At 51.4% G+C, this 70,051-nt stretch overlaps 3 protein-coding genes across 4 annotated transcripts in view; 1 reads left to right on the forward strand and 2 right to left on the reverse strand.

Moving 5' to 3' along the window:
* The first annotated feature begins 3,156 nt into the window (after window positions 1–3,156).
* RAB5IF (RAB5 interacting factor) lies at window positions 3,157–11,528 on the forward strand. The gene is made up of 4 exons (XM_055140436.1): window positions 3,157–3,474; window positions 4,057–4,160; window positions 9,611–9,740; window positions 11,339–11,528. Exons 1-4 carry the CDS (start codon window positions 3,361–3,363, stop codon window positions 11,378–11,380), a joined length of 390 nt encoding a protein of 129 aa, XP_054996411.1. The 5' UTR covers window positions 3,157–3,360; the 3' UTR covers window positions 11,381–11,528.
* Window positions 11,529–12,186: 658 nt separating this feature from the next.
* On the reverse strand, window positions 12,187–39,441 carry SLA2 (Src like adaptor 2). The gene is made up of 7 exons (XM_004612645.1): window positions 39,354–39,441; window positions 33,722–33,821; window positions 33,406–33,492; window positions 30,134–30,237; window positions 13,874–14,023; window positions 12,921–13,053; window positions 12,187–12,355 (listed from the first exon to the last, which is right to left on the reverse strand). The coding sequence occupies exons 1-7, from the start codon at window positions 39,439–39,441 to the stop codon at window positions 12,187–12,189; spliced, it is 831 nt and encodes a 276-aa protein (XP_004612702.1).
* Window positions 39,442–48,343: 8,902 nt separating this feature from the next.
* NDRG3 (NDRG family member 3) overlaps window positions 48,344–70,051 on the reverse strand; it is a 79,269-nt gene continuing 57,561 nt past the window's right edge. The window contains exons 9-17 of one of the 2 annotated variants that reach the window (XM_055138667.1): window positions 67,398–67,454; window positions 60,709–60,812; window positions 58,549–58,614; window positions 58,384–58,435; window positions 56,161–56,208; window positions 52,166–52,201; window positions 52,023–52,074; window positions 50,909–50,947; window positions 48,344–49,879 (exon numbers count right to left, since the gene is read on the reverse strand). In XM_055138667.1, coding sequence (XP_054994642.1) covers window positions 49,698–49,879; window positions 50,909–50,947; window positions 52,023–52,074; window positions 52,166–52,201; window positions 56,161–56,208; window positions 58,384–58,435; window positions 58,549–58,614; window positions 60,709–60,812; window positions 67,398–67,454 — 636 coding nt within the window. In that variant the 3' untranslated portion in view covers window positions 48,344–49,697. The remainder of the gene's footprint in view (window positions 49,880–50,908; window positions 50,948–52,022; window positions 52,075–52,165; window positions 52,202–56,160; window positions 56,209–58,383; window positions 58,436–58,548; window positions 58,615–60,708; window positions 60,813–67,397; window positions 67,455–70,051) is intronic. The other variant, XM_055138668.1, reaches the window with a different exon arrangement.

A 70,051-nucleotide genomic window follows, 5' to 3' on the forward strand; every position in this document is an offset into this window, starting at 1 on the left:
AATCTTGGGCACAGCATGTCCTCCCCTGCCAGCACGGTCGTAGCTCTGGTGGCCCCCGCCCCTCCGCACCTGCTTTGGATTAGTCACGTGGTTTCATCCACCCTAATGTCCGCTCCTCTTCCCCATCTACTCTCCCTTCAGAGCTGCCTTCCCTAAGCCCCAGCATCCGGTTCCCATTAGACCAGTATCATTAGACCCAGAGGGAAAGCTCTCCTTTTCAGTCGAGGACTAGGGGCTAGGCATTCCAACAATCATGGTAATGATGTTTGTCTTCAGCACTGCAAGCTACCCCCAGAGTCTGTAACAAAGGTTTTACAGCTAGGTGTACACTTCCAAATTGGAGTGAGCGGGTTAGATTTCACCAAAGCTTCCACGTGGAAGGAAAACTGATCAGAAAAGAGGAAGGACTGAAATGATCAAGGCCCTTGTGAGTGTCAGGGCTTAAGGTGCATCAGGTACACCTTACAATAGGTAAGCTCTGTTGTAGCGCGTCTTGCCTTTGGGGTCTGGCCCAAGTTCATCCACTAAAACAGGATGTTGGCAAAATACTACAGCGGGTAAGGCCCTTGCCTTGCATGCAGCAGACCCTGTTTAGATACCTGGCACCACATATGGGTCCCAGAGCAATTCCAGGAATGATCCTTGAACACAAAGCCACAAGTAAGTCCTGAACACGGCTGAGTGTGAACCCACACTAACCCCCCAAACAAACAAAAACCCAGGATGCTGGGATTTGGTTGTGGTGGTCACCTGCTATGGTATTCTGGGGGAAATATATATATATACATTTATGTATGTATATACATATATGTATATATAGCATATATACATTTATATATATACATATATGTATATATAGCATATATACATTTATGTATGTATATACATATATGTGTATATATAGGGATCACACAGAAATGTTCAGGGATTGCTCCTGGCTCTGCACTCAGGAAAACTCAGGAATTACTCCTAGTGGTGCTTGGGGGACCATATGGGATACCAGAAATCAAACCCAGGTCAGCCACGTGCAAGGCAAACATCCAATCTGCTGTACTATCAGTTGGGCCCTTCTAAGAGATTTTTTATGTTCACCTAAAGTGGAGAACAACAGGTGAATGTTGACAAAGGATATTCTTTTTTTTTTTCTTTTTGGGTCACACCTGGCAATGCACAGGGGTTACTCCTGGCTCTGCACTCAGGAATCACTCCTGGCAGTGCTCAGGGGCACCATATGGGATGCTGGGAATTGAACCCTGGTCGACCGCAAGGCAAACGCCCTACCCGCTGTGCTATCGCTCCAGGCCCCGACAAAGGATATTCTGACCTTGCTGATATTCTTTAAGACATACAACTGGATCCAGGTACTAGTCATTCTGGACGAGTTACTTTGCTGTTTCTGTAATTTGCCTATATTGATGTTCCCTGGTCTCAGGCTAATGCATAACACAGTGCTCCGACTTGGAGGTCCTGTTAACAACTATGAGGGCAGAAGGTGTGGGGCTAAGGAGATTTTCTTGCACTGGTGGGCCCAGGTTAAATCCTCTGTACCCATACGGTTCCCCAAACCCTGCCAGGAGTAAGCTCTGAGCACTGCCAGCTGTGGTTCAATGCAATCAACCATGGCCCCAGCCCCCTGCAATAAAAAAACCACAAAACAGTGGGGGCCAGCGAGAGAGAGTACAGGGGGAAGACGTGTGCCTTGGATGCAGCTGATCCTAGTTCCATCCCTAGCACCACAAATGATCCCCCAGCAGGTGCCAGGGCTCACTCCTGAGCACAGAGCCAGATGCAGCCCCGAAGCCCAGATAAATGTGGTCCCCAAACCTACATCCCCCCTCCACCCAAAAAAGACCCCTGAAGGGGCTTAAGTGATGGTACCATGGGTAGGGTACTTGCTTTACACGTGACCAACCAGAGGTCAACCAGAGGTACCTCATATGGTCCCATGAGCATAGCCAGGTGTGTCTCCAAAACAAAAACACTGAACGAGAGGGCCTACCCTGCAGATGGAAGGCTCTCAGTCAGCGGTACAAGGGTCCTCTTGTACTACTGGGAGTGGACCCCGCAATGCCCATCCCTTTCCCCAGCACTGAGTCAGCACATGTGCCAGGAATAGTCCCTTGAATGACACACACGCACACCGCCAAAATGATATGGACCCCTACCCAGACATTTAGAATTTAGGGCTGGGCTCTGAGTGTGTGTGTGTGTGTGCCAGGGTGGAAGCAGGGTGGCTATGTTTGTGGCAGGGTGTGTGTGTGTGAGAAGTTGCAAGGAAACTAGGCATGTGTGTGTGTGTGTGTGTGTGTGTGTGTATGTGGCCGGGTTGGGTGTGTATGTGTATGTGGCCAGGTCGGGTGTGTGTGTGTGTGTGTGTGTGTGTGTGTGTGTGTGTATGTGGCTGGGCTGGGTGTGTATGTGTGTGTGGCCAGGTTGGGTGTGTGTGTGTGTGTGTGTGTGTGTGTGTGTATGTGGCCGGGTCGGGGTGTGTGTGTGTGTGTGTATGTATGTGGCCGGGTCGGGTGTGTGTGTGTGTGTGTCTATGTGTGTTTGCCTGTGTGTGTGTGTGTGTATGTATGTGGCCGGGCTGGGTGTGTATGTGTATGTGGCCGGGTCGTGTGTGTGTGTGTGTGTGTGTGTGTGTGTGTCTGTGTGTGTGTGTGTCTGTGTGTGGCTGCCTGTGTGCCAGGGCGGAAGCAGGGTGACACTGTTCTGGCCCCGAGTAGCGCTCCTCCCGCTCCGCATTGCGGGGCGCGCTCCCCACCCTTGGCGAGTGACCCTCTGGGGTTCCCGGCGCCGGCGGCCCGACGGAACCGCAGGAGAACCTCTGTGCCAAGGAGCCGGGCTAGCCCGGGCCGCGTCGCAGCGTCGCGGGGCACGGCAGGGGGCTGGGGGGCCCGGGCGCCGTCCCTCCGACCCCGCAGCGCCCCCTGGCGGCCACGTCCCGGCGGGGTGGCCCTGCCCCCGCCTCCCCGGCACGGTTGTCCCTTCCCTCTCACCCTAGCGCCAGCCTGACAGGAGCCCGCGTCACTTCCGCCCCGCGGAGCGCGTTTGCGCGGAGGCACCGGCCGCTCAGGCGCGCGCACGCACGGCTGCGCGGCCGCTGATTGGCTGCGTGGGCACGTCCGGAGGCGGGAGGAGGCGCCGTGCGGCTCCGCCCCTTTCCCGCGGCGCCGCGCCGGGCGCCTGGCCGAAGCGAGTGCAGTTGCGGTCGCGCCGCCGGGAGCCGAGACTGCCGCCGGGAGCCGCCGCCGCCACCGCCGCCGCCCTGCGCCTCGTGACCCGCGACCCCTGACCCCGACCCCTTCCGGTTCGGCCCGCGCGCCCCAGGCCCCGCGGCCCGGGCGGCGCGACGGGAGGATGAGCGGCGGGCGGCGGAAGGAGGAGCCGTCGCCGCCGCAGCTGGCCAACGGGGCCCTCCGCGTGTCGGCGTGGAGCAAGGCGCTGCGCAGCGACGCGGCCTGGGAGGACAAGGTGCGGGCCGCCCCGCGCGGGGCCCTGCCGGGCGCCCTCCCGGCCCCGGCTGCTGTGTCATCTCGCCCCCGGGGAAGGGCCGCGCGGGCACCGGGGCTGCGGGCACCGGCCCCGCCGCGCCGCCCGGGCCAGGGCCACGGCTGCGGCCGGCTGCCTCGCTGCGCACGAGTCCCTGTATCTTCTCCTTGCGCCTCCTAAAAGCGAGTGTAGCGATTGTCTCTGGAGTTGTGTATGTGGAGGGCCAGAGCGAGAGCACGGCGGCCAGGGAGCTGGCCTGGGCCGAGGCCCACCCTGGTTCCGACCCCTGAGCACCGCCGGGAGTGAGCACAGAGCCAGGAGTAAGCACTGCCGGCGGGGGTGGGGGCGGGGGGCGACCTTAAAGACAGAACACGAGTGAGTGGCTTTTGTACTTGGAATTTGGAACCCGGAAGCCAGGTTTGGAGCTAGACCCCAGTGCCGTTGCTTGGGCAGAGAATGCCCTGGAAGATGGGCTCCGCAGGATGCCTTCCTGTTCCTCTCATTCCGGGAGGCTTTCCTCGTGGCCCCCGGGTCAGTAATGTGTGCGCTCTCTCTCTCCTACAGGATGAGTTTTTAGATGTCATCTACTGGTTTCGGCAGATCATTGCTGTGGTCCTAGGTGTCATTTGGGGAGTGTTGCCATTACGAGGTTTCTTGGGAATAGCAGGGTAAGTTGTATGTCTTGTGTCTTCTTGTTGTTTTCTTTTCAAACAGGTTTTTCTTTTCTTTTTTAATGGAAAAAGGTTTTTGCTGTTAATTTGGGGGTGTAATGAGCTGCACCAGTGTTTGGGGGTACTTCCTGGTTCAGTGCTGGGGTTACTCCCCCTGGTGCTCAGAGTGACAAGGGCAGTGTTCTGGATGGGACCTCGAGCCCCAGCATGCAGAAGTAGTGCTCCAATGCTTGGAGCCAACTCCCTGATCTGGGTCTGATTTTAATGATTTTTGTTTGTTTGTTTGTTTGTGATAAGGCATTACATGTCTGGAACAGCTTCGGTTATATTTGTTCCTTCCCTGAATGATTGGCCAACCTCTTTTCTGTTCATGGGTCTAAAGTGACTGGCATGCAAGAGGTGGCCATGTTTTATTGTCTTGGGGAGGAGCCACACCTGGTCACCCCACTTGGCTCTGTCGCTCCCAGCAGTGCTCAGGGAATTAAGCCATGTGCTCCGTCCCACCAGGATCTCCCTGCCACCCGGGTCTGCCATAGTGCCTGTTGGTGGCTGCCCCTCTAGTACTCGTGTGACCTTTGGACTGTGGCGGGTCAGAAAGTGAAGGAGTTTCTGAACACGATCACCATTTCCTTGTGCGGGCCACTCTGCTGGATGTGTTGAATCTTGGCTTTGAGGGTCGTTTTTTCAGGTCCCTGCATTTAAAGGCAGTGAAAGAAAAGTAGAGGTTGGACCCCCATGTTAAATTTTTGCTTTTCTGGACAGTGGCAGCTGCAGTTGATCCTAGCCCTTGATGTGACTCAGCTTTCTAACCTGGCACTGAAAGTGAATCTGTATATTCACCAGATTGAGCAAGAGGTTGTGGGTGTTACTTTGATAGGACTGTGGAGGTGGTGAGATGGCTGGAAGGACTGGAGCAAGACCTGGCTGTGGAGTTCCTGAGTTTCATTCCTGACACCACGTGCTCACCTGAGTTCCACTGGGATGGCCCTGGTAGCCCACAGTAGTGCCAAGCTGAGTATCACGAGGAGTGTCAACCCCCCCAAAAAGACAGCAAGATAGAAATTGTGGGTGAAGGGGCTGGAGCGATAGCACAGCGGGTAGGTCATTTGTCTCACAGGAGGCTGACTCCGTTTGATCCCTGGCATCCCATATCGTCCCCCGAGCACTGCTGGGAGTTATTTCCGAGTGTAGAGCCAGGGATGAAGGAATGACCCCTGAGCATCGCTGGGTGTGACCCAGAAAGCAAAAAAAAAAAAAAAAAAGAAAAGAAAAGAAAAATTGTGGGTGAGCTTTAGAGGCCTGTTTTTCTCAAATGGAATACAAGTTTGCCCTTGTCAATGATAAGCCAAATCTGTTGATCCCTTAGACTAGGGAGGTGCTGGGTGCTATCACTCCAGCTCCTATAAAAGAGCGGTTTTTAAAATGTGGTTACCCTGTATGAGAGAAATGGCAGACAAGAGGAAAATGCCACAGGAGAGGGAAAGATGGTCTACAAGGAGTTTTTCCATCTTACCTCTAGACCGTTGGTCTAGGAGAGATACTGGCTAAGAGCCCACGTGCCTGTTGGGGATTGAGGCCAGACTGATGGTACCATACATGCAGCCGGCCTGGATTTGATTCCACCCGTTCCCGTCCACCCCCACCTCACAGCCCTCCAGGGTAGCCCCTGAGCACAGAAAGCCAGGAGTAAGCCTTGAGCACAGCTGGGTGTGGGACCCTGTGCAAATAATAATAATAATAATAATTGAGGGATTCTTTCAATCTGATATGGGATTAATATAGCAAGGACTACCACCACTCGAATATTGTTCCCGGATTGAGTGGGGGGTGGGAGTGGGACACACTGGGCATTGCTGGGGGCACCAGCGGGTCCTGGGATCAAACCCAGAACTCTTGCATGCAAAGTGTGCAGACTTCATCCCTTTGAGATATTTTCCCATCACCTACTCCCCCAGATATAAAATTAGGGACTGGAGAGCGAATAGAGGTTAAGGCTCTAGCAATGGGCGCAAGCCCTAGCACCACCTACCCCCAAGTACCCCAAGAAGAGGACCCTCTCTCCCCCGGCACCTTGGTGTATGGCCCAAAAGCCAAAGGAAAAAGTAAAATGCTGGATTCAGGGCCAGAGAGATAGTAACGAGTTTAGGCGCTTGCCTCACTGATCCGATTTCATCCCTGGCACCAGAGTCCCCTGGAGCACTGCTTGGTGTGGCCCGAAAACAAAAGGCAGGTCTGGGTTCCAGCTCTGCCCTCTCACTTTGTCAGTTCCTTTTCCCCTTTATTCCCTTCCCCCTTCCCCCCTCCCTCCCCTCCTTCCTTCCGTGTTTTGGGGTTGTTGCCCTCCACCGTGGTCGAAGGCTGCCTCTCTTGGAAAGGGCGTCCCTCACCGCCAGCAGCAGAGCTGCTGCTTCCGTGGCCGAGGACGGGGTGGTTCTGCGGCACGGCGCCTCCCACGATGTGACGCCGGCACTGGGGCTGTGCTCGGGGCCTCTGCTCCCGGAGGGCATGTCCCTGAGAGCCAGGCCGTCCCTTTCACATGGCATCATTTTGGGCCAGTTTCCCCCTCATGAAAACGGAAGCAGTGAAAGTGCTTTTCTTGTGAAAGTGATGTGGAAATTAAATGTACATGAACTGCTGAATGTAATGCTTAGGACCTCCAGACGTGACGTGGTTTCCCCCAGTCGTTTTCTAGTGGCTTTACAAAGAATGATAAAATTGAGCTGTTGAATTAGACCTGAAGTGTGGCTCCCTCGGGACTTGGTGCAGTGCTCTTCTCGGCCACCTGGGTGCTGGGGAGAGTCCTGCCCCATCGTGCCCTGCTTGGCACTGTTTCCTCTGTCCTCGGAGCTGGTCGCACATGGTGGCTTTTCCCCTTTCCTGCATCTGTCTGGTGATCGCCCCTACCTGGTTTTGGCCTCTGCTCCCTACTTCCTGCCTGAGCTGCCCGCCGTTTCTCACCCTCGGGCCACCTGGTGAGGGCCTGTTGGGATAAGATCATTTTCTTGGGTCTCATTAATAACTTCTTAATAAAATTTAATTTATAATTAAATTGATGATTTGTGTACACACCTGGCAGTGCTGGTAGGCTACTCCTGGCATAGTGCTTAAGGGGTGCTCCTGGCAGTGCTCAACGGGTACCATGTGGTAGTGGGGATTGAACCGAAGCTCCCTGCCGGAGATTCTTTCCAGTCCATTGTACGCCTGAGAACTGAATGCTGCTTCTGCTGGGATTTGTATTCTCGAAAAGTGACTTTCCTGCCGCCTCCTGGACCTTGGCGCAGATGAACAGGTGCCACGAGTGGCTGTTTAAAAGTGTTTTACACTGGGGGGGCTGGAGTGATAGCACAGCGGGTAGGGCGTTCGCCTTGCACGCGGCTGACCCGGGTTTGAATCCCAGCATCCCATATGGTTCCCTGAGCACTGCCAGGAATGATTCCTGAGTGCAGAGCCAGGAGTAACCCCTGTGCATCGCCGGGTGTGACCCAAAAAACAAAATAAATAAATAAATAAAAGTGTTTGACACTGGGGCTGGAGCAGTCGTGCAGAGGGTAGAGTCTTCCATGCACATGGCCAATCCAGCTTTGATCCCTGGCACTTCATATGGTCTCGGTTTTTTGTTTTGTTTTGTTTTTCCTTTTTGGGTCATACCCAGCGATGCACATGTTATTGCTGGCTCATGCACTCAGAAATTACTCCTGGCGGTGCTCGAGGGACTATATGGGATGCTGGGAATCAAACCCGGGTTGGCTGCATGCAAGGCAAATGCCCTACCCGCTGTGCTATCGATCCAGCCCCCCATATGGTCTCTGGATGCCCCCCAGGAGTGATCCCTGAACAGTGGTGGTGGGAAATGTACGCTGGTGAAGGGACGGGTGTTGGAACAAGATATGACTGAAATTCAGTCATGAACAACCTTGTAACTGTGTATCTCATTATGATTCAATTAAAAAAATACAGGAGTGATCATGCGTATAGAGCTAGGAGTAAGCCCTGAGCACTGTGGGGTGTGGCCCAAAAAACAGAGGGAAAAGAAATGTTTTAAACTACAATGAATTCCCCTTGATCCTTGAATCAGGGTCATACATTACCGTTGAGAAAGTTCGAGGTGTGTGTTTGAGATTTACTGTCTTGCTGAAATTCTGACTGAATTTTTTCGGGTAGGTTTGAGGGGGCGGGACACACACCTGGTGGTACTTAGGTGCCGTTCCTGGCTCTTTGCTTAGGAGTGGCCCCTGGTGGTGTTTGAGGGACCGTACGTGGGTTTAGAATCAAACCTGGGGTCACTGAATCTTTTCGGCTAGGATAAGATTTTGATTGGCGGGGCGGGGCATGTGTGTGGAACCTGGCAGTGTTCAGGGGCTTTTCCTGGCTCTTCCTAGGAGTGACCCCCCCCCCCCCCCCCCGTGGTGACCAGAGTCAGTGGGGTGCAGGGCAAGTGTCTCAGCCTCTGTGCTATCTTTCCAACTCACTTTTTAAGAGTTTTGGTTTTGAGGCCATACTCTGGTGGGGGTTTGGGGGTGTCACACCTGATTGTGTACAGGGGACCGAGTGGTGCTGGGCATCGAACCTGCTTAGGTTTGAACCTACGTGCAGCCCATGCACTGAAGCTCTTGGCGCTTTCTTGCCAGTCCGTGATGTGGTTTTTCAGTGGAACTTTGGGCAGCGGACGTCATGTTGTTCCTGTGTGGACCTCCCAGCTGGTGGTGCCTGGATTGCACCTTGCGTGTGTTGCTGTGTCAGGAACCAAACCCAGGACCTTAACATGCAAGTCCTGAACTCTGCAGCTGTGCCACATCCCAGGGTTTGGGGGATCAGAGATAGTATCGTGAGTAAGGTGCTTGTCTTGAACGCAGCCGGCCCAAGTTCACTACTGATGCCACGTGTGGTGCCCTGCCCCAGACCCCACCAGGAGTGATCCCTGAGCACAGCCTGGAGTAAGCCCCACTGAGTGTGGCGCAGAAATGAAGCTCCAGCTCTCGATGAAAGCATAACCAGCAGGGCACTTCCTCGCATGTGGCTAACCTCTGTTCTATCCCTGGCACCCCATACGGTCCACAGAGCCTGACAGGTGTGATTCCTGAGTACTGCTGGGTGTGGACTCCCCCTGCCCCCCTCCCCCCAAAAAAAGTCTCTAGCTTTGGGGTTGGAGAGGTATAGGAGGAACAGCATTTACACCACATGAGCTGGCCCTGGTTTGATCGCAGACACCACAGATCCAGGAATGACCCTAGCCCGGAGCCATGAGCCCCGTGAGTACTACTGAATGTGGCCCGTACCCCGGTACCCTCAAAATCCAGTCTCTGGCTTAGTTAAGGAGGTAACCCCCTTGAGAGCATTCTCCTGCACCGTAGCTGTCCTGTGAACAGTTCCACGGTGGCTACCTTCACAGCTGTGGTGGGAGTCTCTGCACTTAGGTTTGCATTTGGTGTTTGTCTTTCCCTCTGCAGATTCTGTCTGATCAATGCGGGAGTCCTGTACCTCTACTTCAGCAACTACCTGCAGATAGATGAGGAAGAGTATGGCGGCACGTGGGAACTCACAAAAGAAGGCTTTATGACGTCTTTTGCCTTGTTCATGGTATGTACGGCTGATAATTTTACACCAGGTTTTGTCGCGTCACCTCACACCTGGCATCAGTGAGTGGGAAGGATCCTGCTGGTTGACTAGACTGTGGTTAGAGCCTTTCTCCAAGGCTCTACTTAGAGTGTGATTCCATTGCATATAGTTTCTCCATCGTGTGTAAGTCTACCCCGTTCTCAGCCGTGGCTGCACATGTGAAATAGCTGGGGAACAATTAGAAATCTATTTGTCAGGGGCTGGAGAGAGAGCAGATAGGGCGCTTGTGTTGCATGAGGCCTGTTGGTGGACTGAGAGACAGCTCGGTGGGCCAGAGCACATCCTTTGCGTGGGGGACACTGAGTTTAATCTCCAGCACTCCCAGGAGTGTGTCCAAGCTCAGCTGGGATTAGCTCCTGTGCACTGCCACATGTGCAGTACACAAATATACATTTGTGTGTGTTAGGGGTTGTACTGTGCAGTACGTGGGAACCATCCGGTACCAGGGATTGAACTTGGGCCTCCTGCATGCAAAACATGTACTGTGGTGTTTTGTTGTTTTTTTTCCTTTTTGGGTCACACCCGGCAATGCACAGGGGTTACTTTTGGCTCATGCACTCAGGAATAAGTCCTGGCGGTGCTCGGGGGGACCATGTGGAATGCTGGGAATTGAACCCGGGTCGGCTGCATGCAAGGCAAACGCCCTGCCCGCTGTGCTATCACTCCAGCCCCCAAAATATGTACTTTGGCTCGTTGAACTGCCTCTCCAGCCCCCGCCCTTCCAAAAAAAAAATTACAGTACCCTATATATCCAGATGCTGGTCCAGAACAAAATCAGATGCATGGAAGATGGTGCCTCAGTGTCTTAGATACATTTGAAAGGCCCAGAAGATTGCAGAGGTCAGCTGGGCTTGAAAACCTCTACTTTTTAATGTGACGGTATGAAGTGATGTGGCCTGGCTCTCAGGTTTGTTGCTCATCTGAACACCTGTTGGCAGGACAGGCCTTTTATTGTAGGGCCACATCTGGCTTGCTCAGGGCTGACTCCTGGCTCTGCAGTCTCGGAGTGCTTCTAGTGATGATTGGGGACCTTATGGGTTGCCGGGGATCAAACCCGGGCCTAGCTCACACAGGACAAACACCCTGTCTGTTGTATTATCGCTCCTGTTCCTGTAGGCCACTCTGGGACCCTCATTTCCACATCTGTTGCTCCAGTGTTTGGTTTGGGCAGCAGGTGGGCTGTGGGCTCTATTAGGGACAACTTGATGACAGTGAAAAAATTTAGGTTCCTCCGAGCGGATTAATATATTGGTTAGTTCTGGCATGCACTTTCTTTGGGGGTGGGCTGCTCATCCCTGGTGGGGCTCAGGGTACGATATGGAGTGCTGGGGATGGAATCCAGTTGGCCCCGTGCCAGGGAAATGTCCTACCACTCACTCCTAACCAGCATGCATTCTTATCTGATCTCTTGGTGGGGGTTGGGGGCCTCACCTGTGCACAGGGCTTACTCCTGAGAGCCCTAGCGGCCTGTCCTATAGCCGTGGCTCCTCTCTGACCGCTGTCGTGAGTGAAATGGGGACTGCGACGCAGGAGACTGACCAGTGCTTCTCTCCTCTCAGGTCATTTGGATCATCTTCTACACGGCCATCCACTATGACTGATGGGGTGCCGCCCCACCTGCTCCCCGTCCGTCCCAAGGACTCTCAGTTACAGCCCAGAAATGCGATTACCGGGGCATCCAGCCACGTGGAGCCTGGAAGACCCATGTTTCCTAGACCAGGACCCAGTGTGCTGGACACCAGTGTCTTCTGCACGGGTTGCGACCTGAACCTTTTTAAAGAATCTCCACCTCTGGGGGAAGCGTTTCTGAACCTGCCATCGCTGACCCTTTCTCGGATACTTCATGAAACGCCAGTTTGCTGATTGGAGCTGTCACTAACTGGAAGCACTTCGGGATCTGGATGAAACATTAAATTGTCTTCCTCACTTTTTTAAAAGCCATCAGTGGCATTTCAAGTCTTCTGAAAACAGTCACGGCAGAACGTGCACGATGCGTAGCACAGTGAAAGTGGCTTCTAATAACAGTTTCCATTGTAGAATGTTTTCAGATATTTGAATAAATCAGATCTTTAATTGAGAATCTGTTGATGGTACCTAGTACCGCCCTTCTCCCTCACCTCGGGCCTTGAACTCAAGTCATGCCCTCTTGTCCCCTTCCCTCAACTTCCTGTCCCTTAGTCGCTCCATCTGGATCTCTTGTCCTCTCTGGGCAGCAGGACGATGAAGAACCGGATAGCATGGCTGTGTGGAACGGGGGCTTATCTCCGAGGCTTATAGCCTGGAGCCAGAGCTTCACATGCCTCACGCCGAGAGCAAGGAGCAGGGCTCGAGCGCCATGTCTGTGCCCCGTCCCCACTCACTGCAGGCTGGCCTTGGGTGCTCAGACGGGCTGAGCTGAGTTGCAGTTCTAAGTACTATAAGCTTTGTTCCCCTTCCGGCCTCTGCTTCGGGTCTCAGCATCCTCCAAGGAGATGTCGTCGGTCAGGCTGACGTAAGAGCTGAGCGCCTCCCGGAGCCCCTCGCTGAGGAGAGACGCTGGCCCCGTGGCAGAGGTGTCCGAGAGCAGCAGGAGGGAACTGTGGAGACGGGAGAGGAGCTGGGCGGAGGGCCCGCACCCACGCCACACTCCCCACTCATGTCACTGCCACTGAGTACCCTCGGCCCTCACTTCCCTACCACACACCCCACTTTGGCTCTTGGGACGGTCCTCTGTGCTGCCCCATTTTGTTGGACCCTCCTGTCTGGCTGCCCTGGGGCCACTGCCAGTGGCCTGTTTGCTTGTCCCTGCCAGTCCTCCCAGCAGACTGGCCTGTAGAGAGTCACCCGCCTCTTCACTTTTAAATCAGTGTCGTGAGGGGGCTGGAGCGATAGCACAGCGGGTAAGGCGTTTGCCTTGCACGCGGCCGACCCAGGTTCGATTCCCAGCATCCCATATGGCCCCCCAAGAACTGCCAGGAGTAATGCCTGAGTAGAGTCAGGAGTAACCCCTGTTCATCACCAGGTGTGACCCAAAAAGCAAAAAAAAAAAAAAATAATAGTGCTGTGGGCACTCAAGTACCCCTGAAGATGACAGGCCCATTCCTGTCGGGCTCCCAGGGCCAAGTCCTCCCCTTGTCCCTCCTGTTCCAGGGGTCCCCTCACCTGTCCAGCTCTTCCCAGTTGACGGGTGTCGTCTTCACAGTCACAGGTGGGGGTATGGCCTTGGTGGGGATGGGGCCAGTCCTCTGCAGGATACAGGGCTCCTTGAGGGGGCAGCATATGTCATCCGCCATCTCTGAGGAAAAGACCTTGACCTTGACGTGGCTGGCTGGACCCAGCTTGCCCGCGACCACCCTGCCTAGCCTGACCGCTTTCCACACTTGGCGGCCGAGGCACAGGAGGACGAACGGGCCGAACCCCAGCTCCTGAGTCAGGGGTTCCGGGCTAGGTTCAGGGAGGTGACTTTGGGCAGGCTGGTGGACCTTTCTCAGCCCCTTTCTGCTTAGGCAGAGGCGTTGGGAAGAAGCAGCTGAGGAACTCGGTGTCTTCCTCTTGGCGTCTCAGAGAAGCCCTGAGGAATTCCGGAACTGCCCCCTCCGGGCCCGCTGACACTGTCCCGAGACCTCCAGTGTCCCACAAGACAGCACCAGTTGAGTTCCACAGCCCCAGCAGCTCCGCGCCTGTTGCTGTGAGGTGACCTGTCCCAGCTGCCGCTGGGCTGGTTCCACACGGCCACAGGGAGGGCCAGGCCTGCTCTCACCGGGAGGTCTGAGGAGCTGCTGGTATTGGGGCTCTGTCAGGGCACGGAGGAAAACGGCTGTGAGCACGCACGCATTGCTGTGTCTGTGTTGGGCCACAGGTAATGGTGATCGGGACCTGGGCCTGGCTTTGCACTTGGAGTACTATGTGGCATAAATGAACGGAACCAGGGTCCGTCTCATGCAAGGCCAGCTTTCTACTCTGTACTACCGCTCTGTCCCCCAGAGTACACTTCTGAGAACAGGACTCAGAGGAAATGACTGGGTGTTCTTCAATGAGAAATGTCTAAGGGCACAACGACCATTCCTCAGGCCCCGCATCCCAAGTCTTTTCACAGAGACAAGGACAGGCCATACCTGAATAATGGTCCACCAGGGCCTGCAGCGTGGGGAAGGTGAGGCGTGGTGAGATGTACAGCCAGCCGTTGTCAAGGCGCTGGATCCTATAGTGTCTGATGCGGTCCCAGGATGCAGGGCGGCTGAGGCGGATGGACAGAGAGTAGCAGCCTGAGAAGGGAAGGGCTGAGTAGCAGAGGACTGAGTCCCTCCTGGGATCTAGCCCTGCCCAGGAGGGGAGGGGAGCTGGGGAGGTGGCCACAAAGTCCAGAAAGGAAGTTGGTAGGACAAGGACTTGCTCTCTTGGTCTTCTTATTTTAAAAAATTTTTGTTCTGTTTTGTTTTGTTTTGTTTTGCAGCCATACTGAGCAGTGCTCAGGGCCATTCCCAGCTGTGCACTCAGGATAACTCCTGCTGGGGTTCAGGGGACCGTATGGGGTGCTGGGGATCAAACCTGGGTTGGCCATATGCAAGACGAGTTCCCTACTGTACTGCTGCTCCAGCCTCTCGACTATTTTTGTTTGTTTGATTCTGGGTCACATCCAGTGACATTCGGGGTACACCTGGCTTTGTTCTAAGGAATTACTCCTGGCAGTGCCCAGGGGACCACATGGGGTGCCAGGGATCAAACCCGGGTTGGCTGCATGCAAGGGAAATGCCCTACTTGCTGTAGTCTCTCTCCAGTCCTGTCTCTGGGCCTTTTTTTAAAATTTATTTTTTGACTTTTGGGGTCACACCTGGTGATGCTCAGGGGTTACTCAGTTGGCTCTACACTCAGGGATCATGGTGGTGCTTGGGGGACTATATGGGCTGTCGGGAATTGAACCTGGGTCAGCTGCATGCAAGGAAAACACACCCTCTGGGCTATTATTTTTTTTTTTTCTTTTTGGGTCACATCCAGTGATGCTCAGTGGTTACTACTGGCTTTGCACTCAGGAATTAGTCCTGGCAGTGCTTGGGGGACCATATGGGATGCTGGGAATCAAACCCGGGTTGGCTGCGTGCTAGGCAAACACCCTACCCGCTGTGCTATCGCTCCATTCTTAATTGTGAGGATGAGATGAGGTCACGCAGTTTTCTCGCCTGACCCCTGTAACAACCTGCACTCCACCACTAACAAGCTGGGAGTAGCCCCAAGAACAGCCAGCATGGCTCCGGTACACACCCCCTCCAAACTCCTGCTTGCTGAAGTCTCACATCAGGCTACAGTGGAACAGGATGCATTTGAGAGCGTTTTTTACCACAAAGTGAAAGCCATCTCGCTCGGTTTTTATAAGGTAAAAGTACACCTTAGACATGGGTGAGGGTGACAGTACACCTTAGACATGGGTGAGGGTGCACTCAAGAGCAATTCACCTGGGCTATATCTTGGTGGTTCTCTTGTTTTGTTTTGGGCCCTATCTGGCAGTGTTCAGGGCTTACTCCTGGTTCTGCACTCTGGGATCACTGCTGGTGGGCTTGGGGGACCAAATGGGCTGCCGGGGATTGAATCTGGGTCAGGTGCATACAAGGCGAGTGCCCTACCCACTGTGCTGTCTTTCTGGCTCCTGTTCTTGTTTATCTGGGGTCACACGTGGTGGTGCTCAGGGACCATGCAGTGCCAAATCTTGAACCCGATGTTCCTGCATGCAGAACCACAGTCACTCGCCTTGTGAGCTGGGTTCATTGTGGCCCCACACTCCTCCAAATGGGTTGTGGGGGGGGGGCTGAAGAGATAGGACAGCAGGTAAGGCAGACCATGGTCAATCCCCAGTATCAAATATGGCCCTCTGAGCCCCACTAGGATTGATTTCTGCAGAGGCAATAGTTAGCCTTGAGTACCCCTGGGTGTGGCCCAAAACCAAACTTTTTAGGTCACGCCCTGCAATGCTCAGAGACTACTCCTGGCTGAGTGCTCAGGGCACCATGCAGTGCCAGGGATTGAATCCAGTTGCATACAAAGCCTGAGCTCGTCCCTTTGAGCTTTCCCTCCTGCCATGGGATCCATTCTTTAGTCAACACTTCATTAAAGTCAAGTACTGAACTGAGTACAGCAGGTAAGGCATTCACCTTGCACATGGCTGGCCCGGGTTCCATCCCTGAGACCCTATATGGTCCCCCGAGCCTTGTCAGGAATGGCCCCTGAATGCAGAGCCAGGAGTAAGCCCTGAGCACTGCCAGGTGTGGTCCAACATGCCCTCCCCACAAAAAAAAAGCCAAATGAGAAGAGGGTGCTTAGTTACATTTAAAAAAAAAAAGTAATTGACTGACCTATCTAAAGTTGTTTGTAATTTTTCATTTATTGAATATTTATTGTATGCTTTATATAGATTATCTAATTCTCATGGTTACCCTCTGAGGTGGGTTCAGTCAGATACAATTATTCCCATTTTACAGATTAGAAAACTGGCACAGAGAACTGGAAGAAGAGGCAGAGACCCTGTCACTTGGTCCTTTCCCAGTGAAAAGCCTAGAAGGGCAGGAGTAAACTCCTCACAAAACAGGCGCTGCTCAGTTGTAGGAAGCATTCACTTTCAGAGAATAATCTAAACACTCCCATTTAAGGCAAAGCATTTTCAAAATGAATACTAAACTAAGCTAAAAATAAAAGTGAAGGAGTGGAGAGGCTGGACCAAGATGTCAGAGATAGAGAAGGGGCCAGTATGACAATAATAGTTGGAAATGATCATGCTGGACAAGAACTGAGGGTTAAAAGTAGGTAAAGGGATGTACACGATAACCTTTCAGTATCCGTATTGTAAGCCACAATGCCCAAAAGAGGAAGGGGTGGAGAGAGAGAGACAGACAGACAGACAGACACAGAGAGACATAGAGAGACAGAGACAGAGAGAGACACAGAGAGACAGACAGAGAGAGAGTTCTGAAACTGCCTCGTGGGGACAGGGCCCAGCAGGGAGCATCCCTCAGTCCTTTAGGCCAGGGGCAGAGCAGCTCCCTGATCCAGGTGAGAGCAGCCAGGCCCTCCTCAGCTCAGCATCTGACAGAAGCCCCAATGTCCAAAGAAGACTCTCAAAATGTGGTGGGTTCTGTGGTGCCCAGGGGCCCGACTCAAACAACAAAGCGTCGGGGAGGCCCCAGACTGAACACTGGGGGGCAGCCGTGGTCCAGGCTGCAAAGTCCTGGCCATAGTCAGCAGCACAGCCCCAGTGAGAAATGGGGCCCTCAGAGTCACTCAGGCCTGCGATATCCCTTACAGTAAGCCTGACTCGAGAGTAAGGGGAGTGGGGCGCGCCTCTCATACTAACGGGCAAAGACAAATGCCAAAATGGTCCCCACGCATGTGAGACCTCTCTAATCTCTCCACTGAAGACTTCAGAGTGACGAGCGTAAGGATGTTCAGGAAATGGAGGAAAATAATAGAAAAGGCCTCCCAAAGGAGAAAGAGCGAGAAAATAGCAAGTCACTGGAGGGGCCAGATAGTGCAGCGGGCTGGGCGCTTGCCTCGTATGTGGCTGATCTGGGTTCAATCTCCACAAATGGTCCCCTGAGCCCCACTAGGATTGATCCCTGAGCACAGGACCAGGGATAAGTCTTGAACACATCCGGCTGTGACCCCGAAACAAAATGACAAAAAGGAAGTCACTGAAGAACATGGTTGGTGAAGTAAAAAACATAGATGAGCGGCTGGAGCAATAGCACAGCGGGTAAGGTGTTTGCCTCACACATGGCTGACCCAGGTATGATCCCCAGCATCCCATATAGTTCCTTGAAAAAAGGATGAAAAAAAAAAGGGAAAAAAAAGTTAAGAACTTTTGGGGCTGGAGTGATAGCACAGCGGGTAGGGCGTTTGCCTTGCACGCAACCGACCCGGGTTCGAATCCCAGCATCCCATATGGTCCCCTGAGCACGGCTAGGAGTAATTCCTGAGTGCAGAGCCAGGATCCTGTGCATTGTCAGGTGTGACCCAAAAAGCAAAAAAAAAAAAAAAAAAAAAAAAAGACATGCTGCAGAGATGCCTCCAGACCCTGTGCCAGGCTGTCTCATCCAGGGCAAGCAGGAGGGGGGCAGGTGAGACCCCTCCCCGCCCCAACAGAGCCCCGGCAGCCGAAAACGTCCATAATTCAATTGCCGCCATGCTCATGGCTGATCTCCACAGGCTCAGACAAGCCTCACCCATGAAAGAATCTGCTGTATAACTATATATATCACTGTCACTGTCATCCGTTGCTCATCGATTTGTTCGAGCGGGCACCAGTAACGTCTCTCATTGAGAGACTTATTGTTACTGTTTTTGGCATATCCAATACACACGGGTAGCTTGCCAGGATATATATATATATGTAGATATATATGTATGTATATATACATACATATATATCTACATATATATATATTGCTTTTTGGGTCACACCTGGTGATGCACAGGGGTTACTCCTGGCTCATGCACTCAGGAATTACTCCTGGAGGTGCTCGGGGGACCATATGGGATGCTGGGAATCAAACCCAGGTCGGCCGCGTGCAAGGCAAACGCCCTACCCGCTGTGCTATCGCTCCAGCCCCAGTATAACTATATTTTAAATTTTAGAATTCCTGGAACACTTGGCCGCAAATGTGGCCACACAATATCTCAGACCTTACTCCACTGAAGTACCAAGAATAGCACAGAACATTTGATGGGGTTTTTAAGTAGAAGGCAACCAATATATGCACAAAAGTCTCAATCTTTAACAACATATTAGTAATCTCATAGAAGGGCTTAATGGCTCCAGGGTGAAATACAACAGTCTTCACACACTTTTCTCTAAGGAAACATTTTTTGGGGGTCATTTTTTAGCAGATTATTCATAACAAGCAATACAAAATAAATTATTTTGGTTCTGCTTTGGGGAAGAGTTTGGGTCCAGGTGGAAACATTTAAAATATGGTCATAGAAAGGTTAATTATAGTGGGATTGGTGTTCGAATATTAAATGTAATCAATTATTGTGAACAAATTTATAAAATTAAAATAAATTTAAAGACTGAAAAAAAAAGAGAACTTTCCCAGTCTGAGAATAAAGTCATATACTTAGACCCAAGAAGATCAGAGTTCCAAACAGAATAAACTCAAATGGAAAATCAAGATACCTTAAAGTGGCAAAATTTGCTGAGAGCAGCAGAATCAAAGAAGAAACTGACAGATAAGGAACCTCATAACACCCACAGCAGATTTATCAAAGGCAACTCGTCAGAGTCAAAAAGAATGGTATGATATAGCCAACATGTTAGAAGAAATAAACATCCAAGTAAGAATACTTTACCCTCTAGGGTATTTAGATAGGAATGCATGAACCAAAGCTTCACAGACAACCAACAGCTAAAGAATTAATGCCCATTAATTCAGCTCTGCCAGAAACCTAAAAGCCCCAGACCCCCTAACACTGCTTGGTGTGGCTCGGTGATCTGGTGACCCCGGCACAGTGGGACCCGAGTGGCACTGCACCCTTGGGCCCCGGCAGCACCAACCAAATAGCCCCACACGGACGGCTGAGAATTGCCAGTGGCCCAGGTCCCCCAGTTCCAACCATCTCCACCACAAAAAAAATCAACAACAAACAAACAAAAAATCCAAACACACACACACACACACACACACACGCTTCCTTTACAAAGCCAAGAAATTACAGATTGCTTGCATGTATGAAACTCTGGTATTGCCTAACAACAATAAAAATGAAAAGAATTCTACTTGGAGGGGCTGGAGCGATAACACAGCGGGTAGGATGTTTGCCTTGCACACGGCCGAACCGGGTTCGATTCCTAGCATCCCAACTGGTTTCCTGAGCACCGCCAGGAGTAATTCCTGAGTGCAGAGCCAGGAGTGACCCCTGTGCATCGCCAGGTATGACCCAAAAAAGCAAAAAAAAAAAGAAAAGAAAAAATAATTCTTTTTTTTTTTTTTGGTTTTTGGGTCACACCCGGCGATGCACAGGGCTTACTCCTGGCTCTTCACTCAGGAATTACTCCTGGCGGTGCTCAGGGGACCATATGGGATACTGGGATTAGAACCCGGGTTGGCCGCGTGCAAGGCAAACGCCCTACGCGCTGTGCTATCGCTCCAGCCCCAAGAAAAAAGAATTCTACTTGGAGATAGTAAGATACTAAGAACCTACAAAGTGGAAAAAAAGAGGATAGGAAATAATGAAGTTTTGAACAATGTGCTCAAGGCTCACTTGCTCTGAATTAAAAGGGGATATAGGGCTGGAGTACATTGGACATGCCTAGTTCTATCCCAGCACCCTAGATGGTCCCCTGAGAACTGCCACGTGTGACCCAAATAGAAAAAATAAATGAAAGGAGACTCAGAAATTCACAGGTAAACTTCATGGTAATCTCAAGGCAAATATACCTAAGGGACACAACCAAGAAGAGAAACGGTAGTCTGAGCACTGCATGTGAGGGGGATATACAAGACAGACGCTGTGGGCCAGAGTGAGAGTATAGCAGGAAGGGCACGTGCCTTGGACATGGCCAACCTGGGTTCGATCCTGGGTACCACATATGGTCCCCTGAGCTCTGTCAGGAGTGATCCCTGAGTGTGGTGTGAGGAGTGAGCCCTGAGCACTGCTGGGTGTGGCGAAAGGAAAACAAAAACCTAAAATAAAAATAAACTGAAAAGAAAAACAAAAGACACGTCAGTATTAATTATAGGAAAGCTGCACCGTTCCTGTCGTATTAGTATCAAAGTAGAATTCAAAACCCAGAGATAAGGCCTTGCCAGATCAGATCTGGCCCCTGTACCAGAGATAAGTGAGATGCACCAAGAGGACAGAGGCAGTCTAAACTTGTATGTAACTAACTAGAGATTCAAAATGCATGGAGAAAACCTGATGGAGGGGCTGGAGCAATAGCACAGCGGGTAGGGCGTTTGCCTTGCATGCGGCCGACCCGGGTTCGATTCCCAGCATCCCATACGGTTCCCAAGCACCGCCAGAAGTAATTCCTGAGTGCAAAGCCAGGAGTAACCCCTGAGCATCTCCAGGTGTAACCCAAAAAGGAAAAAAATCCAGCCAACCAAGTTGACTTAGCAGGGCACATGGTCTCTGCTAACAATACATGTTTGCTTTTTTTCTTTTCTTTTTGGGTCACACCCAGCGATGCATAGGGATTATTCCTGGCTCTGCACTCAGAAATTACTCCTGGCAGTGCTCGGGGGACCATATGGGATGCTGGGAATCAAACTTGGATCTGCCATCTGCAAGGCAAACGCCCTACCCGCTGTGCTATCGCTCCAGCCCCCACACATTTTCTTTTGGGTGCATATGGAATATTCAAGACAGACTATAGACTGGGCCACAGAAACAGGAATTCACAAGGACTGAACTAATTAAAGTATATCCTCTGACTTCCATAGAATTTGGAATTAACATCATAAAGATGTCGAGGTGGGGGCGCTGGAGCGATAGCACAGTGGGTAGGGCGTTTGCCTTGCATGAGGCCGACTGGGGTTCGATTCCCAGCATCCCAAATGGTCCCCTGAGCGCTGCCAGAGGTGATTCCTGAGTGCATGAGCCAGGAGTAACCCCTGTGCAACAGCGGGTGTGACCCCCAAAAAAGAAAAGATGTCTGGGGCCTTGTGGTTTTAGCAATAGTACGATGGGTAGGGCATTTAGCTGACCAGAGTTTGGTCCCCGGAGTCCCACATGGTCCCCTGAGCACCACCAGAAGTAATTGCTGAGTACAGAGCACTGAGTACTGAGTAACCTCTGAGAATTGCTGGGTATGGAACAAAATCAAAAACAAACAAAGAGATACTTGGGGTCAGAGATGGTGGTTCAAGGGCTGGATCTATAACATAACATAACATAACAGGTAGGGCACTTGCCTTACACATGGCTGACTCACATTTGATCACTGGATAAGATGCCCAAGCGTCCAGGAGTGATCCCTTAGCACAGAGCCAGGAGTAAGCCTTGAGCACTGCCAGGTGTGGCTCAAAAAAAACAAAACAAAGAGAAAAATGATAGAGAGATGTGGTTCAAGTGGTAACGCACATGCCTTGTATGCAAGAGATCCTGGGTTCGACCACCAGGACCACGTGTCTCCTCAAGCACTACTGGGCATGCCCCCACAATAATAGAATCTGGGAATCTGGATCAAAATCTGGATCAAAATATCTGGATCAAAAAAGAAATAAGTGACAGGGAAATTGGAAATTCCTTGTTTTGTTTAGGGGCCACACCAGGCGATGCTTGGGGGCTACTCCCAGCTCTGTGCTTTGAGATCATTCCTGGCGGTACTGGGGTGTGAGGGATTGAACTCGGCCCTGTATGCGAAGCATGTGCTCCAGAAAAATATTTTTATTTATTTATTTATTCATTTAGACTTTTGGGATCACACCCGACAATGCACAGGGGTTATTCCTGGCTCTGCACTCTGGAATTACCCCTGATGGTGCTTGGGGGACCCTATGGGATGCTGGGAATCGAACCAGGGTCGGCCGCGTGCTAGGCAAATGCCCTACCCTCTGTGCTATCACTCCAGCCCCCCCCCCCCGAAAAATGTTTTTATTCACAACAAAATCACGAAAACAACTTAAGGGTCGGAGAGATAGTATAGATAGATGCTGGCCTTGCATGCAGTGAATCCCGTTTGATCCCTGGCATACACGGGATTCCCCCAAGCACTTCTAAGAGTGATCCCTGAGCACAAGGCCAGGAGTAAGCCCTGATTACTCAAACCCCCAAACACCTCCCCCAGAAAAGTAGACCACCAGGGCCCAGACGAAACCTGATCTTGGTGTCAGCCCTGCACTGCCTGGTCCCCATCTCACCACCTCCAGGCAGAGCTCAGCGGACCCCCGGGCCCTTCTGGGTGGTCCTGGTCACTGCTGGCGCCACGGGCCCGGAGCAGCGTTGCTGTCTTGGACTCTCGCATCCAACTGTAGGGCCTGGTGGGCCCGGAGTTCCTGGAAGGGCTTCTGGAACGCCCCCACCCAGCCCAAACCAAACACCACATGTAAACTTGCAAGGCCCGTTCTTACAAACCCCTGTTACCTCAGGAAAAATAAATGAAAATAAAACCGAATTAAACTGAATTACAGTGGGAAGAAAAACCAAACATGGGGCCAGAGAGATAGTCAGTCACAGTCATCCCGTTGCTCATCGATTTGTTCGAGCGGGCACCAGTAATGTCTCTCATTGTGAGACTTATTGTTACTGTTTTTGGCATATCTAATCGCCACGGGGAGCTTGCCAGGCTCTGCCATGTGGGCGCGATACTCTTGGTAACTTGCCGGGCTCTCCGAGAGGGGTGGAGGAATCGAACACGGGTCGGCTGTGTGAAAGGCGAATGCCCAACCGCTGTGCAATCGCTCCAGCCCCAGAGAGATAGTATGGCAGGGAAAGTGCTTGTCTTGCATGATGCCAACCCTGACTTGATTCTTGGCACCGAATATGTTCCTCCAAGTCCCAACAGCAGGAGGAAACCCTGAGTACTGTGGGTGTAGCCCCCCTCAAAAAAAGAACATCAGTGTAATTCACTATCTTAGACCCTTCACCTAGAGAAATTCAGAAAATCATGTGACAAATTCCAACACAAATCATGATTTTTCTTTTTTTCTTTTTGGATCACACCCAGCGATGCTTAGAGGTTGCTCCTGGCTCTGCACTCAGGAATCACTCTTGGCGGAGCTTGGGGGACCATATGGGATGCCGGAGATCGAACCTGGGCCGGCCACATGCAAGGCAAACGCCCTACCCACTGTACTATTGCTCTGGCCCCACTAATCATGATTTAAGAAAAAAAAAAAAGACAGGCTGGCAACATCATCAGTTGGTAGGGCACTTGCCTTGTGCGCCGCTGACCACGGCTCAGTTCCTGGCAGGGATACAGTTCCTTGAGCCCTACCAGGAGTGATCCTGAGCTGAGAGCCAGGAGTAAGTCTTGAGCATCACAGAGATGCCTCCACCCTCAAAAAGAAAACACGACAACAGGAAACTACGAACAGGATGTATTTACAGGATGTATTTGTTTCTTTCACTGCTGTAACAAATCACCAATGACAGTAAAACAAAACAAATGCCCGACAGTCGGGGGGGGGGGGGGGGGGAGGGGGGGTAGAAGCCTGAAAGGGGCCTCTCACTGGCCTAAAATCAAGGCTTGCCTGCAGGACTCTTTCTCTGCTGCCTCCAGAGGACCACCCATCCTCCCATCTTGCCTCATTTCTAAAAGCCACCAGAATCCCCGGGCTGGAGAGATAGCACAGTGGGTCAGGCTTTTGCACGCAGCTGACCTGGGTTCGTTCGATTCCTCCGTCCCTCTTGGAGAGCCCGGCAAGCTACCGAGAGTATCCCGCCTGCAGAGCAGAGCCTGGCAAGCTACCCGTGGCATATTCGATATGCCAAAAACAGTAACAAGTCTCACAATGGAGACATTACTGGTGCCTGCTCGAGCAAATAGATGAACAGCGGGATGACAGTTGACAGTGACCAGAAACCCCTATCTCACTATTCCTCCCCCTGTCCTCTGAGCTAGCAGGCTGGCTCCGTCCAGTTTCCATGAACTCTGACCTCCAGCTTCCCAGAGCTCTGTGGATTCATGGGAACTGCATCTGGCTGATCCATGATAATTTCTCCGTACCAAAATCCTTTCCTAGTTAAGCTCCAGACTCCTGTTTGCAACGTAAAGAAACAGTCACAAGCTCCAGAGATGGGGGCCTAGAAATTTTGGGGTCTAACACATCTGCCTACCAGAAAAGGGTCTAAACCTGACACGAAGCGTCAGAGAAATGTCTGTGGGCAACATCATGCCTAATAGGTCAGATCAGAACTTTTCCCTCTGAGTTGGAGGGAAAAGGTCTCTGCTAGTCTGGTCCAGGATTGGCTCCATGATTAAGCTGCCTGCAAGCTCTAAGCTGAGTCCAGTCCTGCGCTCTGCATGTGCTTGGCATGATCCTGGTACCTCCTGAGCTGCCCGGGATGGCCCAGTGCCGCAGGAGATTTCTGGCCACACGAGTCCAGTGTAAGCGCCCTGCGTGGCACCAGATCTGATGTGTGAGCGAGCACTCGGGCTGGGAGTGAGCCAGTGTAAGCCCTGCAGGCGTCCCCTGCGAGCACAGTGACCAGAATGTGCGGGTGCACCCCTACTTGGAGGGGTGCGGCCTCAGGGCAACCCCCGGGCCACCCCACAGCTAAACGCACAGGCACCACATAGCACAGCCTGTGTGCGGTCATACATGGAGGCATCTGGAGAACAGGCCTAGTGGGTAGATACGCCCGTGGAAGGGGGAGGGCAGAGGGCCTGGTGTGGATTCCGGGCGGGGCCTCTCCGGGGCCGGCCCCAGCACTCTCTCTGAGTGTGATGAGTGCGCGGCTGTCCGTGGCAGTCTGACGCTGGGCAGGGTGGAAGTGGGCAGCTGCAGGGGACCCACCTTTGGTTGTTGCGGGGTGCCTTAGAGACACAGCCAGGGGAGACCTTACGGGGCTCTGAGTCACACGGGAGCTCACACGGGAGGGCGTCGGGAAGAGGGTCAGAGCAGCAGCTACATGCCACCTGATGCACGGGGCTGCCTGGGGCCAGCCACAAGGGCCTCGGTTGGCAAAACCCCCAGTGGGGCTGGTGGAGCTTGCCTAGGCCCCTCCCCTCAGCCCAGATCCGAACTGCACTTCCCCTTTGTGGCTCTGGCTGTGGGGTGCGGTGGCCAGGCGGGTCTGCAGAGAATGGAAGGTAGTACGTCATGTAGTAGAGCAGTGGCCTGGCGGGGCCTATTTTTAGAGTCGGCACTGTCCCCACACAGGGTTCTGGTGGCCTCACAGCACAGCTCAAGAAGACGGGCTTCGGGGGCCGGGGCGAGAGGACAGCGGGGAGGGCGCTTGCTTTGCACGCGGCTCGCCTGAGTTCAATTCTCAGCATCCCATACACTCCCCCAACCCCCACCAGAAGTGATCCCCGAGCACAGAGCCAGGAGTAAGCCTTAGGACCACTGGGTGTAACCCCCAAACAAAAAAACAAACAAAAGAGATGCACTTCTGATCCCCAACACCACATAAGGTCCTCTAAGCCCTGGCAAGAGTGACCTCTGAGGAGAGTCAGAAGTGAGCCCTGAGCTCTGCAGGGTGTGACCTCCCAAAAGCAAAGATAAGCTTTTAAAAAATTGTTTTAGGGGTTAAAGAGATAGTTCAGTAGGTAGGGTGTTGCCTGGCATGCAGCTGACTTGGGTTCGATTCCCAGCATCCCATATGGTCCGCTGAGCACTACCAGGTATAATTACTGAGGGCAGAGCCAGGAGTAACCCTTGGAGCACCACAGGGTGTGGTAAAAAAAACGAACAACAATTTTGTTTTATTTTGGGGTGGCCATACCCAGGGTGCTCAAGGGTCTCTTCTATGGATCTTGGGGACCAAGAGGGGCTGTGGATGGAACTCAGGCTCCTGGGTGCATGTGCCCCAGCCCCCTGAGCTGTCACTTGGCCCAAGAGGCTTTGTGTGTGTGTGTTTTAAAGGGCAGGGTTTCTTTTCTTCAGAGTGAGGATTCGGGCCATACCTGGTGATGCTCAGGAGTGACTCCTGATGGGGCCAGGCTGGACCTGGGGGCTGCCGCATGCCAGGCAAATGCTCTGACCCCTGCACTCTCTCTCAAGACAAGGTTTCCTATTGTTTCTTTTTTTTTTCCTCTTTGGGTCACACCCTGCGATGGACAGGAATTACTCCTGGCTCTTCACTCAGGAATTGCTCCTGGCGGTGCACGGAGCACCATATGGGATGCTGGGAATCGAACCCGGGTCGGCCATGTGCAAGGCAAATGCCCTACCCTCTGTGCTATCGCTCCAGCCCCCCTTATTGTTTCTTTTCTTTTTTTTTTCTTTTTGGGTCACACTCGGTGATGCACAGGGGTTACTCCTGGCTCATGCACTCAGGAATCACTCCTGGCAGTGCTCGAGGGCCATATGAGATGCTGGGGATTGAACCCGGGTTGGCCGCGTGCAAGGCAAACGCCCTACCCGCTGTGCTATCGCTCCAGCCCATTATTATTTCATTCTTCATTGGGGGAAGGGAGTGAGGGCCAAATCCAGCAGTGCTCGGGGTCTATTCCCGGCTCTGTATTTGGGGATGGAACTGGGGTTGGCTGCTACATGCAAGGCTTCACCCCTGTACTCTCTCTCCAGCGCATACTTCATTCTGGGTTCTCCGGCCTGGGAGTGTGTTTGCAGACATAAAGGAGCATGGGAGCTGTCCTGAGAGCTCAGGAAGGCCGATCTCAGCCCTTTGCCCAGGAGTCTAACAACAGGTCTCCCGTGGGGCCTCGGAGAACCGTCGTGTGATGTCACCCGCACCCCCGGAGCTGCAGTATCAGACTTTTGTTGACCACAAACCATGTTCCGAAATTTTACTCGGTGACACATGGAATTACCTCAGAGCCACGATGCATGCGGCAGAACCCCCCTGAGTGCTGCCGTTTGCGGCTCAGCCCCACTTCCTGTGCTTCCGGGCCCACACCCACTAGGTCACTGGGTCTCCACGCTGGCGGCTCATCAGACTTATCTGGGGAGCTGAGGGCTGCCAGAGTCAGGCCCCTGCCCCCCACCATTGAGCAGAACACCCTGTGGGTGGCTTCTAAACTGCCCTCTTGGCTTAGGAACCGCTCGATGCCAGCATGAGGCCAGGGTCTCTGCTGACCCCGGAGTGGACGTGCGAACTGGGGGTGCCCACACCAGCGCAGCAGCAGCAGCTGAGAACTTGTTAGAAAGAGCGGGACTGGAGCCAGGCCTCACACCTGCCAAATTCAAATGCTGGGTCTGGAGCCAGCTGGTCCTTCACCAGCCCTCCGGGTGACCCTGATGCCACCAGAACTGAAGGCACAGCAGGCGGTGCTGACCGAATGGGACTACACTCAATTGAATGCAACTGAACATGACTGAATATGACTGAGCATGACTGAATATAACTTAATGTGACAGAACATGACTGGAAGCAACTGAACACAATCTAACAGACTGAACACAAGTGAACGCGACTGAACACAACTGAGCGTAACTGAATGTGACTGAACGCGACTGAATGCGACAACGCGACTGAACACTACTGAAAGCAAGTGAACGCGACTGAATGCGACTGAATGTGACTAAAAGCGACTGAGCGTGACTCAATGTAATTGAACATGACTGAACGCGATTGAACGTGACAGAACGTGACTGAACGTGAATGGATGTGACTGCTTCCTTGGCCTCCGAAGCCTGACCAATGCTGTCCAGAAGGACTCCTCACTCAGAGCAGAGGCCTTGGCCTCATCCTGCATCCCTGGCAGCCTCTTCTCTTTCTGACACCCAGAGTCGCACTGAGATTCCGCCTCCTCTGATGACTCTGGGACAAGGCTGAGCATCCAGCCACCAGGTGGATCCCCGTGAGCTCTGTTCTGCTACCGGCTGTGTTCTTTGACCTTTTTGGGAAAGGGTCAGAGTGGCGGGGTGGGTGGCCACTGTTCTCGGGGTCGCACCAGGCCAGAGCAGGGAGGGTGTGATGGAGCTAGAGCACTTCCTGTGGCTTCTCAGCCTCACGGGGCCCCCTCTGCAGCGCCCCTGCCCCACATGGCTCCCCTGCTGCGGTTTCCTGTTTGCAGCCCGTGGCACCTGGCCCCCCCCCACCTCTTTCCTCAGCCAGCCTATGGATGTGTGTATGAGGGTAAGAGACTGACTCTGCCTGGAAAATGACAGGAGAGGGTGGGGAGGGGGCCCCCTAATGCAGGAAAGGGGCCTAAAAGACACACTGGAGGGTTCCCCCATGAAGGAGTCCATCGGCATCTGTTCTCCTACTCCTGGGCATCTCCTAGCCCACCCTGGGCCTGTCACCCTCCTCACGGGTGTCTGTCCTGGGCCTGTTGCTTCTCTCAGGTGTCTGAAGTCAGCGGTGCCCCAGCTTGGCACTTCTGGAGAGATCATTACTATTCCCCAGGCCTCAGTCTATCATGTGGGGACAATGGCGGTGTCAGCCCTGCACGGCTGCTTGAAGCAGGTGGACTGGCTGACAAAAATGTCCCTCCTGTCCAGGCCAAGGGGCTCAGGGAGGAAGGGACCTCAGAGGTGACTACCCAGTATCCTACACTTCTGCAGGCCTCTGCTTCCCCTGGGAGAATGGGGGGAGAGGAAGATCCGAGGTGACTTCATAGGGGGTTTCTGCCTCCAGCGGGACAGCTCAAACACAAATGCCTTATCACAAGCCTACTTGCTCCAGAGAAGAGCATCATGGGGGGGGGTGTGGGGGGAGGGTGAGGAGGCCTTATGGGCCAGGGCTTATCTGGATTCAATTCCTGGCACCCACTATGGTCCCCCCAAGCCCTGCCATGAGTAATGCCTGAACACAGAACAAGGACTAATCCCTGAGCACCACTGGGTGCCCAGTTTGATCAAGTTAGTCTTTGGGTGTGGTGAATCATAGACACTTGCAGAGGTATTCAACTCTATTTTGAAATTGTCATGAAAATTGGGGCTGGAGTGATAGCACAGCGGGTAGGGCGTTTGCCTTGCACGCGGCCGACCCGGGTTCGATTCCCAGCATCCCATATAGTCCCCTGAGCACCGCCAGGGGTAATTCCTGAGTGCAGAGCCAGGAGTGACCCTTGTGCATCGCCAGGTGTGACCCAAAAAGCAAAAAAAAAAAAAAAAAGAAATTGTCATGAAAATCAATTGATTGACAAGGGGTTGGGGGAAAAGCAATAGTAAGTGGCCAACCTCTCAATCCCCAGCATCCCATATGGTCCTTGAATCCTGCCCAAAGCGACCCCTGAGCACAGAGCTAGGAGTTGGCCCTGAGCACTGCCAGGTATGGCCCAAAAACACAAAATCGAAGAAAAGAAACCCCTAAAATAATTAAAAAGGATCGGCTGTGTGCAAGGCAAATGCCCTACTTGCTGTGCTATCGCTCCAGCCCAAAGGAAAAATAGAAGAAACTTTTTTTCAGATTTATCTAAGCTAGAAAGAGAAATAAAAGGATCAGGGAAAATGCTCCAGGTTTGGGCTCCAAGAGCCCAAACCGACAAGCTGTTCCCTTTAGGTCCGAGCAGATAGCACCCCCACACCCCACGTGCAGGGAATTGCTTGTGGGCAGCTGCAGAGCCCCCCGCCAGCTGCCTTTCTGAGGGAGAAAGCCCCGCTTCCTGCTGGCGCAGAGACAGGCCAGCCCTGGGGGCCTTCCTGCTGTCCACACTCCAGCCCACGCGCCCCAGGAATCCCACCGGGTCCCTCCAGGCCCCTCCTCCGTGGGGCCCCCAGTGTTGTTCCGGAGTCGCAGCCTGGCCCCTGCCCACGGAGAGGCCGGGACTCTCGGCGGACTGGGCCAGTGTCCAGGCGTCAGGGAGGGTCAGCACCCACCTCTTCGGGTCTGGCTTTCTCGGACGATGAAGGACCCGCCGTGGTTTCCCGGCAGCAGCAGCAGCTCCTCAGCTTTTTCCCGGCTCAGGCCCTCATACAGCCACCTGGGGAGCAGCGGAGAGGGGTCTGGGGTGGGGCAGAGGGAGGGTTGACCACGACCCCACGGAGCCCTCTCTCCCGTCTGGGGCCCCAGCAAGGCCTGCTTCCTCTGGGCCTCTGAGTTCCATCTGGACCAGGAGGAGCTGGCCTCGGGGTCTCTGAGACTTCCTCAGCTTTACTCTCTTGCTCCTGGATCCAGCGGCTTCAGAGACCCTCAGGGGCTCCGCCTTGGGGGCCTCATTTCCCAGTGGCCAGTGTTGGGGGGTTGGGGTCTGGGTGAGCCCCTCTCTCCTGGCACTGCCCTTACTCCATCCACTCGCCTGGCTGAGAGGCGGGGGGAGAGGGCCCCAAACTGGAGTGCAGAATTGCACACAGGGGCCCTGGCCTTGATCCCTCGCACCCTCGCAGAGTCCTGGAAGCACGGTTGGGAGCAGCCTCTCGCCAAAGGAAATTGGACAGGGAAATCGATTTGCTATTGGAGTAAATATTTCTTTTGAGCATTTGATCTGGGGGGTGGGGGCACACCATACCCAGTGATGCTCGGAGCTTACTCCTGGCTCTTCCCTCAGGAATCGCTCCTGGCAGTGCTCAGGGGACCATAAGGGATGCCAGGATGGAACTCTGGTGGGCCAGGGGCAAGGCAAGTGCTTACTGTACTATTGCTCCAACCTGAGCATTTTGCTTTTACAGGGGCATCGCCGGTGGTATCAGCCCCAGCGGTGGACCTAGTAATAATCCACCCAGAGGTGCAGGCTTGACATCTGGGACTCAGACCTGGCCATGCAATGCTCCAGGCCACCAGGGCTACACCCAGTGGTGCTCTGGGGGGTGCAGGGGGTGAAACTTCAGGAAAGCAAGTGTGAGCTCTAATCCTTTCAGCTCTTTATCTGTTCAGCCCAGGCTGGGGGTCTTCTATTCCCCAAGGTGCTTGGGATCATGTGTTAGGGTCCAGCTCCTATGTGCAAAACAGAAGTTCCAGCCCTTTGTGCCATCTCCCTGCCCTGCTTCTCCCATTTGAACATGTGTGTGTGTGTGTGTGTGTGTGTGTGTGTGCGCCTATGTGTGTGCATGTGTGTGCGCCTGTGTGTGTCTGTGTGTGTGTCTGGGTGCGTCTGGGTGTATGTGTGTGTCTGTGTGTCTGGGTGTGTGTGGATCTGTGTGTCTGGGTGTGTGTGTCTGTGTGTGTGTGTGTGCTAGAGATAGAAGCTAGAGCCTCAGGCAGCAAAGCAAAATGCTTCACTGGTGAGCCATATCCCCAGCACTTATATGAATATTTTATTCTATATTTTGGATTTTGGTTCAGATCTGGGACTTACTCCTGGCTCTGTGCTCAGGGATCACTCCTGGCAAGGCTAAGAAAGCCATATGCACTGGAGTGATAGTGCAGTGGGTAGGGTGTTTGCCTTGCACACTGCTGACTGGGTTCAATTCCCGGCATCCCATTGGGTCCCCTGAGCACCGGCAGGAGTAATTCCTGAGTGCAGAGCCAGGAGGAACCCCTGAGCATCACCAGGTGTGACCCCCACCTCATGCAAAAAAAAAAAAGAGAGAGACTTAAAAACCATATGCAGTGTCAGGAGTGGTCTTAGCTGCTGTACTACCCTCTGCGTAAACATTTCAAAGTTTCACCCTGTGGTTAAAGGCATGTGGTCAACAATTATTTGTTCTCACCAAAACCTAACAAACTCCCAGAGGGACTTACTTGTGGGCAGAAAGGTTGGACTAGGAATGTTCAAGACATCCTCATTTTTGGGGAAGGCCCACCCAGCCTCATCACCTAGTGGCCCGAGGGGTCCCAGCTGACCACGCCCGCACTCTCCTCCCTGAGCCCTTCCCGGCCACAGCCACCCACGGAAGCTCAGCTGCAGTGACAAGGGCAAGAAGTTTCGCAGGAATCCTCTAGGTTCACTCGGCCCTGGCCTCCTCCTGGGCCGGGAGAACCAGGCCTGAGACTCCTGGTCACAGAATCCAATAAGCTTCGTGAACACGGCCCTGTGTGTCACTGCGAAGTTTCACAGGCAAAGTCGGAGGCTAAGTGGAGCCCAAGGAGAGATCGTGGCCAATAGTCTCACTCCAAAAGGGGCTCATATATATATATATATATTGCATTTTGGGTCACACCCAGCGATGCTCAGGGGTCACTCCTGGCTCTGCACTCAAGAATTACCCCTGGCTGTGCTCAGGGGATCATATGGGATGCTGGGAATTGAACCCGGGTCGGCAGGCAACATGCAAGGCAAACGCCCTACCCGCTATGCTATCACTCCAGCCCCTATTTTTTTTTTTTAATTTATGTTTGCTTTTTAGGTCACACCTGGCGTTTGACAGGGGTTGCTCCTGGCTCATGCACTCAGGAATTACTCCTGACGGTGCTTGGGGGACCATATGGGATGCTGGGAATCGAACCTGGGTCAGCTGTGTGCAAGGCAAATGCCCTACCTGCTGTGCTATCGCTCCAGCCCCTATTTTATTTTTTTTTAATACAGGAAACAAGTTTCTAAAATTGAGGCTGTAAATGAAGATCAGGCAGGGAAGCGACTGCTGGAGGCCTTCAGGCTTTCTTTGGCTTAACCTGTGTGCTTAGAGCTAGAGGCAGCTCGGGGGTGGAGCACCTGCCTGGCATATGCGCGGCCCTGGGTTCCATCCCCGGCACTGCAAAACACAGAGCATGGTGCTAGGCAGCCGCCAGGCCCCTCAGAAAAGGCAGGCGCAGCAGTTGGGATGGTGCGTCCACAGGATGTCAGCCACACGGTGACCTACCATGCCAGGGACCCCGTCCAGGACTCCTGGGGTACCGCTTGTGCTCCAGCCCTCCGTGCCGCCTCCCCCAGGCTTGGCCAGAGCTAGAGTGGCTGCCTGACATACACAGTGACACACTGCTGACCCCATGGGGTTTAGGGAGAACCCCTGGGGGCCGGTGATGCCTTCTTTCTTGGGCCCCTTGAGATGGCTCGTCGGGTGGGTGACCCCCACCCACCGACCACTCTCCATCTCAGGACCCTCAGACTCTGCTCCCCACAGGTCCCCGAAGCTCTCTCCACCAGCAAGACGGCTCCAGAGAGGGTGGGTGGCAGTGCGGGCCCAGGCTGCTCTTGTCCCCACCCTGCTCGGCATCCAACTGGGAAAGAGGCGGGACCCAGTCCGCTGCAGCTGGGCCGGCCGTGGAAACTCACCCCTGGGAGATTTTGGCCACTTGGATACTTGGGACACTGTATCCTCTGCCCGAGACCTCTGACACCACCGTCCACCAGTCCCCGTCCCTGGAAAGAAAAGGGAGGGGGAGGGGCCCTCTTAGAAGTGCCACTGGGCTCTGCAAGGGCCCTCTTGGTGCATCCTGGGGCCCCTGGCCCTCTGAGCGCCCAGGCCCCACACCAGGCCTTCTAAGTTCCTCCTCCAGGCTCCTGCCAGACCTTCTCGGGGTCACGTATGAGCTTGGAGGGTGGCTCCATAGCAGGAGAGAGCAGGGCCCCCCACTGGGAAAGGACTTACTCAGAGATGATGGTCAGGGGCTCCCCGAGTCTCAGCGTCAGCTCTGCCGGCTCTCCCACCGGGAAGCTGCCCAGGGCCACGGCTCTGGCCCCACTCCTCCCTGGAAGGAGAGGCAGAGCCCGTCATCCCTGCACAGGGGGTGTGGATCCCACCCTTGCGCATGCAGATAGCTCTTGGGGGTCACTTTTAGAGGAAAGGGGGTCCTGGTACAATCCTTCTAAGGAATTTCTTTGGGACCCGTGCCTGGCAGTTGGAGAAGTATATGGGTGCTGGGGATGGAAGCTCGGGCTCTAGCTTGCAAGGGAAGTGCTCTCCCTGCTACAGTAGCTGAACCCTTAAATCATTTCCTTTTTTTTTTTTTTTTTGCTTTTTGGGTCACACCCGGCAATGCACAGGGGTTACTCCTGGTTCTACACTCAGGAATTACTCCTGGCAGTGCTCAGGGGACCATATGGGATGCTGGGGTTCGAACCCGGGTCTGTCGCGTGCAAGGCAAACGCCCTACCCGCTGTGCTATCGTTCCAGCCCCAAGTCATTTTTTTGGGGGGGCCACACCTGACTACCCTCAGGGGTTACTCCTGTCTCTGTGCTCAGGAATTACACCTAATGGTGCACAGGGGACCTTAGGGGATGCCAGGGATCAAACCTGGGTCAGCCATGTGCAAGATAAGCATCCTCCCCGCTGTACTATCGCTCTGGACCCCCCCTCAAGTAATTTCTGTGGAGGCTATACCTGTGCATTAGGGGACCACCAGAACCACACCCAGTGGTGCTCAGGGTCCCCCGTAGAACTCACAGCATCTCACACCCAAGGCATGTGACCAACTGTTTGAGCCAAGACCTGCAATCCCTTCATTCAGGGTTTTTTGTTGTTGTTTTGGGGCCACAATGGCCATGCTCAGGGTTTATTTCTGGCTCTGTGCTTAAGGGATCACCCCTGGAGGGACTTGGAGGGACCATGTGGGGTGCTGAGGAACCAAACCCAGGTTGACTGTATGCAAGGCAAGTGCCCTGCCCGCAGTGCAGGTTTTCACAGGCTTTCATAGAGGGATTCTGCTGCTCAGAGAAGTGGGCACCCACGGCCCACCGCAGGTCAGCATGGGCCTCTGAGCTCTGCCTGGGCGGGGCCTGGCTGAAGCAGCATAGGGGGTCACGGGCCCAGCTTTCCAGCACTGCAGAGGCAGGCCTGGCTGCCTCTCTGGAGGAGGTGCACCGAGCCAGCTGTGTGTGTCAGGTCAGGCCTGACTGGTGCTGGGGGCCCCTGTGGTCGTCATTTCCAGTCAGTCCGATGCCCAGCGGGGACTTTGTGGTCTAGCCCCGAGGGAGTGAGGTCACAGCTTTCACCCCACTCTCAACTTGTACCTCCCCTGGGGCCCTGCGGGAGGTGGCCATCAAGACAGCCACGCCTGGATGGAGGACACTGGACTGGACGCTTAACTCCAGAAGGGCCCTGATTGTCAAGTGCTCAAAGAGGGAGCTATGGAACCAGGAACCCCGGGACTGGTCTCGAGATGTGGGTCTGTCCCCAGAGGCTGCTGAGGGGATTCAGGCCCGGCAGATGGAGGTGCAGAGAGGTATAGCGACAGCGACAGGACTGACAGTCCCCTAGGGACAGGGGGATGGTGTGTGTGCTGGGTGCCCACGAGAGACCAGAGTCTGGTTCTGGGCTGGCGTAGAGACCCTCACGGTGACCCCATACTCGTCTCTCCTCCTGAGTCCCTCAGCCAGCTACCCAGGGTGAAGGAAAGTGCCCGGTGTCTTGGCAAACATCCCAGCATAGCTTGAGAAGGGGCCCTGCCAGTGGGGTAGGTCCAGGGCACTGAAAGAAGGGCCCTTTACCCCCAGGCCCCCAAATACCATGGTACTGACGTGCAGTCCTGCCAAGGGCCCTCTCCTGTTCACTCTCCTTCCTTCCTTCCTTCCTTCCTTCCTTCCTTCCTTCCTTCCTTCCTTCCTTCCTTCCTTCCTTCCTTCCTTCCTTCCTTCCTTCCTTCCTTCCTTCCTTCCTTCCTTCCATTCCTTTTTTTTTTTGCTTTTTGGGTCACACCCAGCGATGCTCAGGGGTTACTCCCAGCTCTGCACTCAGGAAATACTCCTGGTGGTACTTGGGGGACCATAAGGGATGTCAGGGATCGAACCTGGGTCGGCTGCGTGCAAGAAAAACGCCCTCCCTGCTGTAGCATCACTCCGACCTCAATTCTTTTCTTTTTCTTTGGAGGTGCTGGGAATGAACCCTCAGCCTCGTACAAGCAAGGCAAGGGCTCTTTTGTGGAGTCACCTCCTGGCCCATCTCCCTCACCCCTAACCTCTGTTGAAGGGTCCTTTCTGGGGAAGCTTCAGCATATGCTCTTGCCCAGCCCCCTGGAGCCCACTCCCAGGGCCAGGCGGCTTATTTTGTATGCTGGAGCCCCAGCTCAATGCCGGGCACTGGTGCTGCCTCGTGCCCCACTGGGGCGACTGCCAGCAGCACAGAGCCAGAAGCCCCTGAGCACCTCTGGGTGTGGCCCCGAGCCACCCTTAAGTCCCCTCCAAAAGTAGCACCCCCAAGCCCACTGGGGCTGTGGATGTGGTTCAGTAGTCAAGTCCAGGCCTTGCATATGTGAGACCTAGTTTCGATCCCTGGACCCCCAAAAACCAAAATAAAAAAATCAGCATCATTCGAATCAAACACAGCCATAACGGGGGTATCCTTTCCTTTGGCTTGGTGACCCTGATGGCCGGGACTGTGTCTCTCTCGTCCTCTCCTGTGTTCCTGGGTCCCGTGTCCTCTGGTGCTGGCACAAGGCCTGGTATTTGGTGGCAGCTTGTAGATCCCCCTATCAGGAGATATGGGGAGCACACGATACCCCCAGGCTTGCCTCAAGGTCAACCTCCTGCTGTGATCAGGGGGATCTTCCAGGCAGGAAGACAGGGTCTTCCCATCCTCCCCTGTGGGGCCCCTGGGAGAGCGGGGATCATGGTGTCCCTCAGGCGCCACAGGGCAGAAAGCCCCAGGACCCCTGTGCATGTGGGTCACCACCATCAGAGCGGGCCCTGGCTCAGAGCAGCTGCTGTGGCGGCTGGAGCAGGCTGGGTGGAGATGGGAGGGGAGGGGAGGGGAGGGGAGGAGAGGAAAGGGGAGGGGAGGGGTAGGGAGGGAAAGGGAGGAGAAGGTTGCCTCAGCGCCCAGAGTCTGGTTAAGAAAGGCAGCTGCCTCCAGTGATGGGGTTGGCAGGGTTCAGGATACGGAAGTCAGGGGGGAGGGGCGGTGGGAGGTGGGTTCAGCGAGATGGGGGGGTCCCTGCCACTGCAGCTGAGTTTCAGTGAGGCCAGTGTCGCCCACATCCCTGTCGCACACACTGGTCTGCAGGCTCCTCCTGCTGCTGGCCGGTGTGCTCTCGCCCTTTCTTCTCAAGTGCTGCTGGATTCCGGTGTTGTCCCGTAAGGGTCAGCCATACGCACCCACGAGGCTGGCCCCAGCTCCAACCCCAGCCTTGATGCTGCTGAGAAGCCACTTTTCAGAGGAGACTCAGGCTTAAAGCAGGAGACGAGGGGGCCGGTACAGTGCAGAGGGCGTTTGCCTTGCACGGGGCTGGCCCAGGTTCAATCCCAGGCGTCCCATGCGGTTCCCTGAGCCTGTCAGAAGTGATTCCTGAGTGCAGAGCCTGGAGTAAGCCCTGAGTACTGCTGGGTGTGCTCCCCAGCTCCCAGACAACAACAAAAAAGTAGAGTTGGCATAAAGTAGGTTAATTTCCACGACCTGGGTGGGGTCTCATCAAATCATCTGATGATCCTCTGCGGAAAAGCATGAGTCAAAATATTAATATTCGAAGAGATTTTTGTCCTTTAGAAAGCGGACATTTTTTTGTTAGCTTAGAAAATTATGGTTGTCACCAGGAGTAATTCCTGAGTGCAAAGCCAGGAGTAACCCCTGTGCATCGCTGGGTGTGACCCAAAATGAAAAAAAAAAACAAAACGAAAACTATGGTTGGGGCCCAAGCAATAGTACAGCAGGTAGGGGGTTTGCCTTGTACAAGCCGGCGTGGGTTTGATCCCTATCCCCCACCCCCTTACCCCCCACCCCCCGGCATCCCATATGGTTCCCCGAGCACTGCCAGGAGTAACTCCTTAGTGCAGAGCCAGGAGTAACCTTGAGCATCTCGACCCATAAAGCCAAAAACAAAGAAAATTATGGTTAAAAGTTCAGCGATGGGGCTGGAAAGATAACATCGGGGTAAAGGCCTTTGTCCTGAATGGGCTCTTGATACCCAGCACGACTTAATCCCCTACTGTCCTTGTGTGACCCTAAGCACTGCCGGAGGGTCTGAGCAGCAACCCATCTCAGTCTCTGGAGAATCCTTGGGAGTTGCCTTTTTGCCTCCTGAGCACCACTTAGAGGATAAAACCAACTCCCCTCCTCCACCAACACACACACACACACACACACACACACACACACACACACACACTCACTTTTTTTGGGGGGGGGTCACACCCGGAGATGCTCAGGGGTTACTCCTGGCTCTGCACTCAGGAATCACCCCTGGCAGTGCTCGGGGGACCATATGGGATGCTGGGAATCGAACCCAGGTTGGCCGAGTGCAAGGCAAACGCCCTACCCGCTGTGCTATCGCTCCAGCCCCCCCCCCCATACTCGACTTCTGCATGGTACGTGCTCATTTTTTCTTTTCCTTTTTTTTTTTTTTTAGTTTTTGGGTCAGACTCAGTGATGCTCAGGGGTTTACTCCTGGCTCTGCACTCAGGAATCACTCCTGGTGGGCTGGGAGAGCCACATGGGATGCCGGGGATCAAACCCAGGTCAGGCGCATGGAAGGCAAACGCTCTTGTACTATCTCTCTGGTCAATGTGCTGATCTCCCCAGTGGCCACTGCCCTAATTTTGTGCGCAGTGTTCCACAGCATTCCTCAGGAGAGGAGGCCCTTCGGAGCATCTGCGTCCCAGAGAATTTTCTGCCACGGCAAGTGTATAACTGTGCTTGCCCACCAAGCCACGCAGGGTGAGCATGGCTGAGGAACTGAAACTTCACTTCTTATATTTCATGCCACACCTAGCGGAGCTCAGAGTCTCAGGGCCGGGGTCAAACCCAGGTCTCCTGCAAATGCACAGCATGTGCTCAGTTCTTTGAGTTCTCACTCTGGTCCCTAATTTTATTTTTTTTTTTGGGTCACACCTGGTGATGCTCAGAGGTTACTCCTGGCTCTACACTCAGGAATTATCCTGGCGGTGCTCAGGGGACCATATGGGATGCTGGGAATCGAACCCGGGTCTGCTGCATGCAAGGCAAATGCCCTACCCGCTGTGCTATCGATCCAGCCCCAGGTCCCTAAATTTTTCCTTTGAAAGTTAAATGGCCACATGTAGCTGGTGGCCATGGCAGTGGCCTGGGCAGCTTTGGGCAGTGGCAGAAGGGGGTAAGCCAGAGTTTTCAGCTCAGCCTCCAAACAAATGTGCAAGAGGAGGCAGGAGGGGTGGGGGAGGCCTGGGGCCTTCCTGCCCCTCAGGTTGGCATAGTGGGAGATCCCTGGCATGAAAGAAAGCCAGTGTCCGGAGTGCCCTCCCTGTGCAGCCTTCCATGCTGGGAGTACCCTCCCCCGCCCTGAGCCCCCTGACGGACCGTCCCAGCCGAGCCTACCTGCCTCGGGTGCAGGGCCCTGGTCTTGCGCAGAGAGGTCGGAGCTGGAACTTTGCAGCCTTTTCTTCCTGCTCGGCTGACTTCCCATCGCTCCTCAGCAGGGCTGTCCAGGGCCCATCGTAGGGAGGACCTTGAAGGGGCGCTGTGGTGAGGGCTGGCCGGCTCCCCACACTCGCTCCTTCACAGCTCAGCCCCGCTGACCTCCTTGCCCACGGGGTAGCGGCTTCCCCTCCCCCACTCCGCTCAGTCCAGCCCCTCCCACCACCCGGGAGGATCTCTGTGGACTGGTTTTTCTCAAGAACCTTTTTTTTGGGGGGTTGGGGGGGTGGGTAGGGGGAGTTTGGCCATGCCTGGCAGTGGTCAGGGGGATCAAATGTGGTGCTGGGGTTCACAGTGGGGATCACAAATTTTGTTTTTGGCTTAATGGGTCACAATACTCAGGGGTTACTCCTGGCAGTGCTCAGGGGACCATATGGGATGTCGGGGCGGGGGGCAGTGGTGGGAAGAGGGGGCTGGGGAATTGAACCCGGGCCAGCTGCATGCAAGGCAAACACCCTACCTGCTGTACTATTGCTCAGGCCCCAGCCATAATTTTCTAAGCTAATGAAAAATGTCCATTTTTTTTTTCTTTTTGGGTAACACCTGGCATTGCTCAGGGGTTACTCCTGGCTCTGCACTCAGGAATCATCCCTGGCAGTGCTCAGAGGATGATATGGAATGCTGGGAATCGAACTGGGGTCGGCCGCATGCAAGGCAAACGCCCTCCCTGCTGTACTATTGCTCCAGCCCCCAAAACATGTCCATTTTCTAAAGGACAAAAATTTCTCCGAATGCGAAATGCAGCGGACACCCTTTAGGCCTGTCTGCAACCCATCCCGTACCCCAGCGGTGTGGACCCTCCCTCAGGTCTTTCGGGAACCATTTCCGGAACATGGGCCCCTGTGGGTGGGGATGGCCGAAGCTGGCCCCGAGCTGAAGAGGAAGACGGGCCATGACCCAGGGGTGCCTTGCGGGGCTTCGGGCAGCTGCTTGGCTCTCGAGCCACTTCCCTTCCCTGTGCCTTCAGCTCCTCGACAGAAACGCGGAGGGCCCGACCCCGCCGGAGGGGATGAGACGAGGCTCTCCCAGTTCCTCTGGCCCTGTTCTCCTTCCTCTGGGGGACGAGCAGCTGCTGGCGGGTGAACTCCGCCGGGCTCCAGCTCTGAGACAAGGCCTCTGGGTGTAGCCCGTTCCCTGGCCCTCACACATTCACCCAAAGGGACAGCGCGAGAGTTGGGCCTTCGGACACGTCTTACCCTGAGGATAACGTGTCTCACCTGCTCCCTGGGCGGGGCGGACCCTGCGTCAGGGAAGCCTGTTTGAGGAGGTGGTTTCACTCTTTTTTTTTTTTTTTGAAGTAAATAGATTTTATTCAGAGGTTTCTGAGGGAGGGAGGAAGGGATTAGTGGAGAGAGAAATAGTAAGAATAACGCGCTCAAGAGAGAACCTGAGCTTCTGCAAGGGTGGAGGAAGCTCTACACACATTCTAGCACTGGACATGAAAGCATGAAAGTACACATCTCAAGTGGGGAGATGTGGGCGACACATGTGCTCAGGCACCGCATGTGCTCGGCCACGTGGGCACAAGCAGCACATGGGCTCAGGCAGCATATGCGCCGGTTTCACTCTTCCCGGGATGTCTTTCTCCTCTGTGGAGAGAAGGCACCGGCTTGAGGGTGGGGGATATACCCTTGGGGGTTGGGGGACTTGGGGCCGTGAGCCACATGCAGAAACCCCGAGCTCAAGAATGGCAGGGTGACGAAGCAGGCTCTGTCCCAGCCTTGGTGGCCCCTTGCTGGGAAAAGGGGTGCTCAGGGTCAAGGCGGGACATCTGTGAGGGAGCAGCCATGCCTGTGCGGGATGAGTGGCCGCTGTCCTGCCCTTCGCCGCTGTCCACGGAGTGGGGGGGGCAGCCCTCCAGCCAGGACGGGCTTCCACACGGTCACGTCCTCCTCAGGCATCGGGGCCCTGAGTCCTGAGCAGGCTGGAGCCCGACTGTACCCGTGAGGGAGTCATTCTCACCCACGGGGCCTGTGCTGGTAGCTGTGCACAGAGGCTCACGCCCTGTGACGCATCCGTGAAGCAGGGGCTGCCTCCTGCTTCAACCGGAGAAGGCCAGGGCCCGGTCAGGGCTCAGCTCCGTCCCCCTTTCTGCAGATTCATCACGGTCGCCAGCCGCCCCACACTCAGCCCTGAGGATTCCCCCTGCTGTAGGTGGAGCAGGGGCGGCGGTCCCCAGGCTGGCAGCCCCCAGCTTTCCCCGGCCTCTTCACATCTAGCCACGCTCAGGGGTCACTCCCAGTGGTGCCCAGTGGCAGCAGGATTGGACCTGAGCCTCCTTCCTGTAGGGCGAGACCGGTTCAGCTCAAAGCTACGTCTCTGGGCTGGGACTAAGTTGCAAGGAACCTCCTAGGCATGAGTGGCAGAGCGTTGGGCCTCTCTGGGCGAGTGTGGCTGCTCCTTAGGGGCCCCCGGCAGGAACAGCGGAGGCGCAGAGATAGGGACCCAGGGCTGCTGTGGGACTGGTACCCTGGACCCTTCGAGGGGCCAGCAAGGTCCAAATCCCATCGAATACCGTGAGCAAGGCCGGGAGGGCAACCCAGTCCTCCGGGCTCGGTACTGGCTAAACGCGGCTGGGTTCTTCCGTTCTTCAGCAGAGCTCCTTCGGGGGCAGAGGGGCGTGTGATGGGCTAGCTTTGGATTGAGCTAAAGGGATTCTGTCCTCCAGCCCAGATGTCTCTGACCCGCCCATGGGACGGCGGTGGCCTGCGGAAGGGCCTGGAGTCCCCACAGCCATGCTGGCGACTGAGCTGGGACCAGCATGAAGTCAGCCGGAGGGGGCCGGTCCGGTGTAGGGGGTGGCGCTCAGCACCCGTTTTAGCCTTGAGCCGCGCTCCCTCTTTTAGAGCCCCTCTTCTCAACTACAAACACTCCCTGGCCTGAATCTGAGGGGACCGTCCTTCCTCCCGTGCTGCCCCCAGGCCCTCGGAAGACAAAAGCAAGCATACTTACCAGCTTCCTGTCACCAGAGGTTTCTGGGTGGGCTCGGCAGAGATGCCTGCTCCGGCCAGAGGCGCTGGCTGGGGCTTCACGGGGGTGGGGGGGGGCCCTCCTGGCCTGCCGATGTCCTTAGCCTGAGGAAGCCCAGAACCTCCTGGGTCCGAGAGGACGTTAGGGAGGGGATGGGTGGCACGGGAGCCTGTGGCCGGCGGTCTGCACACCTGGTGGGCAGCAGCCCTGTGCTGGAGGTGGCTGGGCCAGGGGGTTGGCGAGGGGCGCAGAGCAGGGTGGGCCCTCTGTCGCCGAGTCTGCAGGGTTCCCCGCTCACATCTGCCGGCTCTGTGGTTCTCACCGCCACCCGTTTCCTCTGACAGCCGCACGCTCCGTGGAGGAGCCACCTTCCCCAAGTTCCGGTTTCTGGGGAGCAGCAGCTGCCTTGTCATGATCCTGGACGGAAAGGTTCCCTCCCCACCCCCTGCCCCAGGCCCGCGCTGGCCCCAGGAAGAGCCCAGTTACTGAGCGAACCAACGAGGAGCGTTTCTGAGCCTGCCTCACCCGAGCCAGCACCCGAGGGACGGGTCACCCTCCGACTCCCAGGTCACAGTCGCCAGAGGCAGCCTGGCATTCCCGAAAGATTCCTCTTCGTTTGGGGCCACTCCCAGGAGGCCTGGGGCTCATCAGGTCAAGCATTCAATCCTGTCCTTGTTTTTTAATAAGTAAAAACAGATTTTTTTTTCTTTTTTGGTCACACCCAGCAATGTACAGGGGTCACTCCTGGCTTATGCACTCAGGAATCACCCCTGGCCGTGCTCAGGGGACCATATGGGATGCTGGGATTTGAACCCGGGTCGGCCGCGTGCAAGGCAAACGCCCTACCCACTGTGTTATCACTTCAGCCCCAAAACAGATTTTATTTGGAAGTTTTTAGGGATGGGTGGGGAGAGAAGAAATAACATGCTCAGGCTGAGCACACCATACGTGCTGGGCAGTGACACAGGTGGCTCGGGCATCAGATGCACTGGGCACCATCATGTGTGCTCGGGTACCACATGCGCTGGGCAGCAACACAGGTGCTCGAGCAGCTGATGCATTTTGTTCCCGTCCTTTGAGCCACCTCCCTGGCCCGGCTAAGACACTCCCTGACCGGCAAGTCTGGGAAACACTGCTTCGGAGGGAGTATGTCCACCTCCGAGGTGGGTGGGAATCCCTGGGATCTTGGATTCAACTAGCAGATTCTGGTTCAGTGGGCCTGGTGGCAAGCGGGCAGGGGCACGGGGGTCTGCACGCCCTGTTCATGGGCGAGGCCCCGTTCCTTGGGATGGGGACCCGACTTTGAGTCCTCCCACGCTGGAGTGCAGACCAACAGCCTAACATTCCCGCGAGTTATTCAATATGCAAGTTCTCGGGGCTGGAGTGATAGCACAGCGGGTAGGGCGTTTGCCTTGCACGCGGCTGACCCAGGTTCGATTCCCAGCATCCCATATGGTCCCCTGAGCATGGCCAGGGGTAATTCCTGAGTGCAGAGCCAAGAGTAACCCCTGAGCATCGCTGGGTGTGACCCAAAAAGAAAAAAAAATGCAAGTTCGCCGGCCGCATTGGAGTTGCTCACTGAGAAACCCCAAGGCGCCCCCAGGTGGTGGGCCTGCTGTCAGCGTCCCAGGGTGATGGAGCCATGCTTCAAGCTCCATCACCAGTCTAGGATCAAGAACGGCACAGAAGGGCTGGAGAGACAGTACGGTGGGTAGGGGCACTTGTTGTGGACGTGGCCAACCCGGCATACCATGTGGTTCCCGAGCCCCACCGGGAGTGATCCCTGAGTGCAGAGCCAGGATTAACCCCCGAGAACAGCTGGGTGTAGTCCCAAAGCAAAACAAAAAACAAAATTTTTTTTTCCTTTTGGGTCACACCTGGCGATGCTCAGGGGTTACTCCTGGCTCTGCATGCAGAAATTACCCCTGGGGGGGCTGGAGCGATAGCACAGCGGGTAGGGCGTTTGCCTTGCACGAGGCCGACCCGGGTTCGATTTCCAGCATCCCATATGGTCCCGAGCATGGCCAAGGGTAACTCCTGAGTGCAGAGCCAGGAGTGACCCCTGAGCATCTGAGCATTGCTGGGTGTGACCCGAAAAGCAAAAAAAAAAAAAAAAAAAGAAATAGAAAAGAAATTAACCCTGGCGCTGCTCAGGGGACCATATGGGATGCTGGGAATCAAACCTGGGTCAGCCATGTGCAAGGCAAACACACTACCCTCTGTGCTATTGCTCCAGCCCTAAAACAAAGGAATTTTGCAGAACTGCCTGTTTGGTGTCATTCCAAACTTAAACAAGGGGTTGAAGAGATAGTACAGCGGGTAAGCGCTTGCCTTGCATGTGGCTGACCCGGTTTGATCACCGGCAACTCATATGGTCCTGAGCACCATCAGGAGTGATTCCTGAGTGCAGAGCCGGTATGCGGCTCAAAAGCAACACCACCACAACAGGAACAAACCTTAAATGGAGTCAGAGAGATGGTACAGTGAGTAAGGTGTTTGCCTTGCATGTGGTTGACCCTGGTTCATCCCTGTTGCCACAGATCCCTGATACCACTGATACCCCAATCCCTGCCAGTGACCTCTGAGCACAGTAAGCTCTGAGCACCACTGGGTTGTGGGCCAGTCATCACTACTACCCCATGCAGAAAATCAATCAATCCTGGGCTCATTCCTACTGGAATAACTACACCAACCTTGGTGTTCCTGGCGAGTTTTTTTTTTTTTTAGCTCAAACCACCCTCAGTCAAAAGGCAGCTTCTGATTCCAACTCATACTGGAACTCACCAGGGAGGTGGGTTAGGGATTTCACCTACGGGCACTTAGCGTGGAGAGTCACAGACGGCAGAAGCACATCCTCTGCAGGAAAGTTCCAGTGAAGAACCTGAAGGGGTTACTCAGGAATGCAGCTGCGGTGAGGAGGGAATGGCACAGGCTACTCTAGCTCCCACTCCGTAACTTTCTACCTCCACTGACAGGCGGGCTTTCAGATTGACCTCCAGGTGGGCTCTAGGCATGTCACAGGAAGTAGAAATGACTGTCTCTGGCCCCTTTAAAAACGGATGCAGGCTGTATGCGGCTGGTCCGGGTTTGATCTCTGGCATTCCGTACTGTCTCCTGAGTCTGCCATAAATGATTCCTCAGCATAGAGCCAGGAGTTAGCCTTGAGCATCACCAGGTGTGGCCCCCAAACCAAAATAAAATTAAAAAAAAAAAAGGGGCCGAGTGATAGGACACTGGGTAGGGCATGGACCTTGCATACAGCTGACCCAGGTTCGATCCCTGGCACCCTATATGGTCCCCTGAATACCACCAGGAGTGATTCCTGAGCACCGAGCCAGAAATAAGCCCTGAGAACCGCTGGGTATGGCCCAAGACCGTAAAATAAATAAATGTGTGTGTGTGTGTGTATACATATATATATGTATATACATATGTATATATATATATCTTTTTGGGTCACACCCAGTGATGCACAGGGGTTTACTCCTGGTTCTGCACTCAGGAATTACCCCTGGTGGTGCTCAGGGGACCGTTTGGGGTGCTGGGGATCAAACCCAAGTCAGCTGTGCAAGGCAAGTACCCTGTCTCCTGTACTATCTCTCTGACCCCAAAACTTAGACAATAAGGGGCCAGAGAGAAAGTACAGGCGGTAAGGTGCTTGCCTTAAAGGCAGCCTACCCAGGGTTAAGCCCAGGTACTACATAAGGTTCCTGAAGCAACACCAGGCATCATTCCTGAGCAGAGCCAGGAATAGCCCCTGAGCACACTCCCCACTCCCTAACCCCAATCACTGTATCACTGTCATCCCATTGTTCATTGATTTACTAGAGCGGGTGCCAGTAATGTCTCCATTTGTCCCAGCCCTGAGATTTTAGCAGCCTCTCCTTACTCGTCTTTCCCAACAATTGGATTGGAGGCTCTTTTCAGGGTCAGGGGAATGAGACTGTTATAGTTACTGTTTTTGGCATATCGAACACGCCACAGGTAGCTTGCCAGGCTCTCCATGCAGGCGGGATACTCCGGGTACCTTGCCGGGCTCTCCGAGAGGTGTGTGTGTGGATATACACAAAAAGCAAAAATAATTAATTAAATTAAATGCTTTCAGTGGAACTGGGCCGTAAGTCCAGCAGGAAGGGCATTTGCCTTGAATGTGGTCAACCCAGGATTGATCCCTAGCATCCCGTATGCTCTCCTGAACACCGCCAGGAATAATTCCTGAGTGCAAAGTCAGAAATAACCCGAGCATTTCCAGGAGTGACCCCAAAAGACCAAAATAAATAAATCTTAGAGATAAAATAAAATGCTTTCAGTGTTGATTGCTTAAGCCCGCCTCTACATCTGGCTGGCCTGCAGTGAGACCCTCCCCTACCAGGGCCACCTCCCCCTTATCCCCCAAACACAAATAAAACCCTGGGCTGGAGAAAGAACAGAGGTTAAGGTGTTGCCAGTTTGATCCCCAGTACCTATGATCGCCTGAACATCAGAAGTGACCCCTGAGCACAGAACTAGTGCTGGGTGTGGTCACTGGACCGCCCAAAACTCAAACCAAAACCTGACCATGAACTTTCCCTTTCCCAAAGGAGGTACCTTCCATATCTATAAAGGATGGCGGTGGAGGCGGTATGGCTCAGGCTAGAGAATACAGGGGAAGGCTCTTGCTTTGCACTGACCAAGAGGTTCAGTCGCTGGCACTGCATATGGTCCCCTGAACACTGTCAAGAGGGACCCCTGAGCACAGAGCATGAGTAAGCCCTGAGCACCACTAGGTGTGGCCCCAAACAAAAAGAAACTAGCCTGTAAATGTGAAGGCGTGAGACTGACCCCAGGTGTAGCCCATGGGTGCTGAGCTGCCCCACTGGAATTTTTTTTTTTTGGGTCACACTTGGCGAGGCTCAGGGGTTACTCTTGGCGGTGCTTGGGGGACCATATGGGAATCTGGGAACCGAACCCGGGTCAGCCGCGTGCAAGGCAAATGCTCTACCTGCCGTACTATTGCTCCAGCCCCCCGCTGGGATTTCTGACTGAAACCCTGGCACAACAGAACATGTGAGCTTTGGGGCATCATAGCTGGGTGTGTTTGAGCACTGTGGGCCATCAGTGTGTGTTCCCTCCCCACGCCCCCCTCTCCAGCAAGCATATGTGAGCACAAGCAGATTCTGGGCTCAAGCACCAAGATGGAAGGCGTGCTACCCCACTCTGAGCACTGTGGCTGAGAATTCAGACACAGCAACTCCATGTGCAGACCCTGGTGAGCACCACAATCTAGGAACGAGGGGGCCTGCAAACATCGCTACAACAGTTAACGGGGAAGGACTGTGGGAATAAAAGATAAACGCCTTAACTGCAGCTTGCTAGTTTCCTCATCATCTGTGAGCTGGATACCTTGGGGGATGGGGGTGGGTGGGGTTTGGGTCACACCTGGTAATGCTCGGGGGGCAAAGAGAAGTTGGGTCTCCAGACACAAAGATAGCTCAGCCCGTTAAGTGCCAGACACAAAGATAGCTCAGCCCGTTAAGTGATGACTCTGGCTCAAAGTCATTTCTTGAAACAGAGCCTCTGAGGAACCCGGACTAGTGGCTGAAGATCACACTAGGTATGGAACACAGCCCCCACAAAGATGGCAGGGCCCAGATGTGAAACACCTTTCCAAGACCACAGCTTCTTCTTTATTCTGAACCCCCGTGTTGGGCATCTCGCAACTGCTGGTCCAGGAAGAATATATAAGCATCAGAGAGACTTGGGGTTCAGTCCGAACTGAGCTGGCACAGTTTTGAGCAGATCACTTCTCTCGAGTCTTCCACTCCTCGCTGAGCAGGTAATGACCAGTGTGTGGCAATGCTAGCAGGGAGCGCACGTTCAATCACCGGGACCTGCCCTGAGCCCCCATGCGTGGCTTGTGAGAAATAATGCCAGCAACCAGGTAACAATGAGACATATACAGCTTTATTTAATAATGTGTAAAAAGTTGTACTCTGGCAGAGTGACGCATTCCCAGTCTCAGCAGAAAGCGGACACTGTCTCACAAGCCCCTTTCTGAAGGTTCTGAACCTGAGCCCTGAGCTGGCATTGTTGTGCAGCTGCGGGTTCCCTGCCCCCAGCAACACCATGGTGGGCCGTGACCACATCACAGAGCAGCAGACAGGAAGGAGGCTGAGCAGTTTTACCTGGAAAGGCTCCTGTACTGACAAGCTTGTGCCTCTGACTAAAAGGGAGCTGCCAGAATTAAGAATCTTTTTGAGGAACATTTGGAATCTCTGTTCAATATAACCTAGCTTCCAGTAAGGTGGCAGACATTATGGTTATTCATATTAAATATGACAGTCAGATAAGAAGTGCTCCTCTCCGACCCCAGCCATTTCCTCACCAGTGACAGAGTCTTCAGGCAATCTCTTGTCCTCTCAGGGAGGTGAGGCATGAGAACACTGTCACAGAAGGCAGCTGTCCCATGAGACGCTGCAGGGACTGTGGTTTTGCTCTGGCAGGGTGGAGGCCCAGCATTTTTCTCCCACTTTCCTCTCTGAAGAGTTCAGCGCTCACTTCCTGAGGAAAATTCCATGCTGCGTCTGAACCTCCTCGTTTGTGGACTTCTAGCAGAATTATGTCCCTTCCCTTTCTGTACCAAAGAGTGGCTGTGAATTCATTACACAGGGGCAGGTGCCAGCTACCTGCCTCTTTCTTTGTAACAGCATGATCCCATCGGTCACAACCAACAGTCCTACCAGGATTTTGATCCGCCACATTCCTCAGAGCTGCTCTCTCCTGAAGTCACTTTGCAAATCTTGTGGATCGATTTGGAACCACATGAGTGTAGCGGCCTATTCAACCTAGAAATCTGTTTCCCCTAAAAACACCACTGAAAATGAAAAAGATCCCTTTTTTTTGTTTTTTTGCAGAAGCTCTACAAGAAAGCATATCTAAAATCACGGAACTATGCACACACAAACACAGACACACGTGCTCACATACATACGTCAGGATCAAAGAATCTTATCAGATACATAGTTGGGAAAGCACAGGAAAAAGCTGGCAAGAGAAGGAGGAGATCAATTAGCTAAAGATTTTGGAATGTGACAGAAATGTCATGGAAGTGGTTCTTGGTACATACAAAAAGAAGGGTGGGCAGGCAGAAAGGATGGTAGATCCAGGGTACCAGAGAGTCAGTGGCCATGCAGGAGGTAAAAGAGAGTAGATGCCAGTTTGCTGGGCGACATGTTAAATTATGGAGTGGTCATCTGAAGAAGGTGGACTTGTGTGATCCCGTAGAGGAGCATCTGCTTAGCAGGACACCTCCATGGTCTGGGGTCTGTCCAGAACATCAGGGGACTCGCAGGATTCTTGAGTTCCATCTGACTGAGTGCTGGTGACAGATCGGGTGAAGGCACTTTCTCCAGAGCCGAGGCTACTTGAGGTGGAATGGGTTCGAGATCGGACGAGTCGAGTCATGCTGGCAGACGGTACTGTAAAAAAGAACCAAGAAGACTACAAGATGAAGCCCTGCCAATCCACATGACGCACCAAGGGCTTTGTGTAGCTTCCCCAGCCCCAGGAGGGTGACATCCCGGGCAAGAGACAGCCATCCCCATATTGCATTACTGGCTTTAAGGGAGCGGCTACCAGCAAGGCTGCTCTACTCCTCTGGATCTGGCTGGACTTGGTCAATTCTAGACCAAAGCAGACCACGGGGAAACAAAGTCCAGAGGAGAGCCCCTCATGACATTCACACAGGGAGTGGGAAGGTGGCTTTGGCAACACAAATAGTCACCCCAAACCTGCACTGCATGCAAAACTAAACCAAAAGAAAGACAAACCACACAAGTATGAAGGTGTTTCACAAACACAGTGCAAGCCCGATACAACGAGACTACCACCCTTGTCCATAGGCTACACTACCTGGGAGGAGGGATGGAGCAAGGCACAGACGTGGGGGAGCGTAGGTCTGGCCCTGGCCTGCACACTGGCAGTGAGGGGCAGGCTGCCTGCTAAGGGAGAGTTCTGGGGGTGCGTCTCTCACTCCGACTCCTGCCACCGCTTTGACTCCTACGGTCCTTCCAGCTCAGCCAGCACAGGGCACACCCACACAACTTCCCTGCTCATTCTCCTGAGGCACCAGCCACACTCCTGGCTGTCATTTCAGGGCTGGGGGTCAGAAGAATACAAGCCCTGCAGGGTTCTCTGAGCACAGGCTCTCCCCAGGCAGTTTAGAATCAAGGCTGCCTACAGCGCCTGGGGGCTAGCTCACGGATCAGGAGACCATGGAGGAACACGTGCCCTGTCTACAGAATTTCAGATGCTGCTCTGGCGAGCTAGGCCTGTCTTCCTCGGGAAGGATGAAGGCCAGGCCTGCAAGCTAATCCTCTTGGGGCACAACGAGCCACGTTCTATCGGGCTCTCACTGTATAGGAAAACCGCGGACATGCTGCAGGCAGCCAATGCAGCCAGGAGAGCGTGGCTAGGAGGCAGGGCGGGGCCAGCACAGAGGAAGGTACCTGACTCGGTGCCCAGGTGACTGAGCTGCACATACGGGACTGGAAGCAGGAGGGACACAGGAAAAGGCGGGTTAGTGACCCGAGAGTGCCAAGTGATAGCCTCAGCTGCCAAGGAGACAGTGACAGGGTACTCTAAGCCGGAGTTTTATTTTCAGGTCCCACATCGGAGGTGGGAGGCTGTTCTCAGGGGCAATGCTTGGCCCTCCACTGGGATGCGCTCTTCTGTTTCGGGTGAGAAAGGAATGCAGACAGGCAGCAGAGGGACTTCTGCTTGTCTCGGCGAGCCAGAGATATGGGTATGGGCTTGGTGGGTAGTGGCTCACAGACAGGGACAACGCAGTCACTCGAGATGACAAGACACACATGGTGCTACCTGCCTGGTACAGGGCTGTACCCAGGGACCCGCTGCTGCTCATGGCAGCTGCCCAGTGGCCGTAATCCACAGATACCACAGACAGGAGAAAACTCACCCTGCTGGGTAAAGAGCTCTGTACCTGGGTAGAAGGATTTTTGTTCTTAAAAGTGCAGGAAAGGAGCAAACATGGAAACTCTGGTGAATGAGAAAGCCTGGAGGTCTCGCAGTCTGGGAGACAAGGACAACAGCACACGGTGCTTCTCTGGCCTCACGCTAACACTCTGCACACTCTCACAGCCCGAGGTCAGCACCTTTACTGCTGGAGGGGCCACTGTGTTTCTCTAGACAGGAGTCATCTACCAGCTGAGTTCAAACACAAACCATAATTTCAGGTTCACAATTAGGACAGGCTAAGTTTCACTGGTTGAAAACATTAGCTGGAGTCAGGAGGCCAGGAATTAAAACATGTGCTGTAGCAGAGAAATTGTTTAGTTTAGCCTCTGATATGAGCCTTAGTTTCCTTTTCTAGAAAATGGAACAATAACAGAAACTTACCTTTCGAGGTGATAATTGCAGAGTGCTTGGAACAAGGTAAGTGCCTAGTGACCAATACATATGCACGCATGAACACATCGGGAATGTCTGGGTTTACATCACCTCGGGATAACTCACACAGTTAAAGCTCTGGGAACTGTGGCTCCCTGAACATAACCCCGCCATGGTACAGTTTTGCTAGAGAGAAAGTTGTGTACTACTCACTGTAGCCCATTCCCTGCAAAAAGTACTTGAAGGCCTCGGTGAGCTTCCCAGGCTAGGGGGGAACACACACAAAAAAAAGGGCATTAATTTTTACACAGACAGGGACAAAATCAAAACAAGTGTTCCAAAGAAAATCTCCTTACCTGAACTACTTGGGGCAGTCCACCACAGTCTGCCATCTGGAAGAGAACATACATAAGTCAACTGGGCCATACTCCAAACATTCCAGAGTCCTTTAAAACAGGACAGGACTGGGGCTGGAGCAATATAGCACAGTGGGTAGGGCATTTGCCTTGCACGCGGCCAACCCAGGTTCGATTCCCAGCATCCCATATGGTCCCCTGAGCACCGCCAGGAGTAATTCCTGAGTGCATAAGCCAGGAGTAACCCCTGTGAATTGCCAGGTGTGACCCAAAAAAAGCAAAAAATAAAAAACAAAACAAAAAAACAAAAAAACAAAAACCAAACAAACAAAAAAAACAAAACAACAACAACAACAAAAAAACCCCAACAGGACAGGACTGGGGCTGGAGCAATAGCACAGCGGTTAGGGCATTTGCCTTGCACGCAGCTGATGCAGGTTCGATTCCCAGCATCCCATATGGTGGTCCCCTGAGCACCGCCAGGAGTAATCTCTGAGTGTACGAGCCAGGAGTAACTCTTGTGCATCGCCGAATGTGCTCCCAAAAAGCAAACAAAGCAAAACCAAACAAAATAGGACAGGACTGAGCCTAAGGTCTGCAACTTACTGTTAACTGCATCAAGAGTGCATCTCCTCACAGCACTCTAACACAAGACAAATTCCAGCGCTAACCTTGGATACAAATCTGGAAAGACTAATCAGTTAAGATACAAAGCCTTGCTTTAGGTCCATGGTCAAACTTCCCCGCTATGGATAACAGGGAATTTAACGACTACCTTCAAATCATGGTCCTGTCTCTAACTGAAGAATGTTACATCAATTTTGTTTTTTAACTTCCTGGGGGTTTTGGGGGTCATAACTGGTGGTACTCAGGGAATGTTGTGTGGTGCCCAGGATTGAAATGGGGATGGCCATGAGCAAGGCAAGAGCTTTAACCCTGAACTATCTCTCTGGCCTCTACTTTGATTTTTTGAATTCCTTCTTTGGTGGGGGTGGGGCTCACATTTGGTGGTGCTCATGGGACCATATTCAGTGCAAGGGATTGTATCTGAGTTCCCCATAGGCCAAGTATATGTTCAGTCTGCTCAGCCATCTCTCTTGGAAGAAAAGGGGGTTGGGGGATGAAGCCTTGGGTTACACCTGGAGGTGCTCAGGAGCTAGCTGGTCCTGGCTCTGTGATCCCTGGCAACACTGGGATACCACAAGCAGTGCTGAAGATTGAACTGAGGCTGGCAGTATGCAAAGGCAAGTGCTTTAATCCTTGTACTATTTTACGTTTAACAGAAAGAAATTTTTTTTTTTTTTTTTTGCTTTTTGGGTCACACCCGGCGATGCACAGGGGTCACTCCTGGCTCATGCACTCAGGAATCACCCCTGGCGGTGCTCAGGGGACCATATGGGATGCTGGGAATCGAACCCGGGTCGGCCGCGTGCAAGGCAAACGCCCTATCCGCTGTACTATCGCTCCAGCCCCCAGAAATTTTTTTTAAATAATTTTTTTGTTCATTTGTTTTGGGACCATGACTGACTTTGTTCAGGTTTACTACTGGCTTTGCATTCAGGGATCACTACTAGCAGTGCTCAGAGGACCAGGAGTTGACTTGGGTTGGGTTGTGTGCAAGGCAAGCACCTTATCTGCCATACCATTTTGCTTGGCCCCTCACTGAAAAACATAAGATGGGTAGCATTTTAAATCTGATTTTACTGTAAAACAGACCCAATTGAAATAGTCTGTATCGGGGGCTGGAGCAACAGCACAGCGGGTAGGGCGCTTGCCTTGCATGCGGCCGACCCAGGCTGACCCAGGTTCGATTCCCAGCATCCCATATGGTCCCCTGAGCACCGCCAGGGGTCATTCCTGAGTGCAGAGGCAGGAGTGACCCCTGTGCATTGCTGGGTGTGACCCAAAAAGCAAAAGCAAAAAAAAAAAAAAAACCCAAATGGAATAGTTTGTATTTTCATGAACCTCAGGAGTTGAAAATTGATCAGACCCAGTAAGCAGTTCCACAGGCAAAGGGACATACTATTTCCAACATAATGGCTGTCACATGTGGAGACTCAATTCAACCATGCAGCTATAGTTGGGCCCTTTTCACCGATAACCACATAATGGTTATTATTATAGTTGTTGTGTCCATTAGAATACTGATTCAAGCCTTCTGAGAAAAACTAAACAGAAGACATAAATTTTAAAAACAAACATACATTTTAACTAGAGATATAGGAGTGTAGGAGCAAATGCCTTCATGTATAAAGCTCTGCCTTTGATTCCTGAGTACAAAAACTATATAAACTCATAGATCAGATGAATTTATTGATTTTCTGGAGTCCTGAACACTGACTTTCATTACCTTGAAGCATTAACCTCCTGTTCTATTCCGAGGAACTAAGGGCTGCTTCTGATAATAAGATTTCCCTTCAAGCACACTTCAAAGAGAGGACGGAAGGCAGAGGTCTTTCTGGCTGAGAAAGTAGCAGCAAGCATCATAAGATTAGCACTTACATGTAAAGTAGTACAAATTCAAACTAGGTGTCAGATACCAGAAAAAGTGGTGTTAAAACTTGCCTGGGGTATGATCAAAAGGGGAAGAAATATAGTGCTAATCCCAGCTATTTAAGAGTTGCCTTTATTTGTAGAAAATACACCCACCCTCATCATTAGAATAGTATTAAATCTTTCTCACCAGTACAATGGATTTATCATGTAAAGAATTTTCAGCAATTAATTCTCACATTAAATAATGCTTACAGAGGCCAGAACTAATAGCATAGTATCCTGCCTGGAATATGGTTGACCTGGGTTCAACCCCAGGCACCTCATATGGTGCAGAATCAGGAGAAAGCTGTGAATACAGCTGGGGTGGCCCGAAACCAAAATAAAAAAAACGAATAAATAAAAGCAAAACAAATAATGTTGATAAAGATTTCAATGACACAAGCAAAACAATGGACTACAAATACTCCTGATTTTATTTTTCGGATTTCGGGCAACAATATTATGGCATTTCAGGGGATTAGCTTTATAACTGTGTAATTGTCACTACTCCCACCACCAAATTTTCAGGACCATCCTGGAGACACCTTTTGCTCGTCCAAGAGACTCCCTTTGCTCACTTCCTGACTCCCTTTCCCTCTGGGAACAACCATAGTTTGGTTGTGGCTTGAGAGTTTGTTTACATTAGTATATTTTATTCCATTGTTTTCCATCTTTCCAATTTTTTAAAATTAATTTATTCTTTTATTGAATCACCATGTGGAAAGTTACAAAGCTTTCAGGTTTAAGTCTCAGTCATACAATGCTCGAACACCCCAATTTTTTTTTTCTTTTTGGGTCACACCCAGCGATGCTCAGGGGTTACTCCTGGTTTTGCACTCAGGAGTCATTCCTGGCAGTGCTCAGGAGACCATATGGGATGCTGGGACTCAAACCCGAGTCGGCCTCGTGCAAGGCAAACGCCCTACCCCCCTGTGCTATCACTCCAGCCCCTTTACAAATTTTTATAGGCATTTTTTTTTTTTTTTTTTTTGGGTCACACCCAGCGATGCACAGGGGTCACTCCTGGCTCATGCACTCAGGAATTACTCCTGGCGGTGCTCGGGGGACCATATGGGATGCTGGGATTCGAACCCGGGTCGGCCGCGTGCAAGGCAAACGCCCTACCCGCTGTGCTATCACTCCAGCCCCTTTATAGGCATTTTTATAGGCATATACTCAGGAAAAAAAAACATTTAAACACATATTTAAACACAAAGAAAATGAAAGAAAAATCTTCCTTTTTTTCCCTAAGTATCTATTCCAGAAGTAGATTTTATTTTTTGGGGGTGGAGTAGGGTACTCCCAGAAGAGCTCTGGGTATCATGCCTGCTGGGGACTGAATCTGGTTCAAAGTCTGCAGTAAAGTCCTTTGAGCCATCTCTGGGCTCAGAAATAGAGTAGTTCTCACAACGCACAAATCATTAACAAATGACTGACAATGAGGAAAGAAGACACATTACCTTTAACAAAGTTGTATTTATAGGGTTCAGGCGAGAATTGCACTCAACCTAAAAAGAAAGAAAGAAAAACAATTTTATAAACCACTAGAAAAGTAAAGAAATGGTTGGCATCAGAATGACACTCTATGGGGCCAGAGTGACAGTATGGGGGGGAGGGGGAGGGTGCTTGCCTTGCATGAGGCTGACTTGGGTTCAATCCTCAGCACCCCATAAAGTCTCTGGGCGCATTAGGAGTGATCCTTGAATGCAGAGCAAGGACTAAGAGTCGAGTACAGCCAGATGTGACCCCAAAACAAAACAAAATGAACAATAAAGAATGACGTTCCAAAATTTACCACACGGGAGGGATGGGGACATTAGAATGAGGTGGAGACGATAGGACAATTGTGGAAGGAAGTGGACAGTCTGTGGGAGGTTGTGGTGAGTGACTGTGCGATGCATGAAACTCTGCCACAGTATTGCAAACCACGGTGCCAAAAATAAAATTTCAAAATAAAATGACCCACATTAACACCTCCGCTTGAGTTCACTTCAGAGATAGCTGAACCAGTCTGGGGAACATGAAAGTGAGAGAGACAATGCACTTCACAGCAGATGTTTCTAAATCACCTAGAAATGGCTGATCTCATTTTTTCCATCTATTACAGCAGTCTTTAAAGAACTACTTGTTGATCAGATCGGGTGCGTTAGCTGTCCATTATAGCACTTGACGCCAGGGGTGCTTCTGCCCTTTAGGGTCTAGCTGCTTTTTTCTTTTTTCTTCTGTGGGCTGCACCCAGCAGTGCTCATGACTTCCCCTGGCCCTGTGTTTAGAGATCAGTCCTGATGAGCTTGGGGAACACATGGGTGCCGGGGAGCTAACTCGGGCCCGTAGTATGCAAGGAAGTTTGTCTACCCGCTGTTCTACTGCTCTAGTCCCTCTAGCTACTTTTTCTTTTTATTTATTCATTTAATATTTATTTTTTGGCCACACCTGCATAAGGGTTACTCCTGGCTCTGAAGTCATGGCTGGTGGTGCTCAGAGGGCCATGTGTGGTGCTGGAGATTGAACCTGGGTAAGCCTGGTTCAAGGCAAGCACCCTACCGGCTGTACTATCTCTTCAGCCCTTCTAGCTGCTTTTTCTTTTATGCCCCCAGGTGGGATCCTGGAGAGGTGGAGCAGGGTGGTTAACATGGTCCCACAGCCTAACTTCTTAAACTGTGGGTCCCTGACCCTATATGGAGCTACACAGCTGAATATGGGGGGATAGAGGGGGGTGGTTAAAAGGATCTCAGAAATGAGCCCTGAGTGCCACTGAGTGTATCTCCCAGTATTTCCTGCCCCCACCCTGATACATTTTTTTGTTTTTGTGTTACATCTGGCAACACTCAGCCGCACACAGAAATTACTCCTGGTGGTGCTGAAGGACCATATAGGATGCTGGGGATTAAACCTGGGTCAGACTACCCCCCTAATTTTTTTAAGGACCAGAGAGCTAGTACAGATCGTACTGACAGTATAGGGATTAAGATATTTGCCTCGAATGCATCAGATCTTGGTGTGATTCCCCAGCACTGCATTTGGTCCTGAGTCACACAAAATTTTTGTTATTAAAATTATGATTTATCATCAGTAAATGTTTGATATGCATGAATTTGGGTTTTGTCTTTTGGGGGGAGGGGGTATACTGGCTGTGTTCAGGGGACCATATATGGTACCAGGGATAGAATCCAGGCAGTCTGTGTGCAAGGCAAGTGTTCCACCCACTATACTATCTCTCCATTACCCTCCCAACCAATTCATTTTTTTTTTTTTCCCTACACCCAGCATTACTCAGGGCTTATTCAGGCTCTGTGCTTAGGGATCACTCCTGATAATGCGTAGTGGACCGTATGTAGCATTTTTTTTTTTAAATGGGAGGGCACACTGGATTTGCTCTGGGAACAGGGGAGCATAGGGATGCCAGGGGTTCGAATCCGGGCTGGCCACATGCAAGGCAAGCACTGTATAGTCTCTCTGGCTCGGTGGTCTATCAGCATTGTGATGTATATAATTTACTGCATCTTAATTTTTTGGGAACACATGCAGCAACGCTGAGGGACTATTCACAGTGGTGCTGGGGGACCACAGGGAACCCAGGATTGAATGTGGGGTGCCCACAAGTAAGGCATACACTCTCGAGCCAACTCCATAGCCCCAGTTTACTGTATTTTAATCTCATTTATGTTCACATTTGTACGTACCACAGACTCCACGGCAGGAGAATTGTCTCCAACCACCAGTAAAGTTGAACACCTGGGAGAAGACAACAGGTGAACTCAGCAGCACCCCATGTGCCCCACTGAACACTGAATCCCTCCACAAAAGAGAAAATGTATCAGCCACATAGGAAGGAAGCTCACACTTACTTCAACGTCTTTGATCTGTTATCATTTTGGCCCAGCATGGGTCTTTCAATCTCCAGGTCTTTGCGTCTAGAGACAAAGTAAAATTTCAGGTAAAATTATAGCAACCTGAGTTAGGTCCTAGTTACAAGCCAAAATATATTGAGCAACATGAAACAGACCTTTCCTTCACACCTGATGTGGGAGGGATCCTGTGCACTTGGTTCACCAGGAACCATTTCAGGGCATACTATATGGTGCAGAGTATAACAAGGCCCCTGGGCCAACCCAGAGGGGCCAACCCAGAGGTGCTATAAAGTGATGCCAAAGGGCTGGGAGAGAGTGCACAGGGTTGGAGGACTTTCCTTCTAGTGGAGTCGCCCCAAATAAAGTGATGCTGAAAGGAGACAACTTCAACTCAACAGCAATCTTTAATATTGAAATCCTTAAGCTTCATTTAATTTTTCAACTAGTTTATAGAAATAAATTCCTTAAGAAAACTTTTTTTTCTCTTAACAAAGTTTGAAATGATACTTTAGCCTTTCTGATTGCAACTAAAAATGTGGCTCCATTACTCAGAGGAAGATATTATTATACAGAAGTTAAAAATCCGCTCCTGGGGCTGGAGCGATAGTACAGCAGGTAGGGTGCTTGCCTTGCACGTGCCTGACCTGGGTTCGATTCCCAGCATCCCATATGGTCCCCTGAGCACCGCCAGGGGTAATTCCTAAATGCAGAGCCAGGAGTGACCTCTGTGCATTGCCAGGTGTGACCCAAAAAGCAAAAAAACAAAACAAACCCCTCTCCTTGCTGTTAAGGAGTTTAGGAAGCTACAACCAACCTACTTCTTTTTTTTAAAAAAATTTATATATTTTGTCCTTTTTTTTTGGGGGGGTCACACCCGGCAATGCACAGGTGTTACTCCTGGTGGTGCTCAAGGGACCATATAGGATGATGGGAATCGAACCTGGGTCGGCTGTGTGCAAGACAAACGCCCTACCCACTGTGCTATTGCTCCAGACCCTAGTTTTATATATATATTTTTTATTGAGTCACTGTGAGATACAGTTACAAGCTTTCATGTTTGATTTTTTTTTTTTGCTTCTTGGCGATGCACAGGGGTTACTCCTGGCTCTGCACTCAGGAATCACCCCAGACGGTGCTCAGGGGACAATATGGGATGCTGAAAATCGAACCCGGGTCAGTCGCATGCAAGGCAAACAAACGCCCTACCCTCTGAGCTATTGCTCCAGTCCCTGATTTTTTTTAATTGAACTAACCTATTTCTTTAATCTTTTTCCATGTGCCCAGTACCCAGAGAGCTAGAAAGAGCAAACATTTTCACTTTGGAGAAATTGGTTCCAAGATAAGAATCAGGCTGTCTCAGTAACTAGGGGAGATGTAACAATAGGCTGGAACACACATACAAAAGAGAGCTTACTAGTGGTGTACATGTTATTCTATCTGATGACAAGATACTAGGAAAAAACTAAATCTAAAGGCCAAGACTTATGTCCTTTCCTTTGCCTTCCTCATATTTCTCTGAATCACCTCAAGCTCCTTCTGTTTCATTATTTTGATTTAAAACATCTTAAAGGTGGGAATGAAGATGGATCAGAGGTGACATAAGGAAAATGGAGGGTCACGGGCACTTAGGTGGTGGTGGTGTGCAGTAACGTACATCAATGCTGTAAACAAACACTACTGCAACCATCTTACCTAAACCATAAATTTTATTTTGGTGGTGGGCATACTTGGTGGTGCTCTGGAATTGCTCCTGGCAGAGCTAAGGGAACCATATGGTGCTGGGGCTGACCTGGGTCAGCTGTGTGTAAGGCAAGTGCCTTATCCACTGTACTATCTCTCTGGCCCCTAATTAAACGGTGTTCAGGTCATTACATAATGGTGTACAGTCATATATATATGTATATATATATATATATCTATAAACATATAAAACATCTGTATATTTACAATAGTGTTAATGTTTCTGTTTTTAATGTACATTATTGTACCTCCACCGCATCTGTATTATCCTTGAAAGCTTTTTTTATATTTCTCTGAGAGTACTTCTTCTACTATGGAGAGAAAGCACAAAAGCAATCCTGCCACAGAGCACTGAACAAAGTGCAATCATTTTAGACCTGGCATGCATTTAGGTAAGCAAACAAGAGACAACCATACCCATTGTAGGAACCCAGGAAAAGCTGGAGGTTTTCTTGGTTGATATCTTGGGCAATATGGAGTCTGTAGGTTTGAATCAGATCCAGGTTGGCCTGTAACTCTTCCTAAAAAATTAAACGAAGAAACAGGTAAATTTCTAAGCCACGGTACTGATGTATTTTGGTTGGTTTGCACTCCCAATGCAAGGCCTGTAATAGGGCAGATCTGGAGTCTACAGATGTCCACTGGTAGGCTGAATGACTAAAAAAAAAAAAAAATTTTTTTTTCTTTTTGTTTTTGAGCCACAACCCAGTGGTCTTAGGGAACCATGAGATGCCAGGGATTGAACTCAGATTTCCTGCATGCAAAGCACGTGCTCCAACCCTCTGAACTGTCTCCCAGGCCGTGAAAAAAAATTTTTTTTTTGTCAGACCAGGAATTGAAACCGAGGCCTCACATGTTAGCTATATCCTTAGCTCTGAAATCTTTATTTTCATTACACTGGTTGAGTGTCATAGGCTGTGACAATGGAGGAGACCAAAGAAACTAATGGAAAAAAGCTGGCAGTCAACTCAATGTCAAGTGCAAAAACCTAAAGGGCACATTCTGTATTTCCTAACCTGTAGCAAGGACAAAAAGCAGAAATTGTACTAACGTAACATTCAAGTATGTGCAACTAATAAACTCAGACACCTACATTTGGAGGCCTGCATTCCTCATTTTTGTTTGTTCTTGATCTGTTCTCATCAAAATAGGTCACATCTATAAAAGTAAGAGACTAGAGCTGGAGAGATGGTACAGAGTGTTAAGGTGCTTGATTTGCATGTGGCAAGCCAGGGGCTGATTTCTGGCATCTCATATGATCCCCAATGACTGCTGGGGGTGATTCCTGAGAACAGAGCCAGGAATAGCTCCTGAGCACTGTTAGGTGTAGTCCCAACATCCCTTTCCCCAAGGAAGATACTAAATGACTACCTAAAATTGCTGTTTTATTTTTGGTTTGGGGGCCACACCTGGTGGTGCTCATGGGACCATAGGGAGTGTCAGGTTAGCTGTATGCAAGGTAAGTTCCTTACTTGCTGTACTGTGGCTCCAACCCCAGAGCTGTTTTACAAATTAAGAAAGTAAGGCCTGGGGTTGGAGCGATAGTACAGTTTGTAGGGTGTTTGCCTTGCATGTGGCTGACCTGGGTTCAATCCCTGGCACCCCAGATGGTCCCGAGTACCACCAGGGGTAATCTCTGAGCATCACTGGGTGTGACCCAAGAAAAAAAGGAGGGCCTGAGATATGGCTTAATAGAACAAGCCAAGTCTTATATGCGTATGAGGCCCTGGGCTCAATCCCCGGCACTGGGGAGGGAAAAAAAAAGATAAAGGGAAGTTGTAGAGAGATAGCTCACACTTACTTAATAGTGAGTGTCCAGGGTTTCATCCCTGACATCAGGGAGTCCCCCTGGCACAAAGTGTAGTCCTGCTTTCCCTCTCTCTCCTAGAACCCCCAAATAAAAAATGGAAAAAAAGTTTTTAGTTCTTCCTTTTAGATTTTTTTTGGCTACATCAGACAATGCTTTGGGGACTACACCTCACTTTGTGCTAGGATTGTTTCCCAGCAGTACTTGGGGACCAGGTGTGCTGGTGACTGAACCGAGCTTCGTGGGCACAGCTCACTGAGCTAATTCTCCAAGTCCCTTAAAGAGTTATGTATACTGCAAAATATGTAAGTGGGAAGTAGCATTTCTCTTAATAGCCATTCATCTGAATAAAGAACTCTACCTTCAAAGTCAGTTCATTATCTACTTATATCCCACGATTTAATAATATACATTACAGAATTATAAATTATGCTCCATTAGGTGATGTTTAAGTACATTTGTCATTACAGATAAGGTAAAAATATAAAGGCAGCAAAATGGTCAATACAGTAATCCTGCCCATCACCCACTGTCCAGTGGCTACTTTCTCACTGCTTTTTCCCCTTCTCTTCAGGACCCCAGATATTGAGGTGGTCAGGATCGCTTCAGTACATGCACAGCATGAGGGATAAAGCTCACGTCTACTGATTGTTCTAGGTGCTTCCTAAGCCATGGAGCCATATTAACTGGGTCCTTCTTTCTAGGAATCACAAACAGCAGAGTCTCCCAATCACCTCAGAACATGAACTTATGACCTTGTGCTTGCCGGGCCGGTACTTTATATATAAGTAAATTACATGTATGTGTGTACATACACATATACAACTTCTCAGTCAGCCATTTTAAACAGCTGGGGAGATATTTGCATTGGGAGAAAGACATGCATCAGTAATGGTAAATCGGTTAATCCAGGTATAATGTGTAAAGACTGCCATCAAGCCTTGAACAGAAACTGAGATAAGGAAATATCAGCTTGCACATGAGTGATGTCAGCCAGGAAACTGACCAAGTGAATTAGAGTCTAACTAAACCTGAAGGGGACTGGAATCATTCCACGGAAACTTGGTAAATGCTAAAGATATTATGAGTAATAAGATCTAAATAACAATTTAAGCCTGCAGTAGTCAGAAAGGAAATAATTGAGCCAGCTCCACCCAGAAGACTGGAGAGGAATTTTAGTAGCAAATTTGAGACAAATAATGGGGAGAAGAGGGGCTGGGGCGATAGTACAGCAGGTAGGGCGTTTGCTTTGCATGAGGCTGACCTGGGTTCGATCCTTGACATTCCATATGGTTCCCTGAGCACTGCCAGGTGTGACCCCCCCCCCAAAAAAAAAAATCAGGGGGAGAAAAAATGAGTGGGTCTGGAGGAGTAGCCAGGGGCTTAGAATGCCTGCCTAGCAAGAACATGGTCATGAGTTCAAAGCCCTGATGTCCCCCCTGCATAATCCTTGTGCTTCTGCTGTGATCCCTCCACCACAGCTCATTTCTGGCCACACAACAGCCAGGAAAGTATAACCACCACAAAAAGGGATGACTCCCAGTGACACCATAACTAAAGGATGTTCAAGGGTCAAGGATATTTATTGTTCAAAGGGTCAGAGCAAATGTTTTGCATGCAGGAAAACCATAAACCATTAAAAAAATAGATAAAAGTGACTTAAGTGCTAATGGAACATCTTAGGCAAAGCTGTTATGCATAAATTGCCACCTCCCTTTTGTTTTTTAAACACAAATTGTAGACTCCTAGACATACTGTTCTATATTTTGTTTTTCCACTTAAAGGTACAATAGAGATTATTCCTTACCAGAACATACAGTGCTGTCTCATTTATATGAATTACTATTTCCCTAAGCACTTGCTAGTACAAAATCACTCTTTTTGAAAATTCAATAGATTATAAGACTTTCACTTATGCTTTTATTTATTTGTTTCTGGGCCACAATGCTCAGTCTCACTCCTGGTTTTGTGCTCTACCCACCATACTATCTTCTATCTCTGTAGTCTCTAACACTGTGGTTTTGGCCTCTTAATAGTGAAGATCAACACAACCCATGAATAAAAATCTTGTTTGTTGCCATTTCGAAGCAATAAAAGACACGTATTTCCTTCTTAAAATTTCCCGTTTTCATTGGGGGTGGGTTCCCAAGGAGTGCCGAGGGCTCGGGCACACTGTCAGGTATACTCCGCCAACTGGGCCAGCAGTTCAGTGCCAGGGGCTGAGGAATATGTGTCGCTGCTAGGGCCATCCCAGCAGTGTTGGCCACCAGGGCTATATCCAGGGATATTCAGGGGCTGCCAGGGATGCTCAAAGGGCTTTGGGATAATGGGGATTGAATAAGGATTAGCTGATGGCACAAGCAGAAACTCCTATGCTATCTTCTGGCCCTTTTTCTTGTTTAAATTTTATTATATATATTAAAATTTTTTTGGTTTGTTTTGGGCTGGTAGTGCTCAGGGGACCATATGCAGTGCTGGAGATCAAAGTGGGGTCTGTATATGCAAGGCAACTACCTTTAGCCTTTGTATTCTCTCTTCTCTGGCCCATTTAGATTCCAAATGAATTTTCTGTTTTGATTTTGGACCATACCTGGTAGAGCTCATGGTTTCTTTGCACAGGAACTCATGGACAGAACCCACTCTGAGTCCACATATTTTAAACTCATCACATTAAGTATATATCGCAAATGTCCTCATTTTATAGAAATTATTAAAATTATGATTTTAGCTTTCCCCATTTGAAATATTAAGAAAATTTGAATACAAACACCTTCAAGCTTTATTTTCACATGTCAGGACACTGTCCACAGGCTTCAGAAGTAACTGCCCCGTATAATCAAGCTTCCGCAGGCGTATTATACAAGGTGTCTCCCAGGTTACTTAACCTTCCTTGAACACATCTTATAACTCCTTCCACTGAGCTTCTGAGTAAATCATCCCTGGGATGTCCCCCTTTCTAATTCTAAAATGTCACACAGCTCTGCTTGCCCCCTCTAGCCAGAAGCCTTTCCTGATATGCTAAGCAGAAGTAAACCTCTCCAGTTTTTTAATTTCTCTAGGCCCCTCCCCTAAGGCCACCTTGACAAGGTACAAAGAAGAAAGCTTTGTAGCTGGGTAAGCCTGGCTTTAAATCTTTCCCCTCATTATGTTATAAGTTGTAATCTGGTGTAAATTAGTTGATCTTTACTTTTTGGGCCACACCAGGCAGTGCTCAGGGCTTACTCCTGGCTCTGCACTCAGGGGTAACTCCTGATGCAGACTTGCAGAACCATATGGAGTTCCAGGGACTGAACCCGGGTTGGTGCATGCAAGGGAAGCATCCTACTATAATAAAATATAATCTAAATTAATAAAGGAAAAATAGACTATGGACTTTGAAATATCCACAATGATGAAAATACATGATATAGGCAGTATACATAGGGAACAAGAATAATGGAGAAATCACCTATATCGGGCTCAAAGCTACAGTACAACACTACTCCCACTCATTCTGCCGTCAAATGCCAGAAGTTAGAGAAGATGACACAGCTGATAGCTCTAGGGGTCCTGTGACACAGCCCACGCATGCCAATCCAGACCTGCCAAGAGTCCTCAGGCCACCAATACCACCCTGGAAACCCTACCTGCCTTTCAGGCCATAATATTAAGAGGCCCTGAAACTCTTGAGCCACTCTGCTCTGCGTGCCCTGCTTTACGGACTGCACGTGTTTCTTTCAAGTAAACCCTTGCTCTGCTCTACTTTTTACCCCATCTGTCTAAATTCTTTGTTCAGGACAGCAAGAACTTGGAAAGACACGCCTCTTACTCCTCCCGCCCCCCACCCCCACGGGCTATTTCTGGTTCTGTGCTCTGGAGTGCCCCCTGGTGTTGCAGGAGTGTCCCTCTGGCAGTGCTGAGGATTCTCTATTGAGCCCAAGTTGTTCTTGTTTTTAAGAAGATGTACTTGAAAGAGTCTAACTAAGCTACTGGTGACAGGGGCTAGTTGCCAGGAGCAAGCAACCATGTGATTAGAGGACGGAGACTGTGAGTCCCATCCGGAGCCTAAGAGGAGGTGGAGCTCAAGCTCCACTGCTGACTGCTCATAGTCAATGATTTTATCTCTCATGCCCGATCGATGGGTTTTATCAATCAATGAAAACCTAAAAGGTGGCGCTACAGAGATAGAACGGATGTAAGGCATTTGCCTTACATTAGTCCAATGGTGGTTTAATCCCCAGCAGCCAAAATGTTGCCGTGAGCCAGCCGGGCGTGATGCCTGAGCAGGCGGACAGAGTGGTGGAATGGAGGTGGCTCTGGAAGCACACTGTGTCCTCAGAACACTCTGAAAAGGGATGAACCCTCTCTCCAGATACTTTGCCTGAAGCATTTCTCCCCACCTGCCTGTTTCTGATGCTTATTAGCATAAAGTATCCATTTTTATTACTCTAGGTTAAGTTTTTATAACAAATCAGTAATCCATTTAGTAAAACATTTTGCTGTGCTCTGTAAGTGCCAGGAAATTACTTAACCTAAGAAGGGAGTTATTGGAATTCTGAAATTATAGTCAGTAAGTCGGCAACACAGGTGACAACCTGTGGTCTTCTGGCTGGGCATGGGGCATGGAAAGAAGGGGGGAGTAGTCTTTGGGGACTGATTCCTCTGACTGGGGTCAGATGCTACCTTGAGGTAGTTTTAAGCACTGACATGAGTAAGCACAGCATACTCAGTTGGCGCCTGAGAACTGTTTGGTGGGTCAGGAAAAAAGAAGTATTAGACTCAGTGTCATAATCATTATTACACAACTATTTTTACCTCTGCAAAGAGGACTGAGTAGTCCCACCTCCCACTCAGCTACTGTCCAAAAAGTGTCACCTCCTCTCTCCATCTCAGTTCCCTCCGGAGTAAAATGAGGATTGAACTAGATCATCTCTGCTTCTTGTAGCCGTAACATTTCATGTTTTCTTTTCATGCTAAATTTCTCTGAAGACTTCTGCGAAGACTTTCCCAGAGCTTTACAGATATTTTGTGAGGCATGTGATGTTGTCAAACATCAACAGATGGCATGCAGTTTAAAGGGAACAGGTGGGGGGCAAGGCATAACAGCCTTCTCTCATCTTTCTAAATGCCAAGTCATGTGGCACGGAGTTCATGCCTCTGCCAAAACTGGCCCTTGCTAGGCACATACGTCTCACATTGCACTGGAAATGTTACCTGCTAGGATGAGGTAAATTCAAAGATATCAGTTTTTCCTGAGGTAAGTAAAAGTTTAGCAGGCAAACCAATAAACGTAGATTTCGTGGGTGGAATAAGTACTTACCTGCCCAAAGTGATGAGCCAAAATAATGTCCACAACATTGGTTGTCAAGCCTGAAAGCTGGGGAAAAAAAAAAGGTTATCAAAGGAGTAAGCACATAAAAAAAAAAAAAAACCCTGCCAAGCTGTCCACTTAAGATTATGATATTTGGTTGAAGGAGAGACTGGAGTACATACTTTGCATGCAGGAGTGAACTTCAGTACTGCGTGGTGTTACGCTTCACCAAACAGAAACACTACTCAGCACTGCACATTTTCATGAGACAGTGGTTTCAAGAGGCACGAGAATAAGAGAGTCACTGAAAATAAACTGCCTTGCCAATTATAGCCAGCTTAAGCTATAAGAAAAGATGAAACCCTAGAGTTCACTGTAACCTGAATGGAACTGGACGGCATTATGTTGAAAGAACTTCAGAAGAGGACACCAATACCTTATGATCTCCACTCACCAGTGACAGAGAAATGAAACAAGGGACTAGATAGTATATAATGATGACAAACTGGGGCTGGAGCAATAACACGGTGGGTAGGTGTTTGGATTGCATGCAGCCGACCCAGGTTTGATTCCCGGCATCCCATATGGTCCCCTGAGCATTGCCAGGTGTGACCCAAAAAGCAATCAATCAATCAATCAGTCAATCAATCAATCAATAAAAACTTTCCTTAATGATGACAAACTCTTGGCCTTTGGTTACAAACTGAAATCACATGGGGAAGTAGGTGAGCAGAAAGGAAGAGGATTATAAAGTGCATAAGGGAGACCGGAGATATAGCATAGCAGGGATGGCACTTGCCTGGGCTCAATCCATAGCACTACATATAGTCCCCCTGAGCACTATAAAGAGTAATCCCAGAGTACTACTGGGTGTAGTACGAAACAAAAACGAACAAAAAGCTTGTTGACTATGAGCTGAGGAGACAGTTCAAAGGGCTGGTGTACCTCAGCACTAGCAAAAGCAAGCCCCACCAAAGGCCAAGGCCAGGAGCAGCCGTGAAGCACCTAAGCATGCTGGGTGTGGAACAAAACAAAACCAAACAAATTTGTGACAATTTGCTACTTTATTCCTGCCTATTATTTCTATACTTACACTGGATTTATGGTTACTATAAACTGACTCAGAACCATTCCCAAGCCATTGAATGAAAATTTTTCATTTTGGGGGGTTGGGGGCTTGGGCCACACCCAGTGAAGCTCAGGGGTTACTTCTGGCTCTGCACACAAGAATTACTTTTGATTATGCGAGAAGGACTATATGTGATGCCAGGGATCAACCTGGGTCTAACGCATGCAAGGCAAGTGCCCTGCCCTGCTGAACTATGGCTCTAGCTGAGAGAAATTTTTCTTTGATGCTGTTTTGGGGTGATACCTGTGGTACCTAGTGGCTATTCCTAGAGCTGCACCAGGCACTATGCAGCTCTGTGTGTGTGTGTGTGTAAGAACCTCAGGCTTTAGCAGGCAAAATACATACTTCAGTTCAGCTCTGTGTGTGTGTGTGTGTGTGTGTGTGTGTAAGAACCTCAGGCTTTAGCAGGCAAAATACATACTTCAGTTCAGTTCTCTGGGCCATCTCTCTGGCCCCAAGACAAAAGCAATTAAAAAAGAAAATTCTTCCAGTTTTTTGCTATCTTTACTTCAGGGAGTGGGAGGAAGTAGCTATGTTTACAGAATGTTCTTGCATTTTGAACATTTTTCTCCTAATTTTCCCCACTTCAAAACAATGCATATCACATTCTGATGTACAGCAATCTGTGTAAATCTGAAGACTATTGGTTTACTTTAAGACTTGCAACTCAAATAATGTTGATTCCTTTCAAGCCTTCTTTCTTAGTTTTTTTTTTTTTTTTAAATGGTGCCAGGTATTAAACCCTGAGCCTCACACATGCAAGGCAGATATTCTAAGGAGCATCCCTGATTTATGCCCCATTTCTTCCTTTCTTTCTGTTATTTTTTTTGTGGAAAGGGTTGGGGTCATACCAATGATGCTCAGGGATTGCTCTCAGCTGTATTTGAGGGTCCAGGCAGTGCTGGGGATCTCTGTGTACAAGGCAAATGCTTTAACTCCTCTACTCTTATCTTAATCCAGTCCATTTATATTTAATTCTAGTCCTGACTTAATCAGAGGTGAAATACTGAGTTGAAAGTAGGGAAGAAGGGAAGGAAGAGGATGAGAGCTCTGGGTATGTGTTGAAGAACATTTAGTCCCAGAAAGATTAAAGATGTAGCTCAGTCACAGAGCCCATGTTTGGCTTGTGTGAGGCCCTGTCACAAAAAAAAAAAAAGCAAGGAAAAAAGAAGTCTAAGATGTATTGAAGTCTTCTCATAGGTCAGCAGAGAATGATATATTATAAATGAACAATAACTGTCAAAGCAGAGCCAGGAGTAGCTCTTGAGTACTGCTGAGTGTCGCCCCAAAATACACCCCTCCCCACAGATGATAGTGCCGTTATTTTGAGGGGAGGGGTTGTACTGGCATTGCTTGTGGGGTTGGCCATTAAGGAGCTGAGGTGGACTGAACCTGGAGCCAAGCACACACTCCAGCCCTCCCTGGCCTGCACAAACAAGGTCATTCTTAAGGTTTTGATTTTTTTTGGAGGTTGGGGGTGAGGAGGCAGAGGTCACATCTGGTGGTGTTTTGTTTTCTCAGTGCCAGCCTCACA

This window comes from Sorex araneus, chromosome 5, assembly GCF_027595985.1.
Source record: "Sorex araneus isolate mSorAra2 chromosome 5, mSorAra2.pri, whole genome shotgun sequence".
NCBI classification, from domain to species: domain Eukaryota; kingdom Metazoa; phylum Chordata; class Mammalia; order Eulipotyphla; family Soricidae; genus Sorex; species Sorex araneus.

Bases quoted from the DNA above. Each gene is read 5' to 3' on its own strand.
- RAB5IF (XM_055140436.1), top strand. From the start codon at position 3,361: ATGAGCGGCGGGCGGCGGAAGGAGGAGCCGTCGCCGCCGCAGCTGGCC. The intron at 3,475-4,056 runs GTGCGGGCCGCC...TCTCTCCTACAG, and splicing joins ACGCGGCCTGGGAGGACAAG to GATGAGTTTTTAGATGTCAT. The intron at 4,161-9,610 runs GTAAGTTGTATG...TTCCCTCTGCAG, and splicing joins GGTTTCTTGGGAATAGCAGG to ATTCTGTCTGATCAATGCGG.
- SLA2 (XM_004612645.1), bottom strand. From the start codon at position 39,441: ATGGGAAGTCAGCCGAGCAGGAAGAAAAGGCTGCAAAGTTCCAGCTCC. The intron at 33,822-39,353 runs GTAGGCTCGGCT...CTCTCCTTCCAG, and splicing joins GGGCCCTGCACCCGAGGCAG to GGAGGAGTGGGGCCAGAGCC. The intron at 13,054-13,873 runs GTATGGCCTGTC...TCTTTTCCTCAG, and splicing joins CCTGGTGGACCATTATTCAG to AGATGGCGGATGACATATGC.